General features: G+C 44.7%; 1 pseudogene; it reads right to left on the reverse strand.

Moving 5' to 3' along the window:
• Positions 1–7,232: 7,232 nt before the first annotated feature.
• LOC137375062 (carboxypeptidase B-like) lies at positions 7,233–33,163 on the reverse strand (annotated as a pseudogene).
• Positions 33,164–64,874: the final 31,711 nt, after the last annotated feature.

The following is a 64,874-nucleotide window of genomic DNA, read 5'->3' on the forward strand; positions in this document are numbered from 1 at the left end:
GAGTAACCTTTCCTGAATAAGATAATGATCTAAAATAATAAACAGGGCCAGGCCTGGATACAAAAAATATTTGACAATACCAGGATTTATATCCTTAACATAGATTTAATGGCAAGACAGGAAAGTGAAGAAAATAGTCGCTTGTCCCTGTGCATGGACCTTAACAACAAGATAAGCTAAATAGGTTTACTTACCTTCTCTGATTCATAATAATTTTGGATGGAAAATCGTAAGCGTGTGCTCGCGTTCCCAATGGTTTTATTGTTCCCTGGATTTGGACAAGGTCCCATTTATAGCACATCTATAGTTGCTCTAACAAGGTAAAGGTGATGGTGGAGTAGTTGTTTCTTGCTAAGCCACTTCAGAAGACATTTAGAGTCAAGCACACAGTATGAGATTGGAGTTACACTTGGCCAGACCAGGTAGGGGTGTCAGCTTCCCATCCCTGAAGGAGACTAGTGAACCAGTTGGGTCTATTCAACAATCTGGCAGCTTTCATGGTTGGTACAAGCCAACAAATTACCAGATACGTTGAATTCAATTTCCCAACTTGCCATGATGGAATTTGAATACTTATGTGGTTTTCTCCCCAGTTGGCAGATTAGCAGCAGAATGGCAATACCATATGATTCTACTGCTAAACCACAGCAATTTCCTCTCACGGTCTTCATTTCTTCTGTCATGAAAACCATACCTTCCAAAATGAGACATATTAACTTCGTCATATGGAACACTAATTTTAAACTGTTACTGGACTGGAAAAAAAATGACTTGGTTGAAAAGACCACTGAAACATGGCTGCACATTTTGCACTCTAAAAGACAGTTGAATAAGAGAGACAATGGAACTGCTCACTGATTCAATTAACAGAGATTGATCCGGGCAGCAGTGATGATCCACATCTTGTCTGTGTAAGAGACAGCACTGCACTCCGCCCCCGCCCCCCCACCACATGACTAGCCTGCTGACCAACTTGGAGTTAATTGAATTGTGCTCACAGAACAGTTGGAAAAGAGACTGCAATTTGAAGACAACAGGGAAGGAAGGTCTCTCCCTGTCTCCCCCTCCCTCTCTCAGGAAGTTCCAGGGATCCACGGAAGCCACTCAAACCTCAAGAGAGAAGACTCCTACAGCTAAACAAGTTTGAAAGTGCACTGGGCCCCAACGAGAACTGCAAAACAACTGCAATCAAAGACTTTACATCAAACCCAAAAGCCAGTAACTGAACTCCAGCTATTACTTTAAACCTTTCCCATCCTTTCTACTCCTTTGTCTCTATTTGCATGTGTGTTTATCGTGTATGCATGTTAGTGTGGTCGCATCGCGTATTTTTAGTAGTTTTAACCAAATTAGAGTTTTAAGGTTAATAAACTTACACCTTTCCTGTTTAAATCTAAGAAAAGCTGTCTGCTTGATTTCTTTGCTATTACAATTAGAGAGCGGTGAACAAGGATTCACTGAGGGGGAAGCTAAAAACACAGTGTTTTAAAAATTAAAGCCTGTTACGGCCAAACCAGGAAGAGGCTGAGAGGAGAGCCCTAGACCCCCGTCCTCATCTGGTCGTAACACTTACGAAGGGCAGGTTTGGAGCAGTAACACCACTTCTCATAGGTGATGAAGGGAAGAAAGGGAAATACTGTTTTGGTACAGCCTTTAAATCACTTTTCTACTAGAATGGCTGAAGCATCAGCAGCCTTGTGGGAAGTCTGCAGCTGGAATTGCTCCCAGATTCTTGGGTGGTTCGCTCAAGGTCCTTCTCCTGAAGTTAGGGCCAGAAGGCTAAGATCGTTGGGAACTGAGGACAGATTGTCCCATAAGAAGGGGTGTAAAGAAGTGGTAGAAGCAGTCAGTGCTTTCTGACCTGCAGAATACCATCAGGTCTGTGACAGTCTGGGAGGTTTCTGCAGTACCAAGACACTAAGAACAGCTTCTAAGATAAACTAATGGCTTCTGGACAGGCAGTTAACAGTGCTGGCATCAACATTTTGAACAGAACATATTTACAGGGTTTCCAAGAACTGTTTGAGACTCTTTGGTCTGTACTGACAGTGGCCAGTAGATCTTCTGAGACAATGCCCTGCATCACTGGACTGCAAGGAGTAAGCACAGCTGTCATTGTCACTCCAGGCAGTGATATTAAAGCCTTAAAGCCTTAACATCCAATAACCATACATGAGGCCGTTTCAGAAAGGGACCCAACATCACTTGCCATAGCAAAAGAAAGGCTGCCAGAAGCTAGTCAATCTGGGACAGAAGCTTCCCAGAGAAGAGTCACGTGAATCCCACAAGGCTCAAGGGGGACCATCCCAGCTGCCCAACTCTCAATCTCATCTCATTGAGGGAGAACCTCACCTGAGAAATAGACTAAGAGAACAAGAAAATAAGTTTGTAGGTACAAATGGGAAGCCATGATCTTGAGATAGTTGCAGTCAGGGTGATTGGAATTTTTGGCACCTTTTGGGGAATTGAAGAAAATGTTGTGCTGTGAAGTACCCATAGCTTGTGTGCAATCAGTTCTGACTTCATTTCTGTCTATTCTTTAAACCTTTGCAGGTTGGTAAGGGTTCTATATAATGATAAAACTTGGCAGAAATCTTAGACATTGATGGACTTTGTGAGAGCGTAGGGTATGAGCAGATAAATGACTTTTTTGTGAATGAATCACTATTGTTTAAAAACAACAACAACTCTGATTTATGTAACACTGGCAAAAAGTTGCATCCCCCTTTCTTTCACTGCTGGCTGTCCTGTCTCACATCCTTTCCTCCCTGTGCACTCTCCTCATGCTGTTCTATTCCTCTCTCAGTTGAAACCTTAGTGGAGTCATCAGTCAAGACTGCAGGGATAAACGTGATCACCAACCAACTATTCAGATACATAAGTCATCAGGACTGACATGGTGGATTGTCACGATGGAAGTATCATGGCTGCTTCTGCGGTATCTGATATTGACATACAGGTAAGGTAATTGACATTGTTCAGTAGCTGGACATTAATAGAATAAAGGCCTTTCCTACTCATAAAATTAAGGAGGTTGGCATAGAATGCCTTGAGTATTACATGTGTTCTGACAATGGCTCCTTACTGTTTGAGGTTGCCCTTTGCCCTTTGAGAACTCTGTAGAGGTGGATAGCTCACTTTGAGTGTCTTCCAACAATGGGAAGGATAAAAATTGGACAGTCCTCCTAAATAAAGCACATGTTTGATGTAGTAGTGAACAGTTGTCTGAATAGTATGGCAAAGGTCACACGCTGCTGCCAAGAAGGATCCAGATACAAAGATATTAAAAGTATTGTCGGGATTGACTGGTACAGACAATGCTGTTCTCCTGATGGAAGTGGGCTGCTGGTGTTCAGTCAGTAGTTGGCATAATTCCCAATTAACCTCTAAGGGAAAGAGAAGCCTTCGGCACCACTGACTATCAGGAAAGTCTAAGTAATACCTTTCTAATCATTAGACCCTGCTGAGTGGGTATAAGAGCCTAGGGAAGAAATACCTTCTGCCATGCCTGATTATGAAAGCCTCTAATCTAGCTTCTTCCATGTCCTCATCTTCCTCCTCTCCATAGAATAAGCATTGAGGCACACCCAATGAGAAATCCATGTTCCAGAACTTTGAGCAGAGCTGAGCAAAACTAACAGCAAAAGTCCTGATTGAAGCACTAAAGTACTAAAGAGATCAATTTGCAGGCGGAGTATCCATTGTCAGCAGCCACACATCAAATGGCCTCCTCAACGTGGTATCCCCCGGAATACCCCCCAGCAGCCCCGACAACCACTAAAAATGATAAGAAATAGAAGCAGGAGTAGGCCCTTCATCCCCTTGAGCCTGCTCCACCATTCAATAAGATCATGGCTAATCTTCTACCTTAACTCCATCTTTCCGCACTATCCCCATATTCGCTTAGTGTCCAAAAATCAATCAATCTTAATTTTGTACATACTCCGTGACTGAATATCCACAGCCCTCTGGGGTAGAGAATTCCAAAGATTCTCAACCCCCCCAAGTGAAGAGGTTTCTCCTCATCTCAGTCCTAAATGGCCAACCCCTTATCTAGAGGCCAATTACTTTAAGAGGTTTGGGATGTTTGGGGAAAATGGGTCTCAGAGATCAGCCAGAAACACATTGGCTGCAAAATTCATTGGGGATTTAGCCTTTAAACACAAGAAAGACCAAAGAGAGACACTAATCTTAAAGGGTACTTTATTTGGAAGGACGATTTAGATGAAATGGTGTTAAGGAGATAGTAATTAAGAATACATTTTACCCTGTTTGCCACCTCAAATCTTCCCCAAACTTGGTAATTCAGCGAGAAATTCAAGCCATAGCCCCTGGATTGTTAATAGAGCGCCACATCCTCTAATATGTAGCAATACAAAAGATGAAAAGCTATACCCAATATGTTGTAAAATAACTATTTTCTTCTTGCAATAAACATACATATATTTCCTAACACATGACTGGGCAGAATCTTCCAGGCCCATGGCAGCGCGTTAGGAGACGAGGCTGGGAGGAAACTTGGGAAACAGCACGTCTGATCATCTATCCGACGCAATCCGAGCAGTTGTGACAGAGACCGGGTCAATGCAGCAACAGCCACCCACCTGGCAGCAATGGGTAGCCAGTTAGGCCTGTTAAGGGGCCAATTGGGTGCAAGCTTATGGAGCCCGAGAGGTAAATAGAGGCAGCCTCCCAGCAGCAGCCAGGGGGCCATTGGCGCCTCCTCTTAGTCACCTCAGCACGGAACCACTGGGATGAGAGGGTCACAGCTGATCCCCCACGCTATCCTGTGGAGAGGCTCCCCATCTACACTGATGGCCTGAATGATTTTTAACATTTCAGAATGGGAGAGTGCCTCCATTTTGAGGCGTCCTCATGGTCCCCTACATGCTTCAGCAGCGCCCACCTCTCCAGGTGGGGCTGCCAGCCAGACATCGCTTCAGGCCCTCTGATTGGGCCTCCCACCTTGGGAATCTGCCCACTGTCCCTAATTGGACGGCGAACACAGAGGCGGTCTCTATAATTCGTCGCCTCCCGTAACATCGCCACACTGTGCGGCCAGTTGACACCATCGGGATCCGAACCCACATTTGTACCCGACAGCAGAAAAATTTCAAAGTCATTAAGATGCTGCCCTTAATGTGCACTTCGAGAATTAAATTCAGATAAATATAACACAGCTGATGTATTATAAAGGCCACAATTAAAACTGTAGCTTCCCTCTTTTTTTCTGGCCTGGCTGACAGTCTAGCAGTTTCTTGTGTTCTCAGTGACATGCAGGAAACTTTCTTCACTCTGCAGTCATGGAACTACATTTATTACATCAAAGCAATTTCATGCTGGTGTGATTCTGGGATTTGATGCACTCTTATCTGTTTTCCCTGAGTTGTATTACGGGGCTAACATAACTGAGATGCATTAAACAATTTGCCCTCTTTCATCTTATCCATATTATGCTCTCCTTGGACATGGTGGGGGTAGAAAATCTTTTTGGGCATTTGCTCAAATAGGGAACTAGCACACAGGCCACATGGTTCTTGCTTAGGCTCCGCTTGATAGTAACTGATAATCAGGTGGAGACTATAATGGGTGCTACTGCCCAAGTCAGGTTTCTACACCTGGCATTCTAGTTTGGTCTAAAAGGCAATGTGGCACTCCCACAACACTGCATCAAGTATTGTATATACTTCAGCACACAAGCACGATGTTGCCCTGTTGGAGGAAATGAGAGCACATAGCGGGCTGGAGTTTACAGGCTCCCCTGAGACGGGGTCAGAGGTGGGAGGGCCCACAGAATCGTGAGCGGAGGTGGGGAGCGGAGGACTCGTCTCCGTGTGATTGTGCCGGGGCGGGATAAGCCGGCGATAGCCTATTAACAGCCATTTAAGGGCTTCTTCCCCCTATCGCTGGGATTTAACCAGTGGCAGGGGGCTGCCTCCGCCATGCTTGGAGGGTGCCTTGCAATACAGTCTTGTGGGAATGGATGTCCCTCCTCCTTGGGCAATCTGTGGCCGATTGGGGGCCCCCACTGGCAAAACCTCCGCCCCCATGGACCCCCCTTGCCCTCATGCCTACACACCTCAATCCCCCCTTGGACAGCCTTCTGTACCGGCCCCAGCTACCCTGCCTCACTTACCTGAGGTCTGGGGTTCCAGCACTCGGCCTCGATCCAAGGACTCTGCAGTACTGGCAGCGGCCACCCCTCCCAGTGGCACTGCAATTCTGCTGAGCTGCTGGCTCTTTGATTGGCTGACAGCTCTTGGAGGTGGGATCCTCGTCTTTAAATGGACGAAGGTCCCGGTGCCGGAAACTTCGCTTCCGGAACCACGGCGCATCATGCCGGAGGGGCGGGGGGGGGGAGGTGGTGTTCAAAAAGGCTGAGCCGGGGATCCCACTGCTTTTTCAACCCGGCGTCAGAAGCCCCACGGGCTGCACAAAACCCAGCCCAGCATGTGCAACCTATTTTACCCAGTGTTCAATCTGCTTGTCAATCAGGGACATGTTACTAACAATAGACAGCATTTCAAAATGTTACAATATTTTGGTATCATAACATGCCCTGTATTCTGGGATATTGTGTTAGTCCCAGTCATAGTAATGAAGCTAACTCAACTCCAGTGATTATCCATGAGTCTCTTTGGAGGCACAACAGCCAGATAGCAGAACAATTTTGGCATTGTGAGCTACTATTTGTATAAGAAGCCTGCGTCAATCCTCGGGTTTTGAGATAGGGAGAACCTGTTGCCACTGGTAGGAGGGTTGGTAACAGATCTGAGTTGAAATTTCCTTATTTAGCAAGTTGTTATGATCTGGAAGGGTGGTGAAAGCATATTCAATAGTAACACAAAAGGAAATAGAATATATGCTTGATTAGGAAAATTTTGCAGGGCTATTGGAGAAAGAGAAGGGAAATTGGACTAATTGGAAATCTCTTTTAAAGAACCATCACAGGCACCAAATTGCCTCCTTTTGTACGGTATGATTCGGAGTATACCAAGGGCACTGTCAATCCAACCAGTCATTGTGTATTCCATGTGTATTCCAAGACAAATGTTATCCTATTTAGTGTGTTCCTGTTGTACCTTTAGATGCACTTAGTGTGCGAGTGCAGTATATATTTTTTTAAGTACCTTAAACCCTTCCAACTGTAAAACCAAAGAAGATTGCGATTCTAAATTTTCATCTTTAAAGTCAGCAAACATATCAATAATATTGTCCTTTCAGCAACTGGGTTAATACAGATGGTTGAGAACATAAGTGGCGATATACTGAATCGCTAACATGGTTTCTTCGCATGTTGGTCTGATCTGGGACTCAGGCAACAGGAAGCCGTAGCTGCCAGTGTCACGGAGTTCAAAGGTAAATGAATACCTGATGCCGAGATCATAGGCCCAGTCGTCTGAACCACCGGCAGCAAGATCTAGTGTGAAAGAATTTAAAAAATCAATGAGGCTATTTTATAGAATGTATCATGTAAAATAAAGCACTAACGTATGAGATGTGTTTTCTGCCCCCACACCTCCCCCCCCACCCCACCACCCCCCCCCGCCCCCCCCTCCCCGATTGAGATGCTGCCCCTGTTGGGCAGGATTTCTACCCGGCCCAGAGATGAACTCTGAACCCAGTCATATTTCAGACCCCTAAGGTTATTTATGTGCTGGAGGTGAGCTCCTGGCAGAGCCAGGAAGTCACACCAGCCCAGGGATGAGCACTTGCTGTGGCAGGTCAAAGGACGCCTTCAGGCCTGGGAGGAGCAAGCAGTCAGCAAGCTGCCTGTAAAGAAAAGAATGATGTCAATAAAATGACGGGCCATCCGTACTGCCACAATTTTTTACATTGGATTACTTAGAATTTACAGTACAGAAACAAGCCATTCAGCCCAATTGGTCTATGCTCCACGCGAGTCTCTTTCCACCCTACTTCATCTAACCTGATCAGCATATCTTTCTGTGCCTTTCACCCTCAAGTACTTATCTAGCTTCCTTTTAAAGGCTTTTCGTCTCAACTTCTCCATGTGGTTGCAAGTGTCACAGTCTAAACACTCTTTGGTTCAAGAAGTTTCTCTTGAAATATCTTTCACAGGCTCCCTTGTCTTCATGCCCCAAGGCCTCATCTATCGGCATCTGAATGCCCACACATCCAGTGTTAAGGGGGATTTGAACATGAGGGTGAGAATTCTAAACTATTTTTATTCGTTCATGGGATATGGGCATCACTGGCTAGGACAGCATTCATTGCCCATCCCTAATTGCCCTTGAGAAGGTGATGGTGAGCTGCCTTCTTGAACTGCTGCAGTCCTTGGGGTGTAGGTACACGAACAGTGCTGTTCGGAAGGAGTTCCAGGATTTTGACCCCGCGACAGTGAAGGAATGACAATATAGTTCCAATTCAGGATGGTGTGTGGCTTGGAGGGGAACTTGCAGATGGTGGTGTTCCCATGCATCTGCTGCCCTTGTTCTTCTAGTTGGTAGAGGTCACAGGTTTGGAAGGTGCTGTCGAAGAAGCCTTGGCGAGTTGTTGCAGTGCATCTTGTAGATGGTACACTCTGCAGCCACTGTGCGTGGTGGTGAAGGGAGTGAATGTTGAAGGTGGTGGATGGGTGCCAATCAAGCAGGTTGCTTTGTCCTGGATAGTATCGAGCTTCTTGAGTGTTGAAGGCATCCAGGGACTGGGAGCCAATATAGGTCAACAAACACTGAACTGACGTGTGAACAGGACTTGGAACAAGTTAGAATATGGGCAGCAGAGTTTTGGATGACCTTAAATGTATGAAGATGGAAGGCCAACCAGGAGAGCACTAGAATAGTTGAGACTAGAAAAGCTTACAGTTGGTATGTATAGGTGTCTTCAGTGGGTTACTGATTTTTCTTGACATCGTGAGCAATCGGGTACATTGGTATGCTTTCAGATCCAGCTGGTGGCTTTGTGAATCAGTGAAGTTAATTAGATTGCAGCTTCCATGTTCAGCCATGGGAGTCAAGGAGAGATAGTATCAGAGCTGGGCTGCTTAAGTCATGCCAAGCTACTTTTGGAAGATGTAACCCTCCATCCTGTTTCTCCATCTGAGGTTACCGACATTTTACTCCAGGTTCCCCAACCAGCCCACAATACTCATGCACAGGTCCCAGCTGAGAAATCGTGCCTTACCTCCATTCAGTGCATCTCTTTGGTGACACACAGCTGAGATCGGAAACTCAGCATACAAAGAACTACAGTAGGGAGCACCTGTCCTACCAATCTCTGACAAAGTATGCTTGAGCTCCCATGAGATAAGGCTCAGAGCTACCCCTTATTATTTAAAGATAAACTGCATTTAGTGACACCACCCAATATAATTAATGAGATTTGTAGTTGAAACACCAGCATTTGGGATGACAATAATAATGACTTGGTTGCATTTTGTTACACTGGCAATACAATTAATGAAGAAGAGTAACATATAAATTGATGCCATGTTCTCCATGTGGCTACGTGCAGAACTCAATAACATATAACCCTTCAGCACAGCAGAGCACTAATACCCAGGCTTGGATGACTAGGCGATGTCATGAGCATGCACTTCATCGCTCTGACAGCTGTGTCAATATCTACTCTGTCAAAGATAATGCCAGTTTTGCCTAGAACCACTAAATAGGGTGCTTACATATTGTGCTTGCTCCAGGACCCTAGGCATAGCGAGTTCCATAAAGACTTGTCAAGGCCCTAACCGCATTCCGAGCTAGGTCATTCTGAAATAGAATCACCGAATAACAAACCTGATTACTAAGTATAATAAATATCCAAAATGCAAGACATTGGGAAGAAGCCCCTGTTTCTACATTTCAATGAGCTTGACCTTCCTCCACCATAGTGCCCAAACATCAGGAGGTATAATGATAGACATCAGGAGGCGAAGCCTACTGCCACATCCCTGCTGTGCTGCAGTAAATTGGGTCAAAGTCCACAACTCTGGGGCAATTAGATTTTGCATTGTTGTCATATGTGTTGCTTTGTTTCTCCACAATCGGAATAAAGTGTTATAGAGTCATACAGTCATACAGTCGTACAGCATAGAAAGAGGCCCTTCGGCCCATCGCGTCCATGCCGATCATAATGCCTATCTATACTAATACCACCTGCCTGCATTAATTCCATATCCCTCTATGCCTTGCTCAGTCAAATACCTGTCCAGATGCCTCTTAAATGTTGCTACTGTTCCTGCCTCCACCACCTCCTCTGGCAGCTCATTCCAGATACCCACTATTCGTTGTGTGGAAAAATTTACCCCTTTGATCCCCTTTAGACCTCCTCCCTCTCACCTTAAATCTATGCCCTCTAGTTTTAGTCACGCCTACCATGGGAAACAGACTCTGGCTATCTACCCTATCTATGCTTCTCATAATTTTATATGCCTCTATCATGTCCCCTCTCAGCCTCCTTCGCTCTAGGGAAAACAGACCCAGCCTATCCAATCTTCCTTTATATCTCAAGCCCTCCAAACCAGGCAACATCCTTGTGAATCTTTTCTGCACCCTCTCTGGCTTAATCACATCTTTCCTGTAGTGCAGCGACCAGAACTGCACACAGTACTCGAAATGCGGCCTAACCAATGTTATGTACAACTGTAACATGACGTCCCAACTCTTGTACTCAATGCCTCAGCCGATGAAGGCAAGCATGCCATATGCCTTCTTCACCACCCTGTCTACCTGTGTTGCCACTTTCAGGGAACTATGTACTTGCACCCCAAGGTCTCTCTGCTCAACAACACTCCCCAGGGCCCTGCCATTCACTGTATATGTCCTGCCCTGGTTTAACTTGCCAAAATGCATCACTTCACACTTGTCTGCGTTAAATTCCATTTGCCAATCTCTTGCCCACTTTCCCAGTTTAACTATATCCTGTTGTAACCTTAGACAACCTTCTTCACTGTCCACTATACCACCAATTTTGGTGTCACCTGCAAACTTACTAATCATGCCCCCTACATTCACATCCAAGTCATTAATATATATGAGAAACAACAGAGGGCCCAGCACCGATCCCTGCGGCACACCACTGGTCACCGGCCTCCAATCTGAAAAACAACCCTCCACTACCACCCTCTGCCTCCTATCACCAAGCCAATTTTGTATCCAATTGACTAGCTCACCCTGGATCCCATGTGTTCGAACCTTCAGGACCAGCCTACCAAGGGGGACCTTGTCAAAGGCCTTGCTAAAGTCCATGTAAACAACGTCCATCGCCCTGCCCTTGTCAATCCCACCACTGATGTAAGACTCACCAGCCTGTAGTTCCCTGGCTTATCCCTGCTGCCCTTCTTAAATAAAGGCACAACATTAGCTATCCTCTAGTCTTCCGGTACCTCACCCGTGGCTAACGATGATACAAAAATCTCTGCCAGGGCCCCAGCAATCTCCTCCCTTTCTTCCCATAGCATCCTAGGATACACTTAGTCAGGCCATGGGGATTTATCCACCTTAATGCACTTCAAAACCTCCAACACCTTCTCCTTTGTAATGTTGATATGCTCCAGGATATCGCTGTTCCCTCCCTTGAACTCACTAGCTTCCATGACCTTCTCCACGGTAAATACAGACGAGAAGTATACATTTAAGACCTCGCCCATTTCCCGTGGCTCCACACATAGATTACCACACTGATCCTTAAGGGGACCTACTCTCTCCCTAGCTACCCTTTTACTCTTAATATACTTACAGAATACTTTAGGATTCTCCTTTATCTCATGGCCCCTTTTCACCCTCCTAATTTCCTTATTAAGTGTACTCCTACAAGAGTAAGAGGTGACTTGATTGAAACTTTTTTTTATTCGTTCATGGGATGTGGGCATCGCTGGCTAGGCCAACATTTATTGGCCATCCCTAACTGCCCTTGATGGCTTCCTACACCGTCTCAGAGGGCATTTAAGAATCAACCACATTGCTGTGGATCTGGAGTCACATGTCGGCCAGACCAGGTAAGGACGGCTGATTTCCTTCCTTAAAGGACATTAGTGAACCAGACGGGTTTTTACAACAATCGACAATGGTTTCATGGTCACCATTAGACTAGCTTTTTTAATTCCAGATTTATGAATTGAATTCAAATTTCACCATCTGCTGTGGTGGGATTTAAACCCATGTCCCCAGAGCACTAGCCTGGTAGTTAGATTCTTGATAAGCAAGGGGGTGAAAGGTTATTGGGGGTAGGAGGGAATGTGGAATTGAAGGTACAATCAGATCAGCCATGATTGTATTGAATGGTGGAGCTGACTCGAGTGACCGATTGGCCTACTCTTACTCCTAATTCATATATTCATATGTATATTCCAATCTGCTGGGACTGCTCTAGAATCGATGGAATTTTGGAAAATCATAATCAGTACATCCATTATCTCTGCAGCTACCTCCTCGAGAACCCTTGGATATCGGCCATCAGGTCCTGAGGATTAATTGGCTTTTAGTCCCTTAAATTTCTCCAATACTTTTTCTCATCTGATTTAATTACCTGAGGTTCCTCACTCTTATTAGCCCCTTGGTTATCCTCTATTTCTGGTATGTAATTTGTGTTTTCTACTGTGAAGGCAGGCACAAAATACGTCTCTGCCATTTCCTCATTCCCCAAGATAATTTCTCTTGTCACTGCCTTAAGGGACCAATGTTTACTTTAGATACGCTCCTCCATTTTATATATTTGTAAAGGTACTTACAATCTGTTTTTATATTCCTGGCTAGTTTACTCTCATATTCTATTTTTTCCCTTTTCATCAACTTTTTGGTTGCTCTTTGCTTGTTTCTAAAATGCTCAACCCTCAGGCTTACTACTATTCTTTGCAGCATTATAAGCCTCTTAGACACATGGTAAATTAAATTCAATGCTGAGAAGCATGAAGTGATGCATTTTGGAAGGAAAAATGAGGAGAAGCAATAAAAATGAATTAGTAAAGTTAATCAGGTTGCAGCCTCCATGTTTAGCCATGGGTTTCAACAGGAGATAGCATTCCAATTATCTCAACTGGGTTGCCCAAGTCATGCCTGTAGTGTTGTAGTGTTTTGAAATTGCAATTGCATTGTACATGTTTACTCTAGAGGCTGCTGTAGAATGCTAGCAAAGGAAAAGTGAAACTAAAGCAGAATAAAGAAGAACCCCCTGTGTTCAGCAGCCTGCAGTCTCTGTTTCACATATCTTATACCAAACCCAACTAAACCTCACTCCAGTCTAGAGGTCATCACAATGCTAATTTACATTTGGAAGATGTAACCCTCCTTCCCGTATCTCCAGCGGTGATCACCTATATCTTACTTAAATTGTACATTTTTAAAGTGGCTGCAGGAATAGAGAGACCTGGGGGTATATGTGCACAAATCATTGAAGGTGGCAGGGCAGTTTGAGAAAACGGTTAAAAAGACTTTTGGGATCCTGTGCTGTATAAATAGAGGCAGAGAGGAAGGAAGTTATGGTAAACCTTTATCAATCACTGGATAGACCTCAGCTACAGTATTGTGTCCAATTCCAGGTACTGCACTTTGGAAAAGATGTCAAGGCCTTGGAGAGGGTGCGGAAGTAATTTACTGGAAATATAACAGGGATGATATAATTCAGTTATGCGGAAAGACTAGAGAAGCTGTAATTATTCTCCTTAGAGCAGAGAATGTTAGGAGAGATTTAACAGAGGTGTTCAAAATTATGAAGGTTTTGATAGACTGGATAGAATGAAACTTTTCCCACTCGCGGGAGAGTTGGTAACCAGAAGACACACATTTAAGATAATTGGCAAAAAAAGGGAAGAGATCAAGAGAGTGTTTTTTAGTGCAGTAAGTTGTTATGATCTGGAATGCATTGTCTAAAAGGGCGGTGGAAGCAGATTGAATAGTAACTTTCAAAAGGGAATTGGATAAATACTTAAACGGAAAAATATATATGGCAATGGGGAAAGTGCGGGGGCATGCGACTAATTGTTCGCTCTGTCAGAGAGCAAGCACAAGTACGATGGGTTGAATGGCGTCCTTCTGTGCACTGTGATTCTATGTCATGCATGAAAATAGCATTTTCCAGATATGTCAGATAATGGATCATAAATGAAGCACTGCCTATGACATAATAATATGTTCCAAGCTATTTCAACATTGTAACTGGTACACGGTTTCATCATGAGCAGCAAGGAATCAGGCCCCTTGGTATAATAAACAAGTAATTTATTTAAATACCTTTAATTCATTACTAGTTTATTTCTGAGATGCAGTCACCTACCAGTTCTTCATTGTTAGATGCCAACGAGTTGGGGTAGGAATATGGGAACAAACATAGCTGAGAGTACGAATGCCTCGTGAGATAAGCCTTGATGATTGAGCTGCGATTACGGATGAAGTCAGCAACCGCCTTGACTTCATTTTCAGATTCTGAATATGGTCCACAGTAAATCTGAGTGCACGGGTTCTTTGAGCCTCCATTGGCTGCAGGTTAGGCATGTCTTGAACAGTTAGAATTGTCACCTTCTACTTTTTAACATTATATACCTCTTCCATAAGCTGCAGGTCACAGATAAAGAGCTGGATCCTCCTCTCTTATCCCACCTCTCCCCTGCTTCCCCCACGCTGGGACTTACTTACCTGATGCATGAAAAATGCCAGCTGTGGGGACGGGGGATGTGCATGTGTACATTGTAGTTACTTGGCCCATTGTCCGCCTGTGTCACCCCGTTCCCATAGTTCGCAGGAACCATCACATGAACTATGAGTCCAAAGCAGCGCTGGGGCTGTCTCTAAATATACCAGATGGAGGGACAGGGCCTTGTAACAGGCTCTTTGCCCTCTGCTACACTACTGCCAGTGGAGAGAAACCTCCAGGAGTTCAAAGCAGTTTTTGATCGAATATACTTTATTAATAGCATTTTACCATACTTTTAATCTGAATGTATATATATATAATATATATAAAACATATTTGAAGTTCTCCATCTATTTTTGAGTTGCTTTAAAGAATCCTTCCTGAGATGCCCACAATGGAGATTTGGGCTCAACTCCAGCCCAGACTGATCTCCTCTGTTGGCATATCCTATGTGAAATAGGTCTGTACAGTCTTAATAAATCTCCTAGTAGACATGGGTCTGTATCATAAAACTGCTCATAATGCAGCTGCAATCAGCAATGTCACAGTCGAGACTGAGGTTGGTGTGGGAAATGGAAAAATGCAATACTGGCACTGGACAGAAACCTCGTCTGAGTTTCGGGATGGAGCAGAGTAGAGAGAAATCATTTTGCACCTAACTCTGTTATACCACATCTGGTAGTCTTTGGGGATGATTTTAACTCTATCTATCTGGTGGGTAGGCAGTTAAAATGCCCCATGTTACTTACCTGTCCTGAAGCCACCAGGATCCAGCCATTTATGATTTCAACTGGCTCTCCTGAGCAGGGAGCAAGGATGCCTGCCCACAAACAGCTGTATCCTTCTTTACATATGCATGTCACATCCCAGGCTAATTTAGGGGACGATCTCTCCAGAAGAAGCCGAAAAGAGTAAGTGTTCTTGGTTCCTTTGTGGGGCCTGGAGAAGCTTTTGTCTTCCCTTGCCCTGGTCTCCTCCCCATCTTCCCAACTGCAAGACCACTGCGAGATGCCACCTAATGTACTTTGGCAGGCCACCGTGAGCCAGCTAATTTTCCATCGGCTGGCAGTTACTTGCTGCCTACTTCACACAACTTCCAGGAGAAATGAGGCTCTGGAGTTAAAATAGCCCATGCTCAATCTCCAAAGTTTCCAACTCAGCCACCCAAAACCCACCTGGAGGTGAAACTGGTGGTATGGACATGACGGGGCAAATGGCCTCCTTCTGTGCTGGAGCCATTCTAGGGATCCTTGGAGCCAGCAATGGGAGATTGAAAAGAAATTCCTCAACACCAGACATCATTAATTTTGATAAGCATGAAAATATATTTTTGATTTCAAAAGCACGCAGACGATTGTTAAAATGCAGAGACTTACCACACCATTTGGCATCAAAGTTTCGGTTTGGATCAGTGCCCACACAGTCAGAGCCAGGATTCCTGGAGCGTGTCTTCCTCCAAAATCGATCCTGTAGGTTGATACAGTGAACATGCATATAGACGGATAGAACTCTCGAAGTACATTGTGCTATATGAACACATCTTTATATATTTAAATGTGTTCTGGCATTCTATTCCAGTGCAGTAATTACAATTGGATGGTTTAGCAAATATCACCTTGCATTCTTGGCACATTACTTGGCACCGTCATATGCCATCCCATCTCTAGAGAAATGTGCGCTAAGCTCTGGAATCCCCTCCCTAAATCTCTCTGCCTCTCTACCTCTCTCCTCCTATAAGATGCTCCTTAAAATCTACCTCTTTAGCTAAGCTTTTAGTCACTTGTCCTAATATCTCTATGTGGCAAATCTTGTCTGATAAAGCTCCTTTGAAGTACCTTGGAATGTTTTACTGTGTTGTATAGGCGAAGAACATTACAGGGCTACTGGGAACGAAAAAGGGAGTAGGACTAATTAGATCGGTCTATCAAAGAGCTAGGACAGGCATGATGGGCTGAATAGCCTCCTGCTGTACTGTATCCTTCTATGATTCTATGACAAGAAAGCTTTTGAAAAATCATGGTTGAAGGTTTAGGTAACCACCAGCACTTTTGTAATATAAGTAATTAGACGAAAAGAAGAAAACAATATGGAAGTATATAAATTATCACGCAGGCAACATAACCCACTCATGCTTTTGCTGCTTGTGCATGTTATACCACTCATTGAATATTTTCTGTATTTTGAGGTCCTTTAATTATCTTTTTTTTTTACATTTTAACATTTCAGTTCCAACTTTAAAATTAGATCTAGGCCATTCAGGAGGAAAATCAGGGAGCATTTTGTCACAGAAAAAGTAGTAGAAATTTTGAACTCTCTCTCTCCCAAAAGGCCATGAATGCTGGGGGACAATTGGAGCTTTTAAGGTTGAGACCGATATATTTTTGTTCGGTAGTGTATCAAGGGCTATGGAGTTAAGGAAGGGTTGAGGGGGAGGGCTGAGGGGGGGTTGCAGGGGAGGGGGGCGGGCAACTGGTGTTGAGCTGCAGATCAGCGCTGACCTAATTGAATGGGGGAGCAGACTCGAGGGACTAAATGGCCTGCTCCTGTTCCTATGTTCCCATGTCTATATCTTTTGATCCAATCTATAAGTCTGTCTAATCTAGAAACTGACAATAAAAAGGTTAGAAACAAAAGTAAGGAATGTGTGAAATTAAAACAGAAAATACTGGTCGGCAGGCCAGGCAACATCTATGGAGAGAGGAAGGTAGGGCTAACTTTTCAGGTCAGTGACCTTTCGTCAAAAGGAATATGTGAAAACTGGAAAGACAGCAAGCCTGGCAAACAGAACACTTACTGCCCTAATCCAAAATTGCTCATCTTACACCGTCACAGAAAGTCAAACTTCTCCCCATACGTGTAGATCTTAACTCTGTATGATGGTCTAAAACAGGTAATAGTGAGTTGGCAGTCCTGTTTACATCCCTCCTGATATTCATTCCCATTGACTTCAAAAGAAATGAAAATCAGGAGAGGATGGCTGAATCAAAGTCGCCCATTTTACACTATCAGTCAAAGTTTGTTTCCATTTCTTTTGCTGTCTTTCCCAAGTCCACTGGAGAACTGAAGACACAGGGCTGGATGTTAAGAGCCCAATGGCGGTCCACTCGTGCAGGCCGCACACAAAGAGCCGCTGTGATCTTAAGCGTGGTGGCTCATTTAAACAGCTGGGGCGGCCCCCCAATCATGTGGAGGGGATGGGCTGTCTGTCCTTGGCAATAGCGTTAGCTGCCTGTGCGCAGGAGCTGGTGCCATTTTTAAAGGCCTGCCACATATTTAAATTTTAAAGAAAGATTCCCCCAAAATTAAATAAATAAATTTCCAACACCCCTTTCCCATTCCCCCCAATAACAATTACAATAACTATTTGCCCTTCCCCCCAAAACATTAACCTTTTACATCTGACCTTTCTCCCCCTCAAAGTGCACAAAGTTTAAGGTTCAACCCTTCCCACCATCCCCTACACCCATTACGTGTATTTGACCCTGTCGTCCCCCTCCCGCACTGACAAACTTACCTCCACCCACCTCCTCACCAGTGTGGCGCCGCGTTTCCCTGGACGGGGATCTGAAGGTACGGGAGTGCCGGCCACCACGCTGAAGATCATGGTGGGCCCTCAAGATTGAAGGTAAGTGTATTTAAATTAATTAATTTTATTGATTTGCATATTTAAATTGTGGTCCCGTCACCCAGCAGCGGGGGGCCTGCCACCGAGCCTCGCTGCTACAGGGAGGATCGAACCGGGCCCTTCCTGCGTCGAGGTCCATGACGGGCCTTATCTGGAGCCATCTTCAGGCACCCCCCGCCATGGAGCATGACGTTAGGGGCTTGTTAAAATCCAACCCACTGACTTTCTCTGGTATGGTTCCACATGTACTGAACCCTACCAATTGGCCATTCTCCCTAAAAGTTTTTCATTATATTGATTCTCAAGAAGTGGGTATCGCTAGCAAGGCCAGCATTTAGTGCTCATCTTTAAGTGGCTAAGAAGATGGCTGACCCTTTTCATAAACCACTGCTGGCAGTTTTATACAACTGAGAGGCTTGCTAGGCCACTTCAGTGGGCAGTTAAGAGTCAACCATGCTGGTGTCAGACAGGAGTCAGATGTGTCAGATCAGAGAAGGGTGGAAGGTTTCCTTCCCTGAAGGCATTAGTGAGCAAGTCGGATTTTTATGAAAATCCAAAAGCTTCATGACTTGTAGTTTTTTTTTTTGGTGAACCCTTACATTCCAGAATAAACAGGAGAGAATGGAAATATACTGCTTCCAATCCAGTTCTGTAACTTTGTCCAAAGTATGGCATAAACAGAGCTTCTGACCCAGCTCCAGGGGGAGCAAAAGGAGCTTTTTTTTTAGATTAGAGATACAGCACTGAAACAGGCCCTTCGGCCCACCGAGTCTGTGCCGACCATCAACCACCCATTTATACTAATCCTATATTCCTACCAAACATCCCCACCTGTCCCTATATTTCCCTACCACCTACCTATACTAGTGACAATTTATAATAGCCAATTTACCTAGCAACCTGCAAGTCTTTTGGCTTGTGGGAGGAAACCGGAGCACCCGGAGAAAACCCACGCAGACACAGGGAGAACTTGCAAACTCCACACAGGCAGTACCCAGAATTGATCCCGGGTCCCTGGAGCTGTGAGGCTGCAGTGCTAACCTCTGCGCCACTGTGCCGGAGCTGTGAAGAGATCCAGTCTGTGTCTTCATATAAAGAGAACTGTAGTCTCAGATTCAGATCCTTGTCCTCTGGTGGATCATTGTTCATTAGAGAGGTTGGAAGCGGAATATCTGCAAAATATCTGAGGAGGCCCTTCACCGAAAGAGATCTGTAGGTCTGTTCCATTATTTATCACTGAGGTGCTGGGGAGCAACCAGCACCTGTGGTCTCATAACATAGCAAGCAGTTCACTCCTTTAGGGGAGGAGAAGGGAAAGGGAGACAAATGGACAGTAAATAATGAGATAGTAGATCAATTGGAAAACAGCAAAATATATTTGCATAGTTGCATTTAAGGAGAGAGAAAGCAATATGAAGGATATGCTAGAAGGTTGGTTGAAGTAGGGTGGGAGGAGGCTTATGTGAAGCACAAATACTGGCATAGACCTGTGGAGCCGAATGGCCTATTCCTATGTGTAAATTCTATGTAATTCTATATATTGTATTAAATTTGCTATGTATGCTAAACATTCCTTACTTGGACGTCACCATTCTGTGACATACAATTAACTTTATCCCCACACTTGTACCAGTAGATGGAGCTCCTTAGGCTCCAGAACCATCCCATGACTTTTCAAAAGTGTCATCATTGCTGAGTCTCCCTATCATTCAACATCTTGGGGGTCACCAGTAAGTGGATGCTCAACTGGACTAGCCATAAAGCACCATGGCTACCAGAGGAGATCAGAGGCTGTGAGGAGTGACTTTTCTCCTGACTCCGTAAAGCCTCTTGATCATCCGCAAGGCTCAAGTCAGGAATGTGATGGAATACACAGTGCTCCCCAGGATTGTTACAATTTTACAACTTTGTCAAGTATCTTTACACCATTCTGATCAGCACCCATGTTATTAGACTCAATATTGGCACCTCCATCACCAACCTATGTGACTGCAGAGTGCGCAACTCATCAAAGTTGCATTGGCAGCACCTCCATTACCTGCAGCCTTTAGCAACAAGAGCACCAATCCTATCACAATTCATCTCCTCCTCCGAGTCATGCACCGTTCTGACTTGGATCTATAATGCTGTTCCTATATCGTCACTGGTTCAATATTGTAGGAGCATGATAACCATGAGGATTACAATGGTTCAAGCACTCCTCATCATCTTTGCACAGCATTTAGAGATGGACAATAAATGCAGTCTTGCAGGCAACACCCACATCCTGAGAAAAAAAATAGAAATCCTAAGCAAATTGGGTTTTGCATCTTCCATTCATGCTCCTACACATACTTTCAGTAGGCACAGTGTCTATACTTCAGTGAGATGAGGCTATTAAACTGTTCTATTTCTCAGAATGCACAGAGCTCACTTAATTCAATAAGTACAACTTGCTTTTGTACAATAATACAAAATAGGAACATAGGAACAGGAGTAGGCCATTTAGACCCTCGAGCCTCTTCTGCCATTCAATGAGATCATGGCTGATCGGTGATTGAACTCCATATACCCGCCTTTGCCCCAAATTCCTTAATAACTTTGGTTATAAAAACCTTATCAATCTCAGATTTAAATTTTACAATTGATCTAGCATCAAGTGTCCTTTGCAGAAGAGAATTTAAAACTTCCACCACTCTTTGTGCATAGAAGTGTTTCCTAATTTTACTCCCGGAAAGTCTGGTTTTGATTTTTAGACTGTGGCCCCTAGTCCTAGATTCCCCAGCCAGCAGAAATTGTTTCTCTCTATCCACCCTTTCTATTCCCCTTAGTAACTTGAAAAAAAACGCATTACATACTTCCCCACACCAGTAGATCCTTGACTTAAACAAAATGGGGTAGAATTTCATCTTTGCCACCCGGACATGAAGCAGCAGTACACAGAAAAGAACCTCAAGCATGTTCTGTTATTGTAATATAGTGCAGTGGTAACTTCACCTTTAAGAAACTGTACCTTTAAGAGATCAGGCCACTGATGCAACTGATGACATCATCATACATATATAAGGAGACACCATGTTGAGAGACACTCAACACATGGCTTGCAAAGAGCACACACACACCAGGAAAAGAGGAAAAGACCTGGATCTGAGATCATGCAATGTAGATAAGTAAGACAATAAATAGTGTTTGCATGGAATTTGAATACGAAGCCTGTGGTTGTCATTTAATGAAGACTTATGAACACAACACTACATTTTATGGCAAATGCACAAACAACCCAGGAACATACAGAAGACATGCATTGAGGATTCTAGATTTTTTTTTAAAATCACCATGTCTGTGCAATAATTACCAGTCTTTCCAGCCTTTACTGAAACAGACAGCAACCCAGGACCACAATGGAGAAAATGGCTAGCAAGATTCGAATCCCTAACAGTGGCATTCGATATCAATACACACCAAAGAAAGAGAGCATTACGCCTACACTATAATGAACCAAAAGTTGGTGTTATCTTTAATACACTCACAGACACTGGAACCGACGATGATTATGACACAGTGAAGAATGCTCTAACAGGATATTTTCAACTGAGGGCAAATCCTCACTATGAAATTTATGTCTTCAGGCAAACAATATAAAGTAAGTGCGACACCCTTGGCCACTACATAACGAGACTCAGGTCTGAGCCAGAATTTCAACTTCACAGACGTGGACAAAGAAATCATCTGTCAGATCATTATGACCTGCCAATCAAGACTAAGAAGGCAAGCTCTTAGAAAGGGTGAATCGTTAAACTTGCAAAATCTACTCAACATTGGCAGAATGCTGGAAACCAGCAAAAGTAAGCCGAAGTTTTAGAAGGGAAAGAGACAAATAACAAAAGATGAGACTCCCCGAGGCCAGGTCAGGATCGTCGAGAGAATCCGTGAATGCCACAAGAGGAAGTTTCCACCAGAGAAAACCCAGAGAAAGGTCTGAAGCACATCAATGAAGACCAAGACAGAGATTACAATCAGCTCACATGCAAACATGCAATCATTGTGGTGGTACATATCCTCACTACAAACTTTGCCCTGCAAGAGGAAAGAAGTGTAAAGCCTATGGAAAAACAGGACATTTCACAAGAATATGTTGATTGAGGCCTGCATAAGACATGAATAGAGTTGAATGCCAGAAGAAAGATTACATATTCGCAGCACAAGAGAAGATTTTTGTTGCTTGCAATCACAAGTACCAACATCTGCCGATGTGCGATGTATTCATAGGCAATTTGACAATCTCTGCAGTAATTGACTCAGGAGCAATAGTCAATAACATGGATGCCCCGACATTCCACGAGTTACAGAGAAAACAAAAACTGCAATTGAACAAGCCAATATCTAAAATCTTCTCTGGATCAGATACCCCTCTACCAGTCCTAGGGATGATCCCAGTTACTCACAAAACCTCCCATGGGTTCACTTGTCAGACTGATGCTTCCCTGTCGTAGACTCAAGCAAGAGAAATCTGCGACATTTTGAAAATACTGGCGAATTGAAGCTGATCACGATCAACATCATCAGAGCACCGAGCTACCTGACGAAAGAAGTATCCACTGGAACAATTCACACTTACACAACCCTACACACACTCAATGGAAAGCTTGAGAGATAGAGACAAGAGTCAAAAACAGAGGATAAAGACGCATGCAGACTGACGGATGCACACAACTGTGATCAAGATTAAAGAAGGAGACAAAGTCTTGATTTGGCAAGAAAAAACATTGAAAATTAGCTCACCATTTGACTCAAGTTGTTACGGTAGTTCAGAGAGAAGGAAGCATGGTCATAGCGAAGAAAGGAAACTACATTGTGAAGAGAAATGTAACCTTCCTCCAAAGAGTCAATGCTAAAACAATTAAAACAGAAAGGGACGAAGACGACTTTGATGACCTTCATGCCTACGACAACTCAAGAAGCAGCTCAGCCAAATCAAGCACAGCTCAGATCGATACTGCAAGACTCATAGAGAAGATCATCGAGACCTCATCGATTACCTGTCTGATTTAAAGACTATGTCATGCATCAATGATGAAGAGAGGCGGAGAAGAATGTCTGGTATTGAAGGTGATATGCCTGAAACCTCTCCCCTCCAAGATTTCAAACTTCAGTCCAACTGAATTTTGTTCAATATAAGAGAGACACACTCAGCACATGGCTTGCAAAGATCAAGGAAAAAACCTGGACCTGAGATCATGCACTGTAGCTAAATAAGACAATAAATAGCATTTGTGTTGAATCCATATATAAAGCCTACAGTTGTCATTTAATGAAGACTTAAGAACACAGCACAACACTACAATTATCTGCATATGATCCTTCTCACTGAAGTTTGCTTTCTGTGCTCTGTTCAGGCGTTACTTAATGCCCAGGTGGTAAAGAGAGTAACTACCCTCCTGTATACCATCCTGGACCTTTCCTCTCCAGTAACTCTTGTTTAAAAACCTGGCTGTCAATATGTGTTTTTTGTCCCTATTTAATCTCTATCAGTGTTCACAATTAGAGGGGAGGACCTATTGCATGTTATTCCTACCAGGCATCTAGGACCAGGGATCAGTCAATATTATGGAAATGGAAGTAGGTGGTCTTGGTGGTAGGGAGGATATGAGGTCAGAAGTTCAGCTTAGGGTCAAATAGAATGCCAAGGTTATGAACGGTCATATTCAACCTCAGACAGAGGCCAGGGAGGGAAATGGCATCAGCATCTATGTGTAATCTGATGTTGTATTTTTGGTGTAGTGTTATAGTGCTTTGAAATTGCAATTGCATTGTGCATTGTGTACTCTAGAGGCTTCTGTAGAACACACATGCTAGAAAAGAGAAAGTGAAACTAAGACAGAATAAATGGAGAAGCCTTTATGCTCAGCTGCTGCAGTCTTTGTCTCTCAATCTCTGCCTCATTCATACCTTATACTGAACTCAGCTAAACCTCACTCAAGACCCGACGACATCACAATGGCAATGTAGTAAACAGCAAAGGATGGTTAAAAAAAATGGAAACATTGCTTTCAGGTATGAAAATTTTGGAAGGTTTTTGTCTACTTTCACAGAGAGCATTTTAACTTGGAGCCTGTTTGAGTGACACACAGGAAGCTAGTACAGTGTATACTCACACTGATCTTTCCAAAATAATCATCCAATCAAAGAAATATATAATCTCGAATCATTGCAGAGAAGTTTCCTCTGAAAGGAACGCGATCCCAATCCCTTATCACTGCATTGCTGATCAGTCTGGCATTGTCTATGCCTAACCTACCACATTTTGATGTGCATTCAGTGCCATCATCTGTATCCCCACATTGGCAAAAGTGGCTGCGACGTTTTGAAGGTGCAGTGGCAGGTTTCGCAATCACAGACGACACAAGGAAAAAGGGCCTTATTTCTACACCATGGAGGTGAAGAATTAGAAGATATCTCTGTGACACTTACACTTGAGGAAAGTGATTACAACTCAGCAAAAAATGTGCTGATGACCTACTTCACATCCAAAAAAACCATATACGAAACCATTGTCTTTTGACTCAGTAAGCAAGAAGCAAACAAGACAATTGGCCAATATTGCATGCATTTGAGGCAACTAGCAGAGTTAAGAGCTATTGAAGTTGAAGCTAATAGTAACTACAACACTCCAAGTTCAACTCCTGTGAACACTGTTCATCGCTCATGTACCAGGTAACCACGTGCAAAGCAACATCAGCCATCTCACAAACAGAGCTGCGACTTACCCAAAGAATGTTTCCGCTGTTGCAGTGTTTACCCACACCTGACAGAGTGTCCTGCTATTAGCAAACAGTGTAAAGCCTGTGGAAAACCCAACCACTTTGCTCGTGTTTGTCGCTCATCAGCAAAATCTACTACGAAGACCAATACCAACAGAAGGGTGTGTGGTATGTGTACCACAGCAAAAGGGTGAGAGAATGTAGCTAAAGTTGAGGCAGATAACCCTGGACATACTTTTGAGCTCTCTCTCAGATACAGCAAACAGCCATGTGTGACAGTGACCATTGGCTGCTCGGACGTAGATGCTCTCATAGACACAGGAGCGTCTGTCAATGTCACGGGAGACAAAACATTCAACAAACTTCAAGATTTCCCCATTCTCTGCAAACCAGCAAGTATGAAAATTTTCCCTTACAACAGTGACAAACCATTGAAAATCCTCTGAACTTTTGAAACACCAGTCTTATTGAAAGGCACTAGAATAAAAGCTGTATTCTATGTAATATCAGGAGACTGTGACACACTTATCAGTTCCCACACAGCAACAGATCTGCACATGTTTGCAGTCACATACACAATTCCAGGAGTTGACCGCATGGTAGAGAACAAAGTCAATCAGTGTTTGCCATGTCAAGTATGCACAATGTCAAATCATCATTATACTTTTAAGATGTCCGAACTACCTCCAGGACCATGGATTGAAGTTAGTATTGATTTCATAGATTTGCCCACAGGTGAACTCCTGCTTGTTGTCACTGACGACTACAGCAGATTCCCAATCGTTGAATTAGTTATGTCAACTTCAGCAAAAGCAGTCATCCCAATGCTTGACCAGATCTTCACTTTGTTTGGAATCCCTCAAATGGTAAGAAGTGACAATGGACCCCCATTCAGCAGCGATGAGTTCAGTAAATTCTCAAACGACCTAGGGTTCACTAATTGGAAAATCACACCCTGTTGGCCAAGAGCTAATGCTGAAGTCGAGAGATTTATGCAAACATTGAAAAAAGTGAGACGTACAGCTACAGCTCAGAACAAACCATGGAAGCAAGAGCTATATCACTGTCTTCGTAATTACAGAGTAACGCCTCACTCGTTTACAGGAAAACCTCCAGCTACACTCATCTTTTCACATCCTATGCACACACGTCTACCTGAGCTACTCTGCGGAGCTAATGATCAACATGTACGCGAACACAATCGAGAACAGAAGGATCAAATGCAAGTATGTGGAGAGTGAAAAATGAAGCTACAGCGCTAAAGCCAAGAGATAAATTGCTTGTGAAACATGATGGTCATGTTGGAAAGCAAACAACCCTTTATGACATCCAACCTTCTGTTGTGACCAACACAAAAGGATCAATTATCACTGCTAATCGCGATTCACGAGCCATCACAAAAAACGTGTTGTTACGAGCAAGGCAGGAGGAGTGCACTGTTAATTCAGTCCCACTTCTCAACAGTCACAGCATATCAATAAATTTTCCCACTTACCGAAGAACAGCCAATTAGATACGCTATTGGTCCCCAGAATAAAGCACACACCAACCAAGTTTATTTAATCAAAAACAAAATTAACTATTTATTATAACACTAAGTCTTAACCAATAATGATGTAAATCTATATTCTAAAATATTTTAAAACTCCTTATTCTCCCTAGCCCTCACGCACACACACATACATCCAAAAAACAGTTAACCGGGGGGAAAAAAGCATTTTAGTTTGCAATTGTTTCATATGAATAAAAGGAATAATAAAAAAAATTTGTTCATCACATTCTGGTAGGAAGTTCTTCAGTTTGGGAAGGTGGCCCAGAGGTGAATAGTTGGATGCCACTCAAAATCTTTCCAGGCGAGGTTGATGAACAGTCTATGATGGGTAGGCATTCATGGCAATTCAATTGCAACAGGCTTCACATAAGCGCATCCATCAGGGGTGTAGCAATAGGTCTGCTTAGGTCTTACAGCAGCAGGATAGCAGTAAAAGATTTCTTCAGATTTCAGGATTTCTTAAAACACAGGAGGCAACAGAAACCACACTTGATGCAGAGATTTTTCAGAGACAAGAGGCAATCGTAATCTGCTGCCTTTGAAATACAGGGTTTCTTCTCAAGAGTTGCAGGATTCCTTTATAGAGAGAGGTAACACTTTTTTCTGGGTCTTCCTCTCTGATCTCCAGGCAGGTCAAAACCAAGTTTCAAATGCTTGCTTTTTCTCCTACTCACTTTTTTAAAAAAAGGTCCAAAATGAAACCAAAACCTTCCTAAATAGGTCACATATCCAGACATTGAGTCTCTCTTGTCATTCAAAGAGTAACTCTGAGAAGGTCAAGCCACTTGCTGGTTTCCTTGAAATGACAGGCTTTCCTGTCCTTGTTTACAAATTAAAATTTTTTACAGGTGTCTCAAAGTACACTGAAAAAATCTTTTTTCAGTTTTTAAAAACACACAGAATTCTAAGTTTTTAATACAAAACAAGGCCTTGTAACAGTGTCATTCTTCAAAGCGCTGAAAACACCACTCGCAAGTATTGAATCTGAATCTGACATCGCCACCTCAGATGAAGAGCATGGGTCAAATGAGACAACATCTGATGTCAGACTATATCCTACATGTGAGAGAAAACATCCATCACAATTAAGTGACTGTTACAAGATCAACTATTTACGTTTGCTTATTGCTAACAGTTTTAGAAACAAACCATTGAAACATGCTATGTCTCTCATTTACAAAGAAAAGGAGGGATGTAGTGCTGTAGTGTTTCAAAATTTCAATTGCATTGTGTACTCTAGAAGTTGCTGCAGAGCATACATGTTAGCAAAGAGAAAGTGAAACTAAGTTAGCATAAATGGAGAAGCCTTTATATTCAGCTGCTGCAGTCTTTGTCTCTTAATATCTGACTCACCTTATACTGAACTCAGCTAAACCTCACTCAAGTCCCAAGGCCATCACAATCGGCTGATAATGCTGGAGAGTAGCTGGTAGATGAGAAATTGGGTGCGGCCAAGGATAAATCCTTGGTGGACTTTGCAGCTATTCTGTGGCTGTGGGAGGTGTGCATTGTTAATTTGGTCCCATTGCAGGAGATTCTCTGCATACGACTGGATAGATAGGAATGGAACAAGGCAAAGGCAGTTCCACCCAGTTGGAACTATTATCTACAAAATACTTTACACAAAGCATCTGATACTTACCTTGGTCCAACTATAAATGTAACCATCTACATTTATAACAGGAACAACCAGGAAATCCATCTCATTGACAAGAGTGTTCAGGGTAGAACTTGTTCCAAAAGTTTTAATAACCTGTGAAATGTATAAACCATTTTTATTGAATATTACCAAGGTATGGTTCTCAATCTCTATAAGAAAATAGAGACATGTTGTCGAAGCTTTTTGTCTTGCACTCATCAGGACAATACGCAAGAATAACCAATGTAAGGGAAAACAACAAATTCTACTGCATGAGAAGAGAGTGCTGATTGGTTGGTAAGTGAACTCTGATTGGTAGAGGCATTGCCATGGAGAATGCACCACTTTACGGTGACTGACAGTTAACTGCCAAGCTTTGTTTGAAATTTAAACCAGGCAGCTTGACGCTGATTTTTTAAGGCATTGTCCTGAGGAATGAACCAGTGAATGGCTGTCACTTATTTTGTTCAGCTGAAACAGGAGCAATGTGTGTGTATGTTTTTTCTGTCTGTAACAAACAGGGCCCTGTGTATTAATATATGTAGCTTCCAGTACAGGCAAATGCGCCACACTGCGAGCCGTACTGACAATCTTAAATTGGTGCATTTGCCCGTACTGGAAGCTGCATATATTAATACACAGGGTCTTGTTCATTGCAGACAGAAAGAGCTTGTACACACATTGCCCCTGTTTCATCTGAACAAAATAAGTGACAGCCATTCACTGGTTCATTCCTCAGGGTAATGCCTTGAACAATCAGAGTCAAGCTGCCTGGTTTAAATTTCAAACAAAGCTTGGCAGTTAACTGTCAGTCATCGTAAACTGGTGCATTCTCCATGGCAACGCCTCTACCAATCAAAGTTCACTTACCAACCAATCAGCACGCTCTTCTCACGCAGTATAAGTTGTTGTTTTCCCTTACATTGGTTATTCTTGCGCATTGTCCTGATGAGTGCAAGACGAAAAGCTTCGACAACATGTCTCTACTTTCAGCAATTCTCAAGTTCTGTACTACTAAACGACTAAGATATATGTAAATAATTCTCACAAGTGGAATGGGTGAGGTTTCACAACTAACCTCTTTCACGAGCCACTGGCAAAATGCTGGAGAAATCCACTCCCTGGCATGGATTCCACAGTCCATGAAAATGGCAGGTTTCACAAAACCTGTTCTCTTGCCAACCTTTAACAAGAGATTGGCAGACATCATCATTCCGTAAGGCTGCATTATCAGTGCAACCACAAACCTCATCAAGCTTTCACAAAACATGAATCTCCTGACATGTATCAGCAGGGTGGGGAAGAGGGATCAGAAACTATCACAACAATAATGAAATATTATACAATTAGTCTTACCCGGAGGAGATAGATGCCTCGTCCCTCATAACTCCTTCCAATTTCAAACCGAGAAATTAGGTTTGGGTTTTCTTCAGCAATGTGAGCAGTCCAGGATTCAATCTACAATTGATTATCAAACCTTAACACACACTGAAAATATTTTTATCATTTTCCATGTATCTCTTTTGCAAGTAAAAAGAAAAATTGTGAGCACATCTTATCCATAAAGCTCAATACTCCTGTACTCATTGATGTATGTTATCTCCCCAGCACATACGAAAATACGAATTAGGAGCAGAAGAAGGCCATTCGGCCCCTCAAGCCCGCTCCGCGATTCAATAAGATCGTGGCCGATCTGTTTGTGTTTCGAATTCCACACTCCCATCTACTCCCGATAAACTTTGATTCCCTTGCCTAACAAGAATCTATCTACCTCCGCCTTAAAAATATTCAATGACCCCGCCTCCACCACCTCTGAGGCAGAGAGTTCCAAAGTCGCATAACCCTCTGAGAGAAAAAATTCCTCCTCATCTCTGTCCTAAAAGGGCGACCCCTAATTTTAAAACAATGCTCCCTAATTCAGGACTCCCCCACAAGAGGAAACATCCTTTCCACATCCTTCTCAAGACCGTTAATCAAGTCCCCCCTCACTCTTCTAAACTCCAGTGAAAACAAGCCTAGTCTGTCCAACCATTCCTCATAAGACAAGCCGCTCATTCCAGGTATCAATCTATTAAACCTTCTCTGAACCGCCTCGAACATATTTACATCCTTCCTTAAATAAGGAAACCAAAACTGCACACTGTATTTGTGATGTGGTCTCACCATTGCTCTGTATAACTGAAGCATAACGTCCCTACTTTAATTTTCAATTCCTCTTGTAATAAAGGATAGCATTCCATTAGCCTTCTTTATTACTTGCTGTACCTGCATACTAACCGTTTGTGACTCATGCACTGTTACACCTAGATCCCTCTGCAGCTCGGAATTCTGCAGTCGTTCTCCATTTAAGTAATACTCTGCTTTTTTACTCTTCCTGCCAAAGTGAACAACTTCACATTTCCCAATTTATATGTCAGATTTTTGCCCATTTACTCAACCTATCTATATCAGTCTGCAACCTCCTTATGCCCTCTTCACAACATAATTTCCTATCTTTTTGTCATCCAAAAGTTTAGCTACCATGCCATCGCTCTCCTCATCTAAGTCATTGATATAAATTGCAAAAAGTTGAGGCCCCAGCACTGACCCCTGCAGGACTCCACTCGCTACATCCTGCCAATCAGAAAAGGAACCATTTATGTATACTCTCTGTTTTCTGCCAGCCAGCCTATCTTCTATCCATGCTAATATGTTACCCCCTACACCATGAGCTCCTACTTTGCACAGTAACCTTTTATGTAGCACCTTGTCAAATGCCTTCTGAAAATCCAAGTACAGTATGTCAACGGGTTCCCCTTTATCCACACCTAACGTGTTAAATTCAAAATCTTTGTCCTTTTTAAAACCCTCCGTCCTATCTCTGCAATCTCCTGAGCCCCATATCCTCCCTAAAAACTCCTTTCCATGGACTCTGGTCTTTTGTATATTCCCTCCCATTCCTTTTTCCCTCCATTGGTTCCAGTCAGCTGGATCTTGTTCTACAATTCACTCAGTAAACCTCTCACCTCATTTAAAATCCTTCTCAACTTTGTCTTTTTGACCAAGCTTTCCACCACCACTTCAAATTGCTCCCTTGCCGACTTAGATTAGTTTATTTTATGCCTCTCTGTAATGTGTCATGGGAGGGCCTTTATCAGATGCCAGCTGTGGCTCAATTGGTAGCATTCTGTCATCTAAGTCAAAAGGTTCTGGGTTCAAGTCCCACTTCAGAAATGTGAGCACATTATACAGCTGGTACTTGAGTGCTGTACTGTCAGAAGTGCTATTCTTTTGAGTGAGGCATTAAACTGAGGCTCCATCTTCCCTCTCAGGTGGATGTAAAAGATCCCGCAGCACTATTTGAAGCAGACCAGGTGAGTTCTCACATTGCTCTGGCCAACGTTTATCCATCAACCAAACCCTAAAACAGATGATCTGGTCATTTATTTCCTGGCTGTTTGTGGGATCTTGCTGTGCATAAATTGGCCGCCGCAATTCCTACATAACAGCAATGACTAGACTTCAAAAGTACTTAATACACAAGTCACTTTGTGACATCCTGAAGTCGTGAAAGGCACTCTATAAATGCTAATCTTCTTTATTAAAGTTGTCATTATTAGGTCTTTGGGAAAGATCTCGGAGCACATCATATGCCAGGACGTGCAGTAACTTATGTAAGGCATAGTTTATGTATACATTCAATACTCGATTCAGGTCAATCATGGCTGCCCCAGAGCATCACCCCTGCCCCATAAGAGGGTCAGCGGGGCAAAGCAACACACAGCAGCTGGTACGGAGGTGCCCTTGGAACTGCACAGGTGACAGGAAGAGTGGGCACTCAGTGTTGCAGCCCCCTGGCATCACAGGGGCAGAACAGGAGGGGGTAAGGCTGCCAAGCACAACTGGACAGCCACCTCCCCAAAAGGAAAGCTGCAGCTGGCAATGGGGGCACGCTTGTCAGAATTTGAGCCCAGTGGCGATGAGGGGCAACACCCTTCACAGGAAGGGCAGAAGCCCAGGTATCAGGAGGGCACAGGAGCAGAAAGAGGAGCAGGAAGGCAATGCAGGCCATGCTGTCAGCATAGGATCTACCAGAGAAGAGCTGAAACGGTCAGGAATGAAAACTATATTAACAAATTCCAGTGGTACCTGCTAATGTTTATTTTATTCCTGCTCTCAGGCAGCTGGAACAGCTGAACGAGAACAGGCTGGGCAGGTTTGCACTAAGACAGGAACCAAGGCAGGTATATGGAGTCATAATACAAATCTAATTGAATGGCAGAACAGACTCGAAGGGCTGAATAGCCGACTCCTGCTACTATGTTCCGATGACTGGCAAAGGTCTAATACCCGACTGTGCCTTTTAAAAAAATACAAACACATTAATTTTACCTGATCCCAGTTATGATAACTTTCATAATCGTAGCTGACTGATCATGGCCCCTTTCGGTCAAATTGGTTCTCAATTAAGGTTTGTAGATTCTCAGTTAGTACCCTGCGCAAAATAAAATATTACTTCCTCTTTTAATATAAAAGGTATGATTGTATGATTATAATGTTTGGTGAATGTTTGCACAGGATCTGAAACTAACTCATATTTCAATCCAATCTCCTCCAGTCTAGTCTGAACATCCGAGACCCAATCAGCACCGACCCTGAAATCCACACTCCTGTTTGTGGTCACTTGAATGAGGCTGCCAAAAATCAATCTGTGTGCACATCAATAACACAATTAATAGGTTCATTTATTCAAATTTAATTAAATGTCAGTGTGTTAATAACTAGCAACAGGAAATCATACCTTCACACTGCGGGACACAGTCCTTAAAAACTGCAGGTGCTGTTCATTTTCAGGTTTCAGGCGCAAAATTTTATCCCTTTCAACAAAAAAAAAGCAAATGTCAAATTTATTTTTGAGGTAGATTTTCCCACCTCCGTCACTTTTGCGGCACAGCGAGAGAAATTCCTCACCCAAGGTATCGCTCAATGGGATCTGAGGCCGCAGCAGCTGCAACAAAACCCAGAAACAAAAGTCCTTCCATTGTTTCCCAGGATTGCAGGAGACACTGGTCAGGTCAGGCACATTTATACCGATGCAATATCCAGGTCAAACATTAAACAAGTGCCTGCAGCATAACACACCTCTTTTCTTATTCAAACCTGGAATTTCCATACTCAGGTATTTGGCAACATTCACATGCTTTCTGATACTGGTACAGCTGTGGACGAGCTCTAACTTATCGTGTAGTAAAGTATCTGTTCATTCCATACAGGTCTTTCCCTAATTAGGGCCAGAATTTTATTCTCGTTGGACGGGAGCCATCCGCCGACCAAAATGTCGGTGGCAATCCCGCCTCTGCCTGGCCTGGGGATCCAGACCATATTTTATGATCCCCAGGCCCTTAATTGGTCTAAGGTGGGACTTCCACCTCATTGAGGCAGGAAGTCCCGCCTAATGGAGCTGCCGGCCATTCAGCGGGCCGGCAGCTCTTAATCCCAGCAGCGCCACCGGGAGCGGTAGCCACTGCTGGGACTGCAACCCAGCTTCAGGAAGAAGAGGAAAGACTTCCCCGGGAAATGTTAAGCTTTTGGGGCCTCGCCAGGGGGCGATCATTAAGGTCGTGGAAACGCAAGGATGGTCGATTGGGGGGACTGATGCGCGTTGGGCATTGGGGGTGGTTGGGGCATCGGGGCCGGCCCTCCGTCAGGCACAGGATGCCTGATCATAGGGCACCCCCCTAGGCCATCAGAAAGCTGCCTACTTTTAACAGGCGGCTTTTCTTGGGCCTGGGCTGCCCACTTGACAACAGTAAAATCCCTGTGGCAGTGGGCGGAGGCCTTTAAGTGGCCGTTAACTGGCCACTGAAGGGCCTTGATTGGACTGGGGCGGGAGGGCCGTTTTCTGCCGCCACCGCCCCACGTAAAATGGTGGTGGAAGTGGAAGCAGTTCGGGAAGGGCACCCGAGCCACCAACTCCATTTTATGCCACCACCCCCACCCCCCCCCCCCCCCCGACCAGGAACCATCGCGCTCTTTGGGGGGGTTGTAAAATTCCAGCCTAGATAATGGCCAGGACAAAACAGTACTGGATGGGCTATCATTCCTCTGTTTCAATTCATTTCATTCCTATTTCTAAAGCATTTCAGAAAGTCCTGCCCAGCATGGAAGTTGATGGCCCCTCCATAGTGCAGGCACTGGACACTGGTACCTGAGTAGGATAATCCAGTAGCACTGAGTTGTACTATCGGCTCAGCATTCATACTTTAGGTGCATTTACATTGTGCTTTATTGCTGTGTTAGTATGGCTGAAGATGCATTTAAGGAGAAGCGAGACAAGCATAGAGGGGAAAAGGGAATAGAGGGTTACACTGATTGACTTAGATGAGGAAAGATGGGAGGAGGCTTGAATGGAGCATAAACGCAGCATGGACTGGTTGGGTTGAATGGCCTGTTTCTGTGCCCTATGTCCTATGTCATCCTATGTAGCAACGCTGGCTCCCGGCATGGCGGTCTCCCGCAAGCATCAGTCACGAAAATTGTTAACCAATGCAGCATATTTAGTTTGGTGGGAGCTGTCACTCAGTTAGTATTACTCTTGCCTCTGGGTCACAAGGTCATGGGTTCAAGTCACACTCAAGGGACTTGAAGCAGTGTTGCACCATCTCAGATTGAGGTCATGACCCTGTCTTCCCTCTGAGGTGTACGCAAAAGAATCAATGGTGCTATTTCAAAGAAGAGCAGGCATTTTTTTCCTGGTGTCCTGCCCAATATTTATCCCTCAACAAACATCATTTCAAACAGATGTTCTGGTCATTATCTGATTGGTGTTTGTGGATCTTGCTGTGCACAATTGGCTGCCCTGTTTCTTGCATGACTACAGTGACTACACTTCTAAAATAATTAATTGGCTGTGAAGCACTTTGGGATGTCTTGAAGTCATGAAAGGCACTATATAAATGCAAGTTCTTTCATTTTTTGGGGGGAACACAGATACCTGCCCAGGTTGTTTAAATAAAGGGGCCTTCTCTGACCCCACAAACTCAGTGCCCGGGGCATTGCCAAGGCGATCCAGGACAAACACGCCTGCAGAAAGTGTAAGCAGCGAGAAGAATTCCAGATCAGGATTATTGATCTAGAAGCCGAACTGCAAACACTGCACAACATAAGGGAGGGGGAGAAATACCTGGACACTTTGTTCCGGAGGACGATCACACCTCTTTGAACAGAGTCATCTGTTGTGGTCAGCAGTGAGGGACAGGAGGATGTGACCGTGAGTGAGGCAGGTAAAGGGACTGAGCAGACGGTAGTGGAGAAACCTCAGACTTTGCAATTGTCAAACAGGTTTGAAGTGCTCTCAACCTTTGTGGATGAAAGTGAGGTCTGCAAGGTGGATGAGCAGACTGGCCATGGCACTGTGGTACAGGAAGCCATTCAAGTGGGGAGAGCAAAAAAGTAATGTCATGGCAGTCAAGGATAGTATAGTGAGGGGTATTGACACTGTTCTGTGCAGCCGAGAGTGTGAGTCCAGAAGGCTGAGTTGCCTATCTGGTACCAGGGTTCGGGACATCTGCTTAGGGCTGGACAGGAACTTGGAGTGGAAAGGGGAGGATCCAGTTGTCATGGTCCACGTAGGTACCAATGACATAGGTAGGACTAGGAAAGAGGTTCTGCTTAGACAGTATGAGGAGCTAGGCACCAAATTGAAGAGCAGAACCTCAAGGGTTATAATCTCTGGATTATTACCTGAGCCATGTGCCAATTGGTAGAGTGCACAGAAGATTAGTGAAATGAATACGTGGCTCAAAGACTGGTGTGGGAGATGTGGGTTTCGGTTCGTGGGGCACTGGCACCAGTACTGGGGAAAGTGGGGGCTGTACCGTTGGGACGGTCTGCCCCTGAACCGTGCTGGGACCAGTCTTCTAGCAAACCGTATAACTAGGGAAGTAGAGAGGGCTTTAAACTAAACAAGGGGGTGAGAGGGATCAAGCTTGGGTAGAGGTAGCAAATCAAGGGGTAGAGTCAAGGCAGGAGAGCAGAATGAAAATGGGAAATGAAGGTCAGAGAATGGCAGGAAGGGACAGAGAGAAAAAAACCTAAGAACACAGTCAAGACTATATGTTACAAAGATAACAAAAGGACAAAACTAAAGGCTGTATATCTGAATGCATGTAGCATTCATAATAAAGTAGTAGACGAACTGATAGCACACATTGAAGTAAATAAATACAATCTGATAGCCATTACGGAGACATGGCTGCAGGATGACAAGGATTGGATCCTGAATATTGAGGGTATATAACATTCAAGAAAAATAGGAAGCTGGGTAAAGGTGGAGGGGTAGCACTGTTAATCAAGGATGGCATTGGTGCAATAGTTAGAGATGACCTTGGTTCAGGAGATCAGGACGTAGAATCGATTCGGGTGGAGATGAGGAATAGTAAGGGAAAGAAGTCACTAGCTGGAGCGGTCACAGGCTCCCTAACAGTAATCACAAAGTAGGACGAAGTATACAAGAAGAAATATTGGGTGCTTATGATAAAGGGACGGCAATAATCATGGGTGATTTCAATCTACATATAAACTGGAAAAATCTGATTGGCAATAGTAGCCTGGATGGAGGAGTTCATAGAATGCTTTTGAGATAGTTTCTTAGAGCAGCACATTCTGGAACCAACCAGACAGCAGGTTGTATTAGACTTGGTATTGTGTAATGTGACAGAATTAATTAATGACCTCAGAGTAAAGGTACCTTTAGGTGGCAGCAACCACAATATGATTGAATTTTACATCCAGTTTGAAACAGAAAGGAGTGGGTCTAAGACTAGTATTTCAAACTTAAGTAAGGACAACTATGTGGGCATTAAAGCTGAGCTAGCTGAGGTGAGCTGGGTTCCTAGGCTAGGAGACCTATCAATAGAGAAGCAGTGGCTGACATTTAAGGGGATATTTCAGAATACTCAGAATGAGTATATTCTTACTATAAAGAACAATTCTAAGGGGAGGACACACCATCTGTGGTTAACTAAAGAAGTTAAGGAAAGCATCAAACTTAAGGAAAAAGCATATAATTGTGCAATGATGAGTGGCAGGTCAGATGATCGGTCAGAATATCAAGAACAGCAGAGAATGACTAAAAGGTTAATCAGGAGAAAGAAGTTAGAGTCTGCGAGGAAGCTAGCCAGAAATGTATAACAGATGGCAAGAGTTTCTACAGGTATTTAAAAAGGAAAAGAGTAAGTAAAGTGAGTGTTGGTCCTCAAGAGAATGAGAATGGGGAGTTAATAGTAGATAAGGAAATGGCGGATGAAATGAACAAATGTTTTGCTTCTGTCATCACGATAAAAATATTCCAGTAATAGCTATAAATCAGGAGGTGGAAGGAAGAGAGAAATTTGGTGAAATTACAATCACCAGGGAAGCAGTACTGTCCAAACTAATGGAGCTGCGGGCTAACAAGTTCCTGATGGGCTTCATCCTAGGGTCTTAAAAGAGGTGGCTAATGAGGTAGTAGATGCATTGGTGTTAATTTTTCAGAATTCACTAGATTCTGGAAAGGTTCCATCAGACTGGAAAGTAGCAAATGTAACCCCTCTATTCAAGAAGGTGGGAGACAGTAAACAGGTAATTATAGGCCAGTTAGCTTGACGTCTGTTGTGGGGAAGTTGTAAGAATTGATCATTAAGGAGGCTATAGCTGGGCACTTAGCAAAACTCAAGGTAATCAGGAATGGTTTTGTGAAAGGGAAATCATGTTTAACCAATTTACTGGAGTTCTTTGAAGGAGTAACATGCGCTGTGGATAAAGGGGAGTTGACGTACTGTACTTGGATTTCCAGAAGGCATTTGACAAGGTGCCACATAAAAGGTTATTGCGCAAAGTAGGAGCTCATGGTTTTGGGGGTAACATATTAGCATGGATAGAAGATTGGTTGGCTGGCAGAAAACAGAGAGTATGCCTAAATGGATCCTTTTCTGATTGGCAGGATGTGACAAGTGGAGTCCCGCAGGCGTCAGTGCTGGGGCCTCAACTTTTTATAATTTATATCAATGACTTAGATGAGGGGAGCGATGGCATGGTAGCTAAATTTGCAGATGACACAAAGATAGGTAGGAAAGTATGTTGTGAAGAGAACATAAGGACGTTGCAGACCGATATATATAGGTTGAGTGATCAAAAATCTGGCAGATGGAGTATATTGTGGAAAAATGTGAAGTTCACTTTGGCAGGAAGAATAAAAAAGCAGAGTATTTCTTAAACGGGCAATGACTGCAGAATTCCGAGGTGCAGAGGGAGCTAGGTGTTATAGTGCATGAGTCACAAAAGGTTAGTATGCAGGTACAGCAAGTAATAAAGAAGGGTAATAGAATGCTATCCTACGAGAGGAACTGAAAATATAAGTAAGGATGTTATGCTTCAGTTACACAGGGCATTGAAGAGACCACATCTTGAATACTGTGTGCAGTTTTGGTCTCCGTATTTAAGGAAGGGTGTAAATGCGTTGGAGGCGGTTCAGAGGACATTTACTAGATTGATACCTGGAATGAGCGAGTTGTCTTATGAGGAAAGGTTGGTCAGACTGGGCTTGTTTTCACTGGAGTTTAGAAGAGTGAGGGGAGACCCGATTGAAGGATATAAAATCCTGAACGGTCTTGACAAGGTGGATGTGGAAAGGATGTTTCCTCTTGTGGGTGAGTCCAGAACTAGGGGGCATGGCTTTAAAATTAGGGGTCGCCCATTTAGGACAGAGATGATGAGAAATTTTTTCTCTCAGAGGGTTGTGCGACTTTGGAATTCTCTGCCTTGGAAGGTGGTGGAGGCGGGGTCATTGAATATTTTTAAGGCGGAGGTAGATGGATTCTTGTTAGGCAGGGGAATCAAGGATTATCAGGGGTAGATGGAAGTGTGGAATTCGAGACAAAAACAGATCAGACATGATCTTATTAAATGGCGGAACAGGCTCGACGGGCTGAATGGCCTACTCCTGCTCCTAGTTCGTATGGTCGTATCGCAGATGGTGAAATTTGAATTCAATTAATAAATCTGGAATTAAAAAGCTAGCCTAATGGTAACCATGAAGCCATTGTCGATTGTTGTAAAAAAAAAAATCTGGTTCACTGATGCCCTTTCGGGAAGGAAATCTGCTGTCTTTATTTGGTCTGGCCTACCTGTGACTCCAGACCCAAGGCAATGTGGTTGACTCTTTAAAAAATGGCTTAGCAAGCCATTTAGTTTGAATAGGGATGGGCAATAAATGCTGGTCTAACCAATGATGTCAACATCCCATGAATGAATAATAAAAAAGAGGAAATGCTCAAGAAGGAATTTTTTAGTGAACCCAAACAAGACAGACTAAATCTGCCGTAAGACAAGGATTGTTTACTGTACTCAGAACCCTGTCTGCAAAAAATAAAGGCTTTAAGAAAGAGCGCAAGCAAGTGAAAGATGTTTCCCAGATGGGCAGGACTGAGACCACAATCATACACAGAGGGCTAGAAATGGGGTAGCCCCGTTTTTCGGCCACAGGGGTCACTATTCACGACCTACCCACATCGCATTGCCGATAACTTCTGTGCACCACGGGGGTGGGGGGGGGGGGTGCCGTGTAGCATTCTGAAGAACAACATGCTCCCGGAAGCCTTCCTTTTGTAAAGGCTCAGTCCCAGTAAAAGGGAAGCTGCAGCTATGCACTGCAAGCTGCTGAATAATCACTTCAGAACACTGAGGGACTAGGAGGATGTCTCACCACACCAGAGAAAGGGCTCCTTACTTCAGTGACACCACCCTGGAGGCCCTGGCCAGACAGGTGGAGGATGGGAAAGAGGTCCTGGTTCCGCCAGGAAGCAGGAAGCCTTCACGAATGAGCCTCAGAAGGGATTGGGAGCGGGTGGCAAGGGTGGTTAATGCCCAGAGTGTTGTGCCCAGGCCATGGCAGCAGTACCGAAAGAAATTTAATGACGTCACTCGGCTAAGTGAATGCATCTGCACATCTCATCTCACACCCATCACACCACACCAAATATCTCTCACACTGCTCAATGTTAAACCAAGATACGTTAAACCAAGGCCCTGTCTGCACTTTCTGGTAGATGTAAAAGATGCCATAACGTATTTGAAGAAGAGCAGAGGAGTTCCCTTTAGTGTCAATATTTATCCCTCATACAACAGCACTAAAAAACAATGGTCTGGACGTTATCGCATGTCTGAGGGACCTTGCTATGTGCAAATTGGCTGTTGTGTTACCTACATTACAACAATGACTATACTAAAAAAAATCTTTGTTGTCTTTAGAGCACTTAGCAATATCCTGACATCAAGAAAGGTGCTATATACATGCAAGTTTTTCTTTGTTTAAATTTGGCAAACGGTGTGGAACCACCTCAGTAAAGTACCAAACACCACAGCAGTCTCATGCCAGACAAAATGTACCTGCATCGGGACAACGTGAACTTTTAAAAATTTATTTTTTATTTCTCTAATGTCAGCAAAGAGTTGATTTTCCTCTTCGCTCTGCTGATATTAAGGGGCCAATTATCCACTGCCTAACGTGTTGTTTGCAGGAAATTCCTGGGCATGAGACACAGGAAATGCAGAGGTTCATAACACTAGGTCTCCTCCGCCTTTGAGACCCTGAGCGTGGGCACAAAGCCCCTTCCTCAAACAGGTTGGTGTATTGTCAATGACACAGAATTAATATCATAGCATTTTCCTGCAGAAACAATGCAATAATGTATTATTGCTTGCATAATTGAATAACACTAAGGAACTAAGCTGCCTTTGTACAAATCTGTAAAATATTCCTGAGAAATTCACATTCAAGTGAGTACTCTGTTATAGAATTGGAGGGAAGGAAGATTGTCTGTTTATGGGAAGTTATTTTTCTAAATTAAAATAGTAACCAGCTTTGAGCCTGTTAAGCATTTAAATATGCTGCCACTGCTGTTAATACTGATTTGACCAATAGCTGTTTGTATTGGATGAGATCTGTGAACTGATTGCACATGGATGCCATTAACAGGCAATCTTTAACCATATTAAAAGGAGTTCAATTGACATGCACTAAAATGTTAGTGGAGTAACATTTATCCTTTATTTCTGGTTTGTCTGATCTGTCTCATCACTGTCTACATCAGTGAAATAGTCTTCAAACTGCTACTCTTAAGTGGTCTTAACAGCTTTAATAAAGCCCTCTCTATATGGAGTACTTCTGTATTCTGTGTATTATATAGTAATGTAGTTTAGGTGGGGGTGGTCCATTATTACTAATCCATTTGAAAAGGGGTCCTTCAACCAAAAAGGTTTGAGAACCATTTACCTAATATGACCTTGTTTCTACACTCTGTCTCTTTGGTTCCCTCTGCTGGGAGGTTTTGAACAGTTGATGTAACACTTAAGACTGCAAGGACACAAAAGTAATACAGGCGAAGCAGGCCATTCAGCTTATCTTGCTACATCTGTTCAGAGAGATCTTAAGCTAGCCCCATTGTGTAATGAGAAGCTTTTTATGTTGTCTGATGCAACATAACTGAGATGCATGGTGTTCAGTTGATTGAAGATCTCAAACAGGTCAATTAACAGCGAACAAGTATATACAGTGTAGAGCTACCAATTTACATGACTTGTGTCTAGGTGTTACAGTAGCAGAGTGAGTCTGGCTGGCAGTAACATGACTGCACCCTGGCACTTGACTCATTAGCATACTAAGATCTTAGACATTACTCTTAAAGGCAATCGCACAACAACCCCCTTCTTTCCTAAGATATGTCTCGTATGCTAATAGTAAAAATACATAAAATTAGATACAACAAAACTATTTACACATGAATAGAGATTGTGAAATTTACAAACGTAGAGGCTTCAGAATCCATTTTGGTGGTTTGACAATTCTTCCGGATCTGGTTATGGAATAACCTTTCGGGAATGTGGATTTCACCCCTGGCTGTCCTGGGTTTGCAGGCATGTTGTCAATGTGTTGGCTGCCGTCCTGTTGATCTGTCACACCTCCACTGTTGGAGCGTGCTCCCTCGAGTCCATCGTGCGCAATTGGCGAACTGCACACCTCTCTCAGTTGGCTTTTGATGCCTTCTGAACACCTCACCGCTAGATGCTGCAATCTCGTAAGACCTAGGCTCAACAGACACTCCAGACACTTCTGCAGACAACCATGTTCTCATTATGGGGTGTATGACCCTGACCTTTTGTCCTACATGTAGCCGAGGTAGTTCGGCCTCTTCATGTCGGTCATGCACCATCTTCATTCTCTCCTGTTTTTCGAGCAGTGTCTCCTGCACCTCAGAGAATTTGGAAAGATGATGGCTTGGCAGAGTTGTCCGCTTGTCTGCCAAACTTGATCTCTGCTGGTGATGGTAAGACCATAGCCATTGGTGTAGCTCTGAGGTGGAGCATGGCAACACGAAAATCTTGTTTCGATGTCCTACGTTCCAGGATAAGTGCTTTGACTGTGCGAACCATTCGCATGGTGAGACCATTAGACCTGGTGTAATGTGGTGAGGACATCACGTGGTTTACACCCCATTTGGCGCACATATCACTGAAAGGTTTGCCCGTATACTGTGGCACATTGTCAGAAATGATTTCTTCAGGTGCACGGAATAGACTGAATATAGCACTTAATGTGTCTGCGATGACCGTGCTTGAAGTGTCTTTTACCTGTCTGACAACTAAAAATTTGGAGAAATATTCAGTGACTACGATAAAGTTTCTTCCGTTACGGAAAATAGGTCAGTGGTGATTTTGGACCAAGGGACTGACAGAATCTCATGAGGGTGCAGCGGTTCTTTGCGTTGTTATGGCTGGTGGCTCTGGCATGCCACACACATCCTCACTAACCTTTTGATGTCATTATTGATCCCTGACCAATAAACAGTGTCTCGTGTCAATCGTCTTGTTCGCTGTATGCCCATATGGCCTTGGTGAAGTTGTGACAAGGGCCAGAATTTTACGCTCCCGCAAAGAGTGGGGGGGGGGCCTTCCCACCCTACTCCTGCCTCTGCTGCCACTTTACACAGGGCGATGGCAGCGATAAACAGCCCACCCACCCCAGGCCAATCAAGACCCTTAAGTGGCCACTTAACGGCCACTTATGGGCCTCCGCCCACCGCCACGGGGTTTTTACCCTTGGCTGGTGGGTGGCACAGGCCATCGAAATGCCGCCGGTCAAAACTAGGTGGCCTTCCGACGGCCTGGATGTTGGGGGTGGGTGGGCCCTCCTGATCAGGCACCCTGTGCCTGACAGAGTGCTGTCCCCGATGCCCCAACCACCCCCATCGCCCAACACGCCCCCCCATTCACCCAATCAACCACCAAACCGATTGTCCCCGGCGAGGCCCCAAAAACTTACCCATTCTCCGAGCTCCCCGACATCTTCCATCTTGGGTTGCAGTTCCAGCAGTGACCACCGCTCCCTGTGGCACAGCTGGAACAGAGAGCTGCCAGCCCGCTGATTGGCCGGCAGCTCCATTGGGCGGGACTGCCTGCCTCAATGAGGAGGAAGTCCCTCCTCATACCAATTAAAGGCCTGGGGACTGCAAAATGTGATCCGGATCCCCAGGCCAGGCGGAGGCGGGTTTGCTATTGAATTTTCAGTCGGTGGATGGCTCCCGTCTGCTGTGGGTAAAATTCCGGCCAAGTTGTCCTCTTGGACAGCTTTCCTTCACTTGTTTTCCCTTGAAGGTGACGCCTCTCAAGATACTGAGTTCATCTCTGTAAGGGCAAAATATTCTGAGGGTTTCTGGCACTTCTTTTACCATGTCAGGCCAGCCTTCAATGATGACTCCCCACAGTGCCTTCAGTTGTGGGTCATTTGCTGTTTCTGATTGTAGTTGGTCATATTTGTACTGACCAAACTGCAATAAGTCGATTTTGAGCGCATCCTCCACCTCGATGTCCATGCTGTCCACGTAGATCCAGTGGAACTTCTTCATTCTTGCCCAGGTTTGACAATCTGCTCAGTGTATTGGAGGTGACAATATCAGTGCCCCAGTTTGTAGCATATATCGAAGTCATACCCTTGTACCTTCACTAAGAGCCACTGTAGTTGAGGTGGTGTGCTTGTCAATTTGCACCATTCACGACTCCTCAGATACTGAAGCAGTCCGTGTAGAAATGCGGCAAGACTTGGACAACATCCAGGCTTGGGCTGATAGGTGGCAAGTAACATTCGCGCTACACAAGTGCCAGGCAATGACCACCTCCAATGACAGAATCTAACCATCTCCCCTTGACATTCAATGGCATTACCATAGCTGAATCACCCACTATCAACATCCTAGGGGCTTGATTGGCACCCCGTCCACAAACATTCACTCCCTCCAACACTGACGCACAGTAGCAGCAGTATGTACCATCGACAAGATGCACTGCAACTATGCACCAAGGCTACTCAGGCAGCACCTTCCAAACCCACGGCATCTACCATCTAGAAGGACAAGGGCAGAAGATGCATGGGAACACCACCACCTGCAAGTTCCCCTCCAAGCCACACACCATCCTGATTTGGAACTATATCGCTATATCCTTCACTGTCTCTGGGTCAAAATCCTGGAACTCCCTTCCTAACAGCACTGTGGGTGTACCCACATTTGTTGTTTGTGGTTGGTTTACACTGTGAAGTGCCTGCCGAACAGGTAGGTGTGGAACCTTGTGATCCTAAACACCAGAGCAAGTGTTTCATGCTCTATGTTTGAGTAATTGGACTGTGCTGAGGATAAACATTTGAACCTGAATGCAATCAGTTTGCTATTCTGTAGGATGTCCACTCCTTTCTGTGAGGCATCGACTTCCAGGATTGTCTTTTTCCCCGGGTCATAGTACTGTAGGATATAGGTTCCTCTTTCTTTCAGAGCTTGCTCAGTGATGATGCTTTGTCAGAAAAATTTGGAGTGTATACTGCGAAAAAGTTGAAAAATCCAAGAAATCTCTGGAGGTCTTCCTTGTCTTGTGGGATAGACATATGCCTTGCATCTTCGATTTTGCCTGGATCAGGACGGATTCCGCAACCGGAATAGATGGAGCTAAAGAAATTGATCTGACTTACATTCACCTGACACTTCTTGCTATTAAAAATGAGCCCTTCGCGATGAGCTACTGCCATCAGGGAATGAAGATTTCGATCATGTTCTTCTTTGGTTTTGCCCATTACAACAATGTCATCAGCAATGCATATGCAGCCAGACACTTTTTCTATAATTCTGTCCATATGTTGCTGAAACTGATCTCGACTGACAGATAAACCGAAGGGTAGTCTCTGGAAGCAGTATCTTCCAAATGATGTCCTGAATGTGGTGACTTCTTGAGATTCCTTAGCTAGGTGTACCGACCAATATCAATGTTTGACATCCAACTTGGGGAAGAATTTGACTCCTGTGAGCATAGCGTTCAATTCTGCTGATGTCAGGATCTTGTGGGGTATCTCTTTAGGGAGAGATTTAGACGTCTCGGATCTAGACATACCCTGATTGCTCCATCCTTCTTCAGTACGCACATAATTGAACTGCACCAGTCTGTGTGATGATGTACACGAGGGATGATGTCATCGCATTCCATGTCATCTAACTCGCGCTTATGTTTTTCTTCTATGTGCACGCTGTACTTTCTGGGAAGATCGACTGACGGAATTTTTAATTCCTCTCTGGCCACGGGGGAGGTGCCAGAGGACTGTCCAGTGGCGTACCACAGGGATCGGTGCTGGGTCCCCTATTGTTTGTCATTTATAGAAAACGACGTAGATGACTATGTGGGGGGTGGGATCAGTAAGTTCGCGGATGACACAAAGATTGGCCGAGTGGTTAACAGTGAGGTTGAGTGTCTTGGGTTACAGGAAGATATAGACAGGATGGTCAAATGGGCAGAAAAGTGGCAGATGGAATTTAACCCTGAAAAGTGTGAGGTGATACACTTTGGAAGGAGTAATGTGACATGGAAGTATTCAATGAATGGCCTGACACTGGGAAGTTCCGAGGAACAAAGGGACCTTGGCATGTTTGTCCATAGATCTCTGAAGGCAGAAGGGCAGGTTAATAGGGTGGTGAAAAAGGCATATGGGACACTTGCCTTTATCAATCGAGGCATAGATTACAAAAGCAGGGAGGTCTTGTTGGAGTTGTATAGAACTTTGGTAAGGCCACAACTGGAGTACTGTTTGCAATTCTGGTCGCCACATTATAGGAAGGATGTGATTGCATTGGAGGGGGTGCAGAGGCAATTCACCAGGGTGGTGCCTGGGATGGAACATTTAAGCTATGAAGAGAGGTTGGATAGGCTTGGGTTGTTTTCGCTGGAGCAGAGAAGACTGAGGGGTGACCTGATCGAGGTGTACAAGATTATGAGGGGCATGGACAGGGTGGATAGGGAGCAGCTGTTCCCCTTAGTTGAAGGGTCAGTTACTAGGGGACACAAGTTTAAGGTGAGGGGCGGGAGGTTTAAGGGGGATTTGAGGAAGAACTTTTTTACCCAGAGCGTGGTGACGGTCTGGAATGCACTGCCTGAGAGGGTGGTAGAGGCGGGTTGCCTCACATCCTTTAAAAAGTACCTGGATGAGCACTTGGCACGTCATAACATTCAAGGCTTTGGGCCAAGTGCTGGCAAATGGGATTAGGTAGACAGGTCTGGTGTTTTAATGCATCGGTGCAGACTCGATGGGCCGAAGGGCCTCTTCTGCACTGTATTACTCTGTGATTCTGTGAATTGCATCCTCTCTGAGGTGCAGCATGGCATCGCCTTTGAAATTTCCTATGGCGTCGAATCTGTTCGGGTACATTTGTTGTAGGTCATGGACTGACTCAATGTGGATACTTTGGTCTCTTCTGCTGTAATGGGTACCTTGGTGACCTCGTGGATTGTTATGATGTTGAGGTCCTTACACGCTGGTAGTCCTGCCACTGCTGGTCCGCTCATGTCTACTAGGTAGAACATTTGTGGTTTCCTTGCCGACTTGCTACATCTGCATTGCATTGTTAATGTGCCACTGCAAGGGATGGGTAACCCATTGTATGCAGATAACTTGGCAATTGTTGGTTGTATCATTGATCTCCGATGTCTCCAGTACATATCTTTGAGGATTCAGACTGGTAGAATATTTTCACTAGCTCCACTGTCAATCTTGACCCCGAGTGTACACTTCCCAGCTTTCTTTGGGCACATCATGTTAATAGTGGTGAAAGCTTCCACTTGTTGGACTTCATCAATGTGATGTTTCAGGTTCACAATGTGGAATGCCTGTTCATCTCCTGTCTGAGAACTACTTCTCTCTGAGTCATGTCTCAGGTCTGCTTCGTTGTGTCAGCTTGTGTTTATGCAGCTTTCCCTACTGCTGTTGCCCTGTCTCTGCACCTGTCTTCTCTTTGTTTGTGCCCTACCGTGGCTTCTGGCTGTATCTTTGGAGCCAGATTTCCTGCAAAGGCGGGCATAGTGTCCTTTTGCATCGCATACCTTGCACAAAATGCAGGACAGTTTCGCCATGGCGTGTGGCCAACCACATTTATCACACAGCTTGCTTGCTCTTTTCGACCTGGTTATGATGCCGATACTGTTGGTTACACCTAGTGCTTGCATGTTCTGTTTTACAGCTACAATGGGTTTGTATTTCCTGATATCTTCCACTAGTGCATCAATGCTGTGACCTTTCTTTTTCCCCCAAGGGGTCTTTCTGAAATGCTTCAAAGGGTGTTGATACAATCACCAGCTCCATTATTCGATCTGACAGCTCAGTTTCTGAGAAATTGCATTCGTTGCCCTTACTGCAGCATCTACTGATGAACTGGTCTATTGATTCTTGTGGCTGTTGCCTGTAGGACATCAATTCTAGATAGCGAATTTGAAAATTCACCCTCAATCAGAGCTGATATTCCAGCACTTTCCATATCTTGTGGGATCTTTCTGGTCCTCGTCAGATAAGCCTGAGGTATTGATTCTGTGCAACCCCTCATTTCCAATCGCTTTCATTATTTTACAGCTTGCTTTTCTGGTTCTACAATTACTTGGTCTGTAGAGCATAACTGTATTCTTTGTTGGAATAGTTTGAACTCAGTTAGGCTATCCAAGGCTTTCCAGTTCATGCTGGGAAAATTGGTATCCATCTTTCTGCTGTTCTTTTGCTTTAAGAACTTGCTTTGTGACTCTGTACTGGTTCACCTTTAAAAGAACTCTCTGTTCTGTAGACTAGCTACTTTGATTGACAGAAGTGAGTGTTTTGCAGTTCTTGTCTGTTTGTCTAGCTTCTAGCACTCTAGTCTGTCTGTTTATACAGCTGTGCAAGAGTCATTTCAAGTGCTTTTTTTCTCTGCTAAAGTTTGTTTATGCATCCATTCAATAGGCAATTCTTCACACTTGAGTAGTTTTATGAGATTTTTTAAAACTCTGGCTGAGTGAATGAAAGCTCTTTACGCTGGAGTGACTTAATGGTTTTCTTTTATAGTTTTAGCTGCGAGCTGTGTGAATGGAGGATTCCTGTGCTTTTTGCTGTCGGGCGTCTCCTGTAATGGCACGGACCTGATCAGTGTAGGGGAGCCTTTGAAAACAATCGATCAGCTGGAGAAAGGGATTGGGTTTTCCCTGTTTTTTTCTTTTACTGTGCCTTTAAAAAATTAAACTTTGCAAACAACTCAAAGTCTTTTTTTTGTTCAGCGGGGATTCTGACTCATCCGATCGCAGCGATTGATTTGCAGACTGTCATTCAGCACTCTTCCTACTACAGCTGATGTGAGTTTTTTTTTCTTTACACTGATTGGGCCAGTGTTTCTTTTAACTTTTGCTCTTTAAGCTGTAGGTAGTTTTGAAAGCTGTTTTCCTGTGGTCTTCAATCTTGGGTTTTGTCTTCTCACCACAGCTGCCACCATGTAATAAGAAGCTTATTATGTTGTCTGATGCAACATAAATCAGGTGCATGGTGTTCAGCTGATTGAAAATCTCAAACAGGTTTATTGACAGCTATCAAGTGTGTACCTATTTACATGACTTGCCTCTCGGTGTTACCATAGCAGAGTGAGTCTGGTTGGCAGTCACATGACTGCATACTGGTACTTGACTCATTGGCATACTACGATCTTAAAGGGACATCACTCTTAAAGGCAATCACACAACAGATTGTAGCATCCATTTCTTTATTAAGGGATTCCAGGATTCTTGCCTGCATTATTCTATCAAGGAGCTTGTTCTACCTGTTGATCACTCTTTGTGGGAGGAAGAAATTTCTGATTTCAGTCCTAAAGTCACCCTGCACTATTTTGAGTCTGTCTCCTTTGTTCTACACCCTGTGGTTTAATTTAGAGTAATATTCCAAGTTGACAGGTGAGAAAGCAGCCGGCGAACTATCATTGGGTCCCAGGAGTTAAAATAATATGGGTGTCATTTTTGCTGGAACGGTTAAGTTTTGAGCTGACACCAAAATGTATATGTTGAAAATAGATCCCCAGTTAAAATCAGGGATTGAATACCACTAGCTGTGTGTGCTTTTCATTCAAGGATCACAAAGTAAATCTTTCTTCTTGTTGGCTGAAACTATGTATAAAGATTCTTTAATTCAAGATGGACATTGAATTTTAAATAACTAGAAAGCAGAAGTGCAGTACTAAAGAACTTTATAATAAGTTTGAAGTGAATATTTACAGCAAACCTGTAAACATTTAAAGCTATACAATAATTATGGAGTATTTCCAATAATATGAGCAGTGGTATACTGCAGCATGAAAGTTGTACACCCCCACGGCCACAAAGATTCGGTCAGGCATAACATCTAATCCTGGATGAGTCACAGCTTCCTTCAGCATCAGGAAGTCAGATGCTATTGATTTAGCAGCTGCCATAATGCTTCATTATCACTAATACCATCACCCTCCGAGGCCACTCACTCAAGCAGAACAAAATTCTGCACAATTTCAGTGCCATGTTTGACCCTGAGGTGAGTTTCACAGGCTACATCCTCTCCATCACCAGGACCACTCACTACCATCTCTGTAACAATGCTCCTACCTCAATGGTCCCACCACTGAAATTTTTATAAGTACTTTTGTCATTTCCAAACTTGATTAAACCTTACTTTCCTTTGTACTTCCACTACCCATCTTCCTTAAACGCTAATCCGGCCAAAATACATCTTCCTGCATCATGTTCCATACCAAGTCCTGTTTGTCTTTCAGGCACAGCCTCACTGACCTGCACTGTTTCCAATCTCCCACTGCATACAATTTAAAATCGTGTCCTTCAAAATCTTCACATCTCCCTACCTCTACAACCTTTTCCAACTGTGCATCCCTTCCCACACCCGCCAGTTTCCCAACTCTGGATCCCTGTGCATCCCTCTTTCCCTATGCCCCACCATCAGTTATAGAGATTTTGTCACCTTGGCCTAAACTCCTTTCTTCAACCTCTATATTTCTCTGCCCTTTATTAAAAACCTTCTCAAAACCCATCTTCTTTGACCCACTCTTTAGTCAACTCTGCTAACCTCCCTTGGCTCAGAATTTGTTCCTCTTATTCTTTCTCTGTTAAGCACCTTGGGATATTTTCTACTTTAAAGATGCCAATGGCAAATTGTTGTATTATTTCAACTTTCAGCACTGGACAGTAAATAAAACATCAACACTTTAGCATACTATCTGTAATTACTGTAACGTGAGATACAGCACTTGAAATGTATGTATTGCTTAGGTGTTTAAAATGATCAAAGATGTTAACAGGGTAGATAGTGTCACGCACACCCGAAGTGCAATGAGATAATAATCATGGACTAACTCCAAAGAGTTATGAAAAATGGACTTTGTCTTTAACAAAAAGAACATTTATTTTAAAAAGTGAACAATGGTCCAAAATGGCCACTAAAGAAAAAGGGGATTGGCCTTTTGTGTATTCAAACAGTCTAACAAAGACAAAGGACTAATCTTTGAAGCCAAAAGCTGCTAATGAAACCCATCTTACAACTATCCTAAAAACATTCCAGTATTAAATGTCTTCTTCTGAAGCAAATGAGGTATGAAGTAGCCACATCCTGGGCCATTGTGCAATCACCATGGGGAAGAGTGGAAAATGTCTCCTACCAGAGTGTGAGAGGTGACACAGTTTTACTTTTTTAATAAAATAGCCAGAGCGAGAGAGACAGATCCAGAAGATGAAGCTACTTACAACAGCTCAAGTTCCAGCCAAGCCAGGAAGCACAGCGCCCTGCTGAAAAATCTGACACCTACAAGTATACAGCAGTGAGAGCTAGAAGGAGCCCACCATCTTCAAAGAACCTTCAATCACGAGAGAAATCGACAATCAACTCAGGCCTGCATCCATCTAGAATTTGATTCTCCAGAGAATTCAACAGGTTTAACATAGCCTTTCCCCCACTAAAAACCACTTTCCTCCTTCCCTTCTCTATCTGTTACTTCTTGTGTGTGTGTGTGTGTGCGCGTGCGTGCGTGCGTGCGAGCGAATGCATGAGTGGATGCAGTTGCGACAATTTTGGGATAAAGCGTATGGATTGATAAACAATTGACTTTCTCTTTCTAAAACCTACAAGAAAACCTGTTTATTTGAAAAATAAAACACGAAGGGGCTAAACTCTAATAGAAATACATTTTCTGCGATCAGGTGGGGAGTTGAACAGCGGGAACCACCGACATCACACCACGTGGCTGTAACAATAGGGAGAAACTATTTCCTCTGGTGTGGGAGTCTAGTACAAGGAAACTGAAGGTTGATTTAAGATACAGATCAGCAAAGGCTAGAGGAGCTGAATGTCCTCCTCTTGTTCCTATATTTCTGCATACATACAAAGAACAAAGAACAGTACAGCACAGGAACAGGCCATTCGGCCCTCCAAGCCTGCACTGATCTTGATGCCTGCCTAAACTAAAACCTTCTGCACTTCCGGGGACCGTATCCCTCTATTCCCATCCTATTCATGTATTTGTCAAGATGCTTCTTAAACGTTGCTATCGTATTGCTTCCACCACCTCCCCCGGCAGCAAATTCCAGGCACTCACCACCCCCTGTGTAAAGAACTTGCCTCGCACATCCCCTCTAAACTTTGCCCCTCTCACCTTAAACCTATGTCCCCCAGTAACTGACTCTTCCACCCTGGGAAAAAGCTTCTGACTATCCACTCTGTCCATGCCACTCACAACTTTGTAAACCTCTATCATGTCGCCCCTCCACCTCCGTCGTTCCAGTGAAAACAATCAGAGTTTATCCAACCTCTCCTCATAGTTAATGCCCTCCAGACCAGGCAACATCCTGGTAAACCTCTTCTGTACCCTCTCCAAAGCCTCCATGTCCTTCTGGTAGTGTGGCGACCAGAATTGCACGCAATATTCTAAGTGTGGCCTAACTAAAGTTCTGTACAGCTGCAGCATGACTTGCCTATTTTTATACTCTATGCCCCGACCGATGAAGGCAAGCATGCCGTATGCCTTCTTGACTACCTTATCCACCTGCGTTGCCACTTTCAGTGACCTGTGGACCTGTACGCCCAGATCTCTCTGCCTGTCAATACTCCTAAGGGTTCTGCCATTTACTGTATACCTCCCACCTGCATTAGACCTTCCAAAATGCATTACCTCACATTTGTCCAGATTAAACTCCATCTGCCATTTCTCCGCCCAAGTCTCCAACTGATCTATATCCTGCTGTATCCTGTGACAATCCTCATCACTATCCGCAACTCTACCAACCTTTGTGTTGTCCGCAAACTTACTAATCAGACCAGCTACATTTTCCTCCTAATCATTTATATATACTACAAAGAGCAAAGGTCCCAGCGGTGATCCCTGCGGAACACCACTAGTCACATCCCTCCATTCAGAAAAGCACCCTTCCAACTGCTACCCTCTGTCTTCTATGACAGAGCCAGTTCTGTATCCTTCTTGCCAGCTCACCTCTGATCCCGTGTGACTTCACATTTTGTACCAGTCTGCCATGAGGGACCTTGTCAAAGGCTTTACTGAAGTCTATATAGATAACATCCACTGCCCTTCCTTCATCAATCATCTTCGTCAGTTCCTCAAAAAACGCAATCAAATTAGTGAGACACGACCTCCTCTTCACAAAACCATGCTGCCTCTCGCTAATAAGTTCGTTTGTTTCCAAATGGGAGTAAATCCTGTCCCGAAGAATCCTCTCTAATAATTTCCCTACCGCTGACGTAAGGCTCACCGGCCTATAATTTCCTGGATTATCCTTGCTTCCCTTCTTAAACAAAGGAACAACATTGGCTATTCTCCAGTCCTCTGGGATCTCACCTGTAGCCAATGAGGATGCAAAGATTTCTGTCAAGGCCCCAGCAATTTCTTCCCTTGCCTCCTTCAGTATTCTGGGGTAGATCCCATCAGGCCCTGGGGACGTATCTACCTTAATGCTTTGCAAGACACCCAACACCTCCTCCTTTTTGATAATGAGATTACTGAGACTATCTACACTCCCTTCCCTAGTTTCATCATTCACCAAGTCCTTCTCTTTGGTGAATACTGATGCAAAGTACTCATTTAGTACCTCGCCCATTTCCTCTGGCTCCACACATAGATTCCCTTCTCTGTCCTTGAGTGGGCCAACCCTTTCCCTAGTTACCCTCTTGCTCTTTATATGCGTATAAAAAGCCTTGGGATTTTCGTTAATCCTGTTTGCCAATGACTTTTCATGACCCCTTTTAGCCCTCCTGACTCCTTGCTTAAGTTCCTTCCTACTGTCTTTATATTCCTCAAGGAATTCGTCTGTTCCTGCAAGCCTTCCAGCCCTTACAAATGCTTCCTTTTTCTATTTTTATGCAGAGATACAGCACTGAAACAGGCCCTTCGGCCCACCGAGTCTGTGCTGACCATCAACCACCCATTTAGAGAAATCCTATATTAATCCCATTACCCTCTCACATCCCCACCTTCCCTCAATTCCCCTACCACCTACCTATACTAGGGGCAATTTATAATGGCCAATTTACCTATCAAGCTGCAAGTCTTTGGCTGTGGGAGGAAACCGGAGCACCCGGCGAAAACCCACATGGTCACAGGGAGAACTTGCAAACTCCACACAGGCAGTACCCAGAATCAAACCCGGGTCGCTGGAGCTGTGAGGCTGCGGTGCTAACCACTGCGCCACTGTGCCATTGATTCAGCTCACAATATCCCGTGTTATCCAAGGTTCCCAAAACTTGCCAAACTTATCCTTCTTCCTCACAGGAACATGCCGGTCCTAGATTCTAATCAGCTGACGTTTGAAATACTCCCACATGTCAGATGTTGATTTACCCTCAAACAGCCGCCCCCAATCTAAATTCTTCAGTTCCTGCCTAATATTGTTATAATTAGCCTTCCCCCAATTTCGCACCTTCACCCGAGGACTACTCTTATCCTTATCCATAAATACCTTAAAACTTATGGAATTATGGTCATTGTTCCCGAAATGCTCTCCTACTGAAACATCGACCACCTGGCCCGGCTCATTCCCCAGTACGGCCCCATCCCTAGTTGGACTATCTACATATTGTTTCAAGAAGCCCTCCTGGATGCTCCTTACAAATTCTGCCCCATCCAAGCCCCTAGCACTAAGTGAGTCCCAGTCAATTTAGGGGAAGTTAAAATCACCCACCATTACAACCCTGTTACCTTTACATCGTTCCAAAATCTGTCTACATATCTGCTCCTCTACCTCCCGCTGGCTGTTGGGAGGCCTGTAGTAAACCCCCAACATCGTGACTGCACCCTTCCTATTCCTGAGCTCCACCCATATTGCCTCGCTGCACGACCCCTCCGAGGTGTCCTCCCGCAGTACAGCTGTGATATTCTCCTTAACAAGTAATGCAACTCCCCCACCCCTTTTACATCCCCCTCTATCCCGCCTGATGCTTCTAAATCCTGGAACATTTAGCTGCCAATCCTGTCCTTCCCTCAACCAAATCTCTGTAATAGCAACAACATCATAGTTCCAAGTACTAATCCAAGCTCTAAGTTCATCTGCCATACCTGTTATACTTCTCGCATTGAAACAAATGCACTTCAGACCACCAGTCCCGCTGTGCTCCATAACATCTCCTTGCCTGCTCTTCCTCTTAGTCTTACTGGCCTTATTTACTAGTTCCCCCTCATTTATTTCACTTGCTGTTCTACTGCTCTGGTTCCCACTCCCCTGCCACACTAGTTTAAACCCTCCCAAGTGACGCTAGCAAACCTCGCAGCCAGGATATTTGTGCCCCTCCAGTTTAGATGCAACCCGTTCTCTTGTACAGGTCCCATCTGTCCCTGAAGAGATCCCAATGGTCCAGATATCTGAAACCCTCCCTTCTACACCAGCTGTTCAGCCATGCGTTTAGCTGCACTATCTTCCTATTTCTAGCCTCACTGGCACGTGGCACAGGGAGTAATCCCGAGATTACAACCCTAGAGGTCCTGTCTTTTAACTTTCTACCTAACTCCCTAAACTCCCCCTGCAGGACCTCGTCACTCTTCCTGCCTCTGTCATTGGTACCAATGTGTACCACAACCTCTGGCCGTTCACCCCCCCCCCCCCTTCAGAATGCCCCCTGTCCGTTCAGAGACATCCTTGACCCTGGCACCAGGGAGGCAACATACCATCCTGGAGTCTCTTTCACGTCCACAGAAGCGCCTATCTGTGCCCCTGACTATAGAGTCCCCTATAACTATTGCTCTTCTGCACTTTGTCCCTCCCTGCTGAACAACAGTGCCAGCCGTGGTGCCACTGCTCTGGCTGCTGCTGTTTTCTCCTGATAGGCCATCCCCCCCAACAATATCCAAAACGGTATACTTGTTAGCGAGGGGGATAGCCACAGGGGATTCCTGCACTGACTGCCTGCCCCTTCTAGCAGTCACCCATCTATCTGCCTGCACCTTGGGTGTAACCACTTCTCTAAAACTCCTGTCTATGACGCTTTCTGCCACCTGCATTCTCCTAAGTGCATCCAGTTGCCACTCCAACCAATCCATGTGGTCTGTGAGGAGCTGCAACTGGATACACTTCCTGCAGATGTAGTTGTCTGGAACCCTGGAAGGATCACGGACCTCCCACATCTCACAGGTGAAGCACTTCACCCCTCTAACTGACATTTCTAGCACTAATTAATAAATTAATTTAAAATAAATAAATACTTATTAAATCCTTACTAAATTGTTACAATTAACTATAGGGTCCCTCGTGCTAGATTCCTACTATAAATATTAAATGCTAACTAAATACAGTAATCTCCTCCCTCTGGTTTAGTTACTCTACCTATTAGTTAATTAAGGTTTTAATCAATTTTTATCAATGTTTTATTTTCAAATTCAGTAAAAAAATTCCCTACCAGCCAATCAGGTCACAGCTTTCCTGTGACGTCACTTACAGTTTTTTTTACCAGAGGTAAGTTTTTTATACTTACCGGTCCGGAACTCCGCCCTCCGAGTCTTCTCCCGGTCAGCTGTGCTCTTTGGAAGCCCTTGGCTCCCCTCACTCTGAGGACAGGTCGGAAATGAAAGGAGCTCCTCGCTCCCTCCTTACCGAACTTCCTCAGTTACCAAACTTCCACTATCGCACTCTAATCCAACCCAAGTCAGCACTCCAATGCAAACAAAGTCAGCACTGTAAGATGGCTCACTTTTATACTGACTGACTCTTGCCCCCTGAAAACTGGTTTAATCCACTTCTCTAATTAACAAGGTGCAGCTGCAAGCAGAGCCTGAGTGAACCCTGTTTAAAGCTGGTCTAAAACTCACCTTCTCCAACCCTAACAGCAACTGTTAAGTTAATCTGCTAAATAAAAGACAGATTAGATTTAAGATAAAATTAACCCTTAATTATCCTCAGTTACCAAACTTCCACTGTAGTACTCTAATGCAACCCAAGTCAGCACTCCAGTGCAAACTATCACGATCACTCTACGAACTATCACTATACGAACATGTGAACATACAAAGTAGGAGCAGGCGTAGGCCATTCAGCCCCTCGAGCCTGCTCTGCCATTCCATAAGATCATGGCTGATCTGTTTGTGGACTCAACTCCAGTTTCCTGCCTACCCCCGATACCATTTCCCTCCCCTGTTTATCAAGAATCTGTCTACCTCTGCCTTAAAAACATTCAATCGCCCTGCCTCCACCACTCTCCAGGGAAGAGAGTTCCACAGACCCACGACCCTCTGAGAGAAAACATTTCTCTTCATCTCTGTCCTAAATGGGAGACCCATATGTTTAAATTGTGCCCCCGAGTTTTAGACTCTCCCACAAGGGGAAACATCCATAGGCTGTCGCACAAGATAACAACATCAAATTGCATTTACATAGTACCGTTAATGTAGTAAAACGTCCCAAGGCATGTCACAGGAGCACTATCAAACAAAGTTTGACACTGAGCCACATAAGGAGATAGTAGAACAGGTGACCAAAAGTTTACTCAAAGAGTTCGGTTTTAAGAAGCATCTTAATTTTAGGAATTGTAAGGTTTTATTAGTAGTAGTAAGGTTTACTAATCGTAAAACTTATTAGATTGGCTGGTGAGTATTTCCTATGTATTACTATTACTATTAGTAAGGTTTATTACTATTGGTGAGGTTATTACTTCTATTGGTAATGTTTTAGCATTGATAGGGTGATAGTGGTAAGATAGATTAATATTGATAAAGTTTATTATTACTATTGGTGAGGTTTATTATTATTGGTAGGCTTATTAGTATTAGTTGTAGCAGGGCCTATTAGTAGCAGGGTTTAGTTGTAGTACCAAGGTCTATTATCTAATAGATAGAGGAATGGAAGGGCTGCTCCAACCACTGCAGTGCACATCCTGTGCTATGTGAGAACTCCAGGACAATTCTCGTGTCCTGCATAACCATATGTGCAGGAAATGTTGTCAGTTGCAGCAGCTTGAGCTCTGAGTTTCAGAACTTGAGCAGCAACTGACATCACTGCAGTGTATCCGTGAGGTTGAGCTCTTCATGGATAGCATGTTTATAGATGTGGTCACCCCCACAGCTTAAGAGTATTCAGGCAGAGAGGGAATGGGTGACCACCTGACAGTCAAGAAGAAAGGGGCAGGCAGTGCAGGAGACTCCTGAATGCGTCTCACTCTCCAATCAGTATTCACTTCTGAATACTGAGGAAAGTAATGGTTCATCTGGGGAGTGAAGCCAGAAACAAGACCATGGCACCACGGGTGGCTCAGCTGTACAGGGTGGCACAAGGAAAACTGGAAGAGTAATAGTGATAGGAGATTCGATAGTCAAGGGAACAGACAGGTGTTTCTGTGGCCACAGACATGAATCCAGGATGGTGTGTTGCCTCTCTGGTGCCAGGGTCAAGGATGTCACTGAATGGCTGCAGAGTACCCTGAGGAGGGGAGGGTGAACAGCCATCAGGCGTGGTCCACATTGGTACCAACACCATAGGTAGGAAGAGGGATGTGGTCCTGCAGAAAGAGTTTAGTGAGCTAGCTAAGAAAATAGCAAGCAGCACATCAAAAGTAGTAATCTCCAGATTACTCCCGGCACCATGTGCAAATAAGTATAGAAATAGGAGGATAGTGTGTATGAATGTGTGGCTGGAATGATGGTGCAGGAGGGAAGGTTTTAGATTCAAAGAAACTGGGACCACTTCTGGAGAAGGTGGAACCTGTACAGGCCGGATGGGCTGCACCTGAACAGAGCTGGAACAAATTTCCTTGCGGGGTAATTTGCTAGTGCGACTGGGAGGGGTTTAAACTAACTTGGTAGGGGTATGGGAACCAGGAGATAATACAGGAGGAACACCAAGGTGCACAGAGAATTGGAAGAGACAGATAGCACTAGAGTAGGAAATAGCAAGGTATTAGACGGTATCAGAGAGAGAGTTAGACAGTACTAGAGAAGGGACAGATTCCATATTAGGTGGAAGTGGACTGAGAAGGACTATGAGGAATGCAAAGACAGGATTACAATGCATGTGTGTAAGCGCACAAAGTGTGGTTTATAAGGTTGGTGAGCTACAAGCACAAATAGCAGTATGGGAATACGATGCAGTGGCAATAACGGAAATGTGGCTTAAAATAGCAAGGAGTGGGCACCTGATATACAAGAATATAAAGTGTCCAGAAAAGATAGAGAAGGAAAAAAAGGAGGTGGGGTGGCAGTACTGATTAGGGAAGACATTGCAGTGCTGGGTAGGAAGGATGTTCTTGAAGGGGCAAAGACAGAATCCATTTGGTTAGAGTTGAGGAGCAAAAAGGGTATAATCGTGCTATTAGGATTATTCTATAGTGAAAGAGATAGAGGAGCAAATCTGCAGGGAAATCACAGAGATGTGCAAGAACTAGAGAATGGTGATATTGGGGGACTTTAATTATCCAAATATCGATTGGGATAATTTTAGAGCAAAGGGTAAGGAGGGGGTGGAATTTCCAAAATGTGTTCAGGAGAAATTTCTTGATCAGTATGTTCTCAGCCCAACTAGAAAAGAGCCATTGCTGCATCTGGTGCTGGGAAATGAGATGGCCCAAGTGCCCCCAGTATCTGTGGGGGTGGGGGGGGGGGCAATTGGGTAAGAGTGATTATTGTATCATAAGGTTTAGACCAGCAATGAAGAAAAGCAAGGAGCAAAATGTTGTAATAAAAGCAAAATACTGCAGATGTTGGAAATCTGAAATAAAAACAGAAAGTGCTATGGGCCCTGACAACATTTCGGCAATAGTACTGAAGACCTGTGCTCCAGAACTTCCCGTGCCCCTAGCCAAGCTGATCCAGTACAGCAACAACACTGACAGTTACCCGGCAATGTGGAAGATTGCCCAGGTACGTCCTGCACACAAAATGCAGGACAAATCCAACCTGGCCAATTACCACCCCATCAGTCTACTCTCAATCATCAGTAAAGTGATGGAAGATGTCTTCTCAGTGCTATCAAGCAGTACTTGCTTAGCAATACCCTGCTCAGTGACGCTCAGTTTGGGTTCTGCCAGGGCCACTCAACTCCTGACCTCATTACAGCCTTGATTTAAACATGGACAAAAGAGCTGAACTCAAGAGGGTGAGGTGAGAGTGACTGCCCTTGACATCAAGTCAGCATTTGACCGAGTATGGCATCAAGGAGCCCTCACAAAACTGGAGTCAATGGGAATTATGGGGACAACACTCTGCTGGTTGGAATCATACCTAGCGCAAAGAAAGATTGTTGTGGTTGTTGGAGGTCAATCATCTCAGCTCCAGGACATCACTGCTGGAGTTCCTCAAGGTAGTGTATTAGGCCCAACCATCTTCAGCTGCTTCATCAATGACCTTCCTTCAATCATTAGGTCAGAAGTGGGGATGTTCGTTGATGATTACGCAATGTTCAGCACCATTTGCAACTCCTCAGATACTGAAGTAGTCCGTGTAGAAATGCAGCAAGACCTGGACAATGTCCAGGCTTGGGCTGATAAGTTGTAAGTAACATTCGCGCCACACAAGTGCAAGGCAATGACCATCTCCAACAAGAGAGAATCTAACCATCTCCCCTTGACATTCAGTGGCATTACCATCACTGAATCCCCACTATCAACATCTTAGGGGCTACCATTGACCAGAAACTGAACTGGAGTAGCTATATAAATACCATTGGCTACAAGAGCAGGTCAGAGGCTAGGAATCCTGCGGTGAGTAGGGTGACTCCCCAAAGCCTGTCCTCCACCTACAAGGCACAAGTCAGGAGTGTGATCGAATGCTAGCCACTTGTCTGGATGGGTGCAGGTCTAACAACACTCAAGAAGCTCAACACCATCCAGGACAAAGCAGCCCGCTTGATTGGCACCCCATCCACAAACATTCACTCCCTTCACCAGCAACGCACAGTGGCAGCAGTGTATACCATCTACAAGATTCACTGCAGCAACGCACCAAGGCTCCTTAGACAGCACCTTCCAAACCTGCGACCTCTACCAAGAAGGAGAAGGGCAGCAGATGCATGGGAACACCACCACCTGCTAAGTCCCCATCCAAGACGCACACCATCCTGACTTGGAACTATATCGACATTCCTTCACTGTCGCTGGGTCAAAATCCTGGAACTCCCTTCCTAACAGCACTGTGGGTGCACCTACCTCACAAGGACTGCTGCGGTTCAAGAAGGCAGCTTACCACCACCTTCTCAAGGGCAATTAGGGATGGGCAATAAATGCTGGCATAGCCAGTGATGCCCACATCCCATGAATGAATAAAAAAAAATTGGCAGAGGCAGAAAGCACTAGAGTAAGAAATAGGAAGATATTAGGCAGGGTCAGAGTAAGAGGGAATGCAGTAAGGCCTAAATTAGGTTTAGTGTGCCTCTATGAGAATGCGTGGAGTGTGGTAAATGAGGTTGGTGAGCTGCAGGCACAGGTAGCCAGGTGGGAATATGATGTCATGGCAATAATGGAGACTTGGCTGCAAAAAGGGTAGGATTGGTACTAACTATTCCTCGATACAAAAGGCCAGATTTTCAAATCCCACTGAGGGGGTGGGGGGGGGGGGGGAGGGGCGCAGTGGGGCCGGGGGAGCGGCTGCGAGCGCGATTTGAATATCGCATTCTCGGAGGTCGGCACTGTGTCATGCCGCTATTTTCAAAGGGCCACTGTGAGGGAGGGAATGGGTCAGGTGCATGCCTCCAATTAAATGCCTGTTCAGCTCATTGAAGAGCTCATTCACAGGTTTATCATTGGCATTGCATAATTTTTAAATGCTGAGAATGGGGAAGACGCCATGTGGGGAATATGACAGCGTTGTGAAGATATGAACAGTGTGGAGGGCTATGAGGGCTATGGGAAGAGCTCATTAAATTAAAGCAGAGGCAACAAATAAAGCTCATCTGCTTCAAATGTGCCTCAGTGAGGCTATTGCTGCAGCTGGAAGAGTTGCATTTGTCAATGGAGAGTGGCAGGAATCCAGAGGGGGAAGTGAGCTGGTTGGCATCACTGTGGCAGGCATCACTGTGGCAGGCATCACTGTGGCAACTGGGGTTGGCAGGGGAAGGACTGGTGAATATACAAAGCCCAAATGAGGGCGTTCAGATGGGAAGAGGCTTCTCTGACATTGGACAGAACAGCCAGGATGAACTTCAGCAGATGCAACCTCCTGGACAGCAGGAGGCAGAGGAGCACAGCGGGGGAGCCTGCAAGGGGAGGAAGGCGCTACCCAAGACATTGGGTGCACAGCCTAAGAGTCAGTGCCCTGAAAATGACAGAGCACCAGTGCCGTAGGAGGCTGCGCCAATCCAGGCAGATGGTCTCAGTCCTATTTCCTCTGATCCACAATGATCTAAGGCCTCACTGCCCCCATGGTAGTCCCCTACCTGCAGCCGCCAAGATCTCTGTCGCCCTAAACCTCAATGTAACTGAGTTGTTCCAGGGATTAGCTGTGGACCTAAGTGGCATCTCATAGTTGGCAGCTCATCAGGCCATCAGGCAGGTCATGGATGTCATTTTCAGGAGGGCAGGGATGATACCCACTTTGACAGAGATGGACCTGCGCTGGCACAGAGGGCATTGGGTTCAGCCTCCATCACTGGATTCCCCCAGGTGCAGGGCATCATCGCTTGTGCCCATGTGGCCATCAAGGCATCCAGCGACCAGCCAGCGACATCCATCAACAGGAAGGGCTTCCACTCCCTCAATGTCTAACTGGTCTGCGACCACAAAACAAGCTTCATCCATGTGTGCGCTCACTTTCCTGGCAGCTGCCATGACTCCTTCATCCTCCACCAGTCCAGGCTGTCACGGTACTTCACCCCATCCACCAAAGTGTATGGATGGATCCAAAGGATCAAGGGAAATGCCTTGCAGAGATGGCTACTGACCCCTCCATGGGAGCCCCAAACTGAGACACAGAGGCGAAACAACCAATGCCACCTGCTCAGTAAGCCAACCGTCGAGCAGAGCATCGGGTTTCTCTGAAGATGCAATTCCAGTGCCTGGATCAGTTGGGTGGCACCCTCCAATACCCTCCTGTAAGAGTCTTGCCCATTGTGGTGGTCTGCTGCACTCTCCATAACATGGCCTTCCAGAGAGGTGTGGACCTTGAGGACAGTGAAACCCTGATGGAGACAGCTCATCCGGGGAGGAGCAGGAGGTAAGAGAGGAGGAGGAAGAGGGGAAGGAGGGGGATAACACTGAACAGAGAGGTGCCCCTGCTGCACGATGAGGTGGCCTCCTCCTGTTACCCTCTGGGAAGAGCACCTCTCTCCTCTCCCTCATGGCCTCCAGCATTAGATCCAGATGGGCATCGATGAAGCAAGGGTCTGCCCTGTCCCTAGTGTCGGGCTTCCAGCTCCCCTGTGACATCTTACTTCCCTCTGGTGCTGTGGAAGGCAGACCTCTCCCTCAGGACAACCAGCAGCCTCAGTAATGACTGCCGTGGAAGTCTACATGAGCCCCACACTTGATCTGACCCACTGACACTTTCATTCCCACTGGGTCTCAGAGGACAGAAAACCTGTCTCCATACCAATTCTGGGCTTATCCATTTAAAAAGTGCAATCTGAATTAACTTCCCAGAGGTGGCAGGTTTCAGAATAAAAACCAGACCCGATTCCTGCTTCCATAATGAAAATCCAGCCCAAGGTGTTCAGGAAAGATAGGGAAGGAAAGAATGGAGGAGTGGTTGCAATATTGATTAAGGATAATATTACAATGCCGGAGAGAGAGGACAGAATCTATTTGGTTAGAGCTAAGAAACAACAGAGGGACCATTACACTACTGGGTGTATTCTATAGGGCACCAACTAGTGGGAAAGATATAGAGGAAAATATTTGCAAGGAAATTACAGAGAGGTGCAAAAAAAAGGTGGCAGGGCAGGTTGAGAAAGCGGTTAATAAGGCACACAGGATTCGTGGCTTTATAAATACGGACATAGAGCACAAAGGCAAGGAAGTTAATGTGAGCCTCATTACCCCAGAGTGCGGTGGATGCCGGGACATTGAGAAATTTAGGAGGAGATAGACAGATTTTTAATTAGTGATGGGTTGAAGGGTTATGGAGAACGGGCAGGAAAGTGGAGTTGAGGCCTAGATGAGATCAGCCATGATCGTATTGAATGGCGGAGCAGGCTCGAGGGGCTGAATTGCCTACTCCTGCTCCTAGTTCTTATGTTCTTATTAAAACACTGGTTCAGCCTCAACTGGAATATTGGGCTAGATTTTGTGCTGGAGGTGGGGTTCCTGGTGCCAGGAAACAAAGGCAGGGGGAATCCCCGCCTCTGCATTTTCATGCCTCCCCAAAACGTATTTCCAGTCTTTTTAAATCAAAGTTTCAGTAAAGATAGGGATCCCGCCTCCATGAGCTACCAGCCAATCAGAGGGCCAGCAGGTCAGCAGTATCAGCAGCACCACAGGAAGCAGTGGCCACAGCCAGTACTGTAGAGGCCTCAGGCCCGGGCCCAGGCCCAGCGCTGGAACACCAGACAAGCGGTAGGTGAGGCGGGGTCGCAGAAGCCAGTCCGGAAGGTCCCAGCGAGGGGGGGGGGGAGCTGGGGGTGGTCTTGCAGTCCAGGGAGAAGAGGGTCCTGGGAGTTGAATTGGTTCCGGAGGGAATCGTCCATGGGCCACAAATTGTCCCCCGCCCCCGCAGGGAGGGTGCCTCATGTTACAAGGCGTCTATGCCGCATGGCGGAGGCCACCCTCCGCTGTTGGTAAGATCCCAGCGGCGGCAGGAAGAGGCCCTTAATTGGCTGTTAATAGGCCATTTAAGGGCCTCAATTGGCCTCTGGGTGGGAAGGCTGGCATCGACCTATCCTGCCCCCGGGATGATAGCTGGGTGACAGATCCCCCTCCCCCGGCATTACTCTTTGCCCCACCTCCCCCCACCCCCG

The sequence above is a fragment of the Heterodontus francisci genome, chromosome 11, assembly GCF_036365525.1.
Source record: "Heterodontus francisci isolate sHetFra1 chromosome 11, sHetFra1.hap1, whole genome shotgun sequence".
In the NCBI taxonomy this organism is placed as follows: Eukaryota; Metazoa; Chordata; class Chondrichthyes; order Heterodontiformes; family Heterodontidae; genus Heterodontus; species Heterodontus francisci.